Genomic DNA, 72,089 nt, shown 5'->3' with positions numbered 1-72,089 from the left:
GGATTCTCCTCTCATGCGAGTAAAAGAGCAATGTCATGCCTTACCTGTTTGAGAAAGAATATTGGAAAGGCAATGCCTACAGAACCATCCCATATCCCACCTGCCGGCGGCCCTTTCCAGGTAATACAAATTGACTTTATACAATTACCCCCTTGTCGGAATTTGAAATATGTACTTGTTTGTATAGATGTTTTCTCAAATTGGGTCGAAGCATTTCCTGCGGCTACAAATACCGCTATGTTTACTGCTAAGAAAATTGTGCAGGAATTTGTATGTAGATATGGTATCCCTAGAATAATCGAAAGTGATAGGGGTACCCATTTTACAGGTGATGTCTTTCAAGGAATGTGTAAGTTGATGGGAATTGATAGCAAGCTGCACACTCCGTACCGTCCACAGGCGAGTGCGAAGGTCGAAAGAGTGAACAGCACTATTAAAAATAAATTGAGTAAAGTGATGGCAGAGACAGGATTGACATGGCCAGAAGCTTTACCCATTGTATTGTACAGTATCAGAACCACTCCCAGGTCCCCTCTTAATCTGTCTCCCTTTGAAATCTTGTTTGGTCGACAACCGCATGCCATGATTAACCCTCAGGATGATTTGAAATGTAACAATGAAGTAACTGTAAAGTACTTGATTAACATGAGTAAACAGTTAAGGAATCAAAATGATAATCTGAAGTTGGTGATTCCTGATCTACCTGATAGTAATTGTCATGACATTGAACCTGGGGATTATGTAATGATACGGAATTTTCTACGCTCAGGTTGCCTTATTGACAGATGGGAAGGACCATACCAGGTCTTATTGACTAGCACTACAGCATTGAAGGTTGCTGAGAGAGAGACTTGGGTCCATTCATCCCACTGCAAGAAGGTTGCTGATCCAGAGAAGTCCCGTGATAAGGAACAGACGGTAGAGGTTGTATCACTGGAGTGTCTGTTCCAGGAGGACTGAGGCGGAACCTGAGCCTTGAAGACCGAGAGCTGTTGTCGACTCCCCACTCCCTTTTATTGTTTTCCTCCACTTCCCATCCCCTCTCCCTCAAATTTCTTTTTCCTCCTTCTCATTCTTCTCCGTTTCCTCCTATAAGATGGACTTGCCCCAAGAGACTGTGATCCGGATTTTCCTGTTGACCATGATGTTGACCAGAGCAGTCTGTTCCGGCGAGAGTACCATGGAGGTCGATAGAGGTTCTGGAATGGGTTCTGATGATAAAGATGGAGGCGTAGTTTTCCAAGATCAACCTAACCAACAAGCAAAGGCGAGTATCAGAAAACGATCCGATAGCATTGACCATAGAAGGAATTGTGACGGATTGTTAGCTGAGGAAAACTGTATCTGTAGGCTCTGTAACAATGTCATTGAAGATGGGTGCATTAAGAAATGCCAATCCAGTTTTAATATCCATATGGACCGGCATCCATTGAGTGACTATCACTCCTTAGTGGGTAATGTGTTAAACAAAACAGATTGTTGGGTATGCTCTCAAGTACCTCAAGGTCATAGCAAATCAGGGCTAGTACCATTTCCTTTAACGATAGGGGAGGTACTTGAGTTAAATGGTGGGAGACCGGTGGACAGGAGGTTTAATATCTCCAGCCCTCCTAGTTTGAAGCTCCACCAATACCATGTGGATAGGTCCCTATTATGTTTCAACATCTCCAATCCCAGAAAGCCGGGAAATTGGGAAGTGTCATGGAGTAACCACACCATGACCTTTTCGCATAGAGCAGATAGAATGCCTACAGATACAGAGCTTGTACGCCACATAGCCAGTAGAGGAAAATCTTTCCGGTATAGGTACACCTTAGGAAATAGGATTACGAGAGTTGGAGAAGTATCACCAGGATACTGTGCACATATCGTACAACCTGATACGTGTATTAAGCAGATGGAAGAATTAGGGTTAGGAGATTTCACCTGGAAGGTGTGTAATATGGTTATGTCCTTCTCCGTCCCATATGTTCTCCCCGATGATGCATATTTCATATGCGGGAGAAAGGCGTACAAGTGGCTTGCCCCAAACTCTGAAGGATTGTGTTATATTGGAAAAGTATTGCCTGAAGTGATGACTGTAACACATGACAAAATGAAAGACATACATCGTGGTGCCCAAGCTCCTTATACTCACACCCACTACGAGCACGTTGTTAAAAGGCACCTGATAGAGAAGACAGAGCATCCGGCCTCTGATCTGATAAGTGAATCCACCGGGATTCAATTCTTAATCGCGTTAGATTTCACCCGCACCGCTAGAGGAGTGCTAAATTATAAATACATATCGGCGCTCGCAAATTTGTTAGATAATATCACTGAAATGTATGATGACACGTTTAGATATACTGGAAGGGAACTTCAAGCTTATAAAACAGAACTGGTGCAGCATAGAATGGTTCTTAATTACCTCACAGCAGTGACAGGCGGGTATTGTGTTACATTGGCAACACAGTACGGCGTGAAGTGTTGCACGTATATCACGAATAGCACCGAGGATCCGGTCGAGGTCATAGACCAAAAGATGGACGATATTCTCCAATTGAAGTGGGAATTTCGCCGAAAACACAATCTCACTCTTGCTGCTGTAGGTAATGAGCTGACTGGTTGGGTGTCATGGTTGAACCCGCGAAATTGGTTCTCCGGTTTGGGAGACTGGGCTCAAGGAGTCATAATGGATGTTGGGAAGTTTCTCCTATGTATCTTAGGTGTTGTCATATCAATTGGCTTGATATTTAGATGCGGGCAGGCTTTAATGAAGTGCAAACATCGTACCAGGGTAATGAGTTTGAGGAGTGAGGAAACTGTAATTAACCTGGATTTGATTTATGACCCAATGATAGAAATAATGATGTAATGAAAATGCGATTATACGGTCCGTTTCTTTCACCTGTTTTTCTGGTTTTTCTCCAAGATAAAAAGACCCACTTGGACGAGGAAGTTGACGAGACGCTATACAGACAACGGATAGACCAAAGAAGAAGTTTTGACCACTTGAGATACGGACATTTGATGAACTTTGCCATGGATCCCCAGTTTCCCTAGAATTCTTAAACTTACGCTAGCCCAACATTTTTTTGTAAATCTAATGGCATTGACAAAGCTTTTTGCTCACACCTAATGGGCAACACAGCGCAAAGAAGACGACTTTCAACTGATACCGAACAAAACTTCAACCGACAGATGTACATTAACCTGACATAGAATACCACCGCATTTACCGTAATTATGTCTTTTCTTCATTTCTACAACCCTCAGGTAATGACACACATAGTATAGGGAATACAGGCACAGATATCAGCAATCACATATTCCCCCATTCATGTATCATCAACTAAAATGTGCTCCCCATTTTGTTCAAAATCCGAAAAGAGCTCGGTAAAGTTTGACAGCCCATCCACAGACCCGTACCACGGGATAAGAAGGAATTCAAATGTATACTTCGCAATACCTCGAAGCTTGATTTACAACACGTACGGCACGATGATACTTGACCCCACAAACATGGACTCATACACACATGCTTCTGCTATCTCACTAGGTCATACCCTCTTCCCACCTACTCCTCTCTCCTCCCTTACCCAACCATGGAAATGAATTAACCCCTGACATATATTTTTCTCCTTTTGAAATGTTTTAGAAGGTGGCAGTTATTATTGACTGCCAAAGGGTGGACTGTCAAAGTCAGAAAAATATCTCTATGCACACTGCCATATTTGCACCTCTCCCGTGAGTGCGCATACCCGCTGTTGCGTGCACCCGCTGGTGCTCAGTATGCGTATTTACGGTAAAGTTTGTGTAGTCGTAGCGTGCGACTCAATCGTTACATATTTTCACTAATAAGGTATTTTATAGATCATGGTCCCTTTGATAGATTCTGAAAGTTTGGTTAACATAGCATGTTCCTGAACAGAGAGATCCCTCTTTGTATTGTACGAAGGGTCTAACAGGGGTCATACAGTAGTGTTTGGTGCCCATCGGAAGAGTATTTAAATAGCAATATTCCGGTGTTGGTTTGGAGCGGATTAATCGCTCGTGCGAATGGTTATGGACATAAGAAGTTTATGTCCATTTACTATTATTTGTTCTTACTTAGTCATGCGGCGGGAAACCCAGTATCCCACCCACCTGAACAGTTGGAAACAGTCACAGCCCACCTGTATGAATCAACCTATGACCTTTTGTTATAATGCGAAGCCGAATTCCTGTGTCCAATGGACAATGAGATTGTAGGGACCATTGAATTGTATTGTGTGTGGGGCATAAATAGGCAGGCCGACCATATCCAGATTCACTCTCATCAACGGTTCTCATTGCTGATAATCGGGAGCTGGATATCGAGGCGCATGCGATCGTTCCCCTTGTGCGTAAGTTTTCTCCGTAATCATATTGTCTTACTGTGAGCCATCTCTCTCTCTCTCTCTACTCTTTCTCTCGTATTTTCCTTTAATTGTATTGTATTGTATTTCCAGTGTAGTTATCTGGTTAGTTGGTTTATGTTATATTGTAGTGTATCATTTGTACTGTGATTCCTTTTGCAAGTATAATAGTTAAAATACATACAATAGGTTTTGGACCCTAAGCCCAGGTATCTGTGTATTCTTTATAGTGTTAAGTATTCTCTGAGCGTCGGTGACGCTCAAGCAGCTTTGTAGTTAATCAGGTTACACCAGGTTGCACTTACACTCTGTCTTTACACTAAGGTATACTGTGTATCTCATTGTTAAAGGTATAGATATAAAGGTTTTAACGTTGTAAGCGTCTGCACCGCTGGTGATCTCCTCGTGGTCCCGAGCGTACGCTACGCTATAGCGAATCATTACGTTAGTCGGCAGCCAATAGCGTGCCTGCCTGTGATCACTGGGCCGTAAGCGAACGTGACGCTTGAGCGTCTCGACTACGGTTGAGCGATCGCTACACAACTTGCGTACCCTTACGGTACTTCTTACGTAGATAGCGTACAGTGTTCTTAGACCTCTTAAAGTGTTTTATATACGATAAATATTTAGCTTTATCACTACCCATGTAAAATTTCTACTTGGTATGACCCAGCATTGACATCTAGTGCTCCTGTTATACTCACAGTACCACTTACTTCATCCACATGAAACAAGACTAAAGCCTTTGGTTTTAAAATATAAGCAATCCTGACATTTACACCTTCATTGAGGTCAACAGTCTTTCCACCACATTTACGCTTTCTACTGCATGTGGCAAGCGGGGAAATTGTCATTTAAGTCTATTACTTTCATATTAATAATTGCTTCTCCAGTTACTGCCCTACCACAAGCTACAACTTTCAACTGGTAAAATTCATTTCTATCACACCTGCTGTCATGATTAGACCTATGGCTTTATCGATAACAATTACCCCTTTTTGGTCCCCTCTGGTGATAAAGTTAGTGATATTAGTATTCAGATCCATAGTGGTTGCTGTCACTGCCCCAATATTATATCCTACATAATAACATAGTATCTAAGGTTGAAAAAAGACAATTGTCCATTGAGTTCAACCTAATTGTGGTCTCCTATGCACGATTATTTTGTAGAAAATTTTGACTGAAGTTGATGACTGCCGTTACGTTTTACCCCTCTTTTTTATAATAACTATAGTGCGTGACTATGCACCATAACCCTGGATATCCTTATCCATTAGGAATTTATCTAACCCATTCTTAAAGGTGTTGACTGAGTCTGCCATTACAACTCCCTCAGGCAGGGAATTCCAAACACGTATCGTCCTTACCGTGAAATAGCCTTTACGCCGTATTGTGCGGAATCTCCTCTCCTCTAACCTGAGCGAGTGTCCACGAGTTCTCTGTGTTGATCTAACCAAAAACAGGTCCTGCGCAAGATCTGTATAATGTCCCCTTATATATTTGTAAATGTTGATCATGTCCCCTCTTAATCTCCTCTTTTCCAGTGTAAACATGCCTAGTCTTGCAAGCCTTTCCTCGTATTCCAGCGTCTCCATACCCTTAATTAGTTTGGTCGCCTGCCTTTGAACCTTTTCTAGCTCCAGGATATCCTTTTTGTAATAAGGTGCCCAGAATTGTACACAGTATTCAAGGTGTGGCCTCACAAGGGATTTATATAACGGGAGTATAATACTCTCGTCCCTAGCATCAATTCCCCGTTTTATGCATGCTAATATCTTATTAGCCTTCTTTGCTGCAGTCCTACTTTGGGTAGTACTGCTTAGTTTGCTATCTATGAGGACACCTAAGTCCTTTTCCAGTACAGAATCCCCTAATTTTACCCCATTTAGTAGGTAGGTGTTATTTTTGTTCTTGTTACCACAGTGCATTACCTTACACTTGTCTGTATTGAAGCGCATTCTCCATTTCGCTGCCCAAGCTTCTAATTTAACTAAGTCGTTCTGAAGCGACTCAGCATCCCCCTCCGCATTTATAACTTTACACAATTTGGTATCATCTGCAAAAATTTACACCATGCTCTCTAGACCTTCTGTTAGGTCGTTAATGAAAATATTGAACAATAGCGGTCCTAATACGGAGCCTTGCGGCACACCACTTAGCACTTCAGTCCAAGTTGAAAAAGAACCATTAACCACAACGCGCTGCTCCCTATTATCTAACCAGTTTTTGACCCAAGTGCAAATTGTGCTTCCTAGCCCCGATTCTTGTAGCTTGTAGATAAGTCTCATGTGTGGTACAGTGTCGAATGCTTTGGCAAAATCTAAAAAGATTACATCCACCTCTTTACCCTGATCTAGGTTTGCGCTTACTGTTTCATAAAAGCCAAGTAAATTGGTTTGACAGGATCTGTCCTTCATAAACCCATGTTGATTCCTGTTAATGACCTTATTGACTTCAAGGAACTTCTGAATACTATCTCTTAGAATACCTTCCAATACTTTTCCCACTATAGATGTAAGACTAACTGGTCTATAATTACCTGGTTCAGCTTTACTTCCCTTTTTGAATATAGGCACTACTTCCGCTATACGCCAGTCTTTGGGAACCATACCTGATATTACTGAATCCTTAAAGATCAAAAATAGTGGTTTTGCAAGTTCAGAGTGAAGCTCCATTAGAACCCTTGGGTGAATACCATCGGGACCTGGTGACTTATTAATCTTTAAATGTTTTAATCGGTCACAGACTACTTCCTCGCATAAATAAGTACCTATCGGTGGGATATTCTCATTATTGAGATTATGTGTTAGTCCCTGAATTGGGTCCTCTCTAGTAAATACTGTTGAAAAAAACTCATTTAATGTGTCCACTATGTCATTATCATGTTGGCTTAAGATTCCCAATGGCACATTCTCAAACATAACAAAACTGTATGTGTCCTGGGCAAATGATGGTGGATTATCTTGAGTATCCAACACAGTGATGTTCACAATAGCATGGTTGTGAGATTGTAAGACTCCGCCATAAGTAGCCATAACTTTCAATTGGTAAACTGTTTTTTTTTTCTTCCCTGTCGAATGCTGGGTACACACTGGCAGATATATTGGTCAATCAGTTGGTTGTCCAATATATCTTTTGCTGATCTGCAGGTGTGTACAAGCAATATGTCTGGGAAAGACGTCTTTCACAGATATATTGCATCTGCTGTGCAACACAGCAGATGACCAATATATCTGCAGATATATTAGTGCATCTTTCAGTGTGTATGAACAATTCCCATCTGCATATATAGCTGCAGATAGATTTAACAGCAGATATATCTTTAAGATAAAAAGGCGCATCTTTCTGTGTATATGAACAACCACCATCTGCAGATATATCTGCAGATCGATTGAACTGCAGATATATCTGCCAGTGTGTACCTAGTTTAAGGCAGATTTTGTAGAAATTAGCTCCTGTATCGGGATTAATCTGAAATTTGGAAGTGTCCCCAACCCTGATAGAATATTTAATGGTAACATTTACGCCTAATTCAGGGTCCACAGCAGTCACAGACACACCAAAACTCGCAGGTGGTTCATTTTCCTGAATGTTGGCAAAGGATAAAATACAGGACTGTTATCATTTACATCCAATAGAGTTATAGTGATTTTAGCTGAGGAAGAGAGTGGTGGAGATCAAAGGTCAGTTGTCAGAACCTCTAAGTTGCACATTTCTTGCTGCTCTTTGGGCCTAATTCAGATCTGATCGCAGCAGTAAATTTGTTAGCAGTAGGGCAAAACCATGTGCACTGCAGGGGGCAGATATAACATGTGCAGAGAGAGTTAGATTTGGGTTGGGTGTGTTAAAACTGAAATCTAAATTGCAGTGTAGAAATAAAGCAGCCAGTATTAACCCTGCACAGAAACAATATAACCCACCCAAATCTATCTCTCTCTGCAAATGTTATATCTGCCTCCCCTGCAGTGCACATGGTTTTGCCCATCTGCTAACAAATGTGCTGCCACGATCAGGTTTGAATTAGGCCCTTTGTTCATCTCAATCCTAGTGCTAAATTGGCAGATAAAAAGGGCCCAATTCAGACCTGATCGCTGCTGTGCGATTATCGTATGACTGCGCATGCCTATACACCGCAATACGCAGGCACGATGCCAAACAGCGACAGAATGGTGCAAAAATTTTGATCGCTAGGCGTACTCAAGGTGATTGACAGGAAGCGGATGTTTGTGGGTGGTAACTGGCAGTTTTCTGGGAATGCCAGGAAAAATGCAGGCGCTCCCAAGCGTTTTCTGTGAGGGTGTGTGACGTCAGCTCCGGCCCCGATCAGCCTGTTTATATCGCACTCTAGGAGTAAGTCCTGGTCTATGGCGGTAATTCCAAGTTGATCGCAGCAGGAAATTTTTTAGCAGTTGGGCAAAACCATGTGCAGTGCAGGGGGGGGGGGGGGGGGCAGATATAACATTTGCAGAGAGTTAGATTTGGGTGGGTTATTTTGTTTCTGTGCAGGGTAAATACTCGCTGCTTTATTTTTACACTGCAATTTAGATTGCAGATTGAACTCACCACACCCAAATCTATCTCTCTCTGCACATGTTATATCTGCCTCCCCTGCAGTGCACATGGTTTTGCCCAACTGCTAACAAAATTTCTGCTGCGATCAACTTGGAATTACCCCCTATGCACAGACTGCACAGTATGGGAAAATCATTCGATGGTGAGTGAGTTGCGAACGGATTTGCAGATGTCCGCTGCCTGGCAAAGTTTTCGCACAGTGTACAGGTTTGAAGCACAGTGATCAGGTCTGAATTAGGTCCAATTGGTCTAGGCAGAAAGAACTTTGACATGGGCTTTGGTTATCAGAATCATAACAGAAATGGATGGTGTCATTGTTCCCAAGGTCAATATCTGTAGCCTTCAATGTGATAAGTGCCATTTCAATAAATTAATTTTCTGGTAAGGACCAGGCCACAACTAGATGTGTCTTCCAGCGGTGCCTGGTACACAACGCATATGCACTCTGGGCACAAAATCCCAACCATGTGTGTCTGCGCTAGTTAGCTGAAGTACTCAACTACTTATTACAGTGCTATACATAGAATGGTGGCCGCATAGCGCTGCAGCTTGTGTCCACATGATGTGCCCGTCCTGGTTTCCCACTCTGAGGTTGCATTGACATATGGTAAAGTTGTGTGCTCCAGGGAGGGCAGATCACAGACCCCCCCCCCCCCCCCCCACCACCTCTATCTGCAGGGGCTCTACCTGGTGAAATGTGGGCTCTACCTGGCATAATGTGCATAAGGGACTATAAATGGCATAATGTTTGCTCTAGCCGGTATAATGTATATCAGGGGCTTTACATGGCATAACATTGGCTGTACCAGGCATGTGTATCAGGGGCTCTACCTGGCATAATGTGTATCAGGGGCTCTACCTAGCATAATGTGGGCTCTACCTGGCATCATGTGTATCAGGGGCTCTACCTGTCATAATGTGGGCTTTACGGGGCATCATGTGTATCAGTGGCTCTACCTGGCATAATGTGTATCAGGGGCTCTACATGGCATAATGTGTATCATGGCCTCTACTGTGGTGTAATGTGTATAAGGGCCTCTACTGTGGTGTACACTGCATGTAACGGGTACTATTCTGTGGCCACGCACCTTTCCTGTAAACCCATGTCCCTATATTTTTGATGCGTGCTTGAGGCATGCACTTCCCCGTTTTAAATATGGTGGGAAAGGGGGCTCCAATTATTTTTCTGGCACAGAGCAACATATTGTCTAGTTACAGCACTGGTAATGAAATCCAATGCTGGTCACCGGCTGGAGAGCCAGTAAAAGTAGGCCTTTGATCACTTACATCCAAATTACTAACAAGAGAAGCATAGCTAGTTTTGGAACGAGAGCCCCTATCCCTTGCATTGATATTAAGAAGCAATTGGGAGGCAGTTTCACTGTCTGATGTGGAAGTACTAATGTGGAAGTCACCAAACCACTGTTCACTAATGGAGAACCATCCCAGCTTATTTCCAGACACAATAGTGTATCATAGATTGGCATTCAATCCTGCGTCACCACCTGTAGCTAAAACACCACAGATGTATGAGCCAGGTAACAAATCCTCAGTGACCTCCACTTTACTCTGTGGTTCCTGGAAGACTGGAGGGTGATCATTAATATCATTGACATAAATCACAAGGCTAGCCACTGATGATCTTGGCCTAGGGTAACCTTGATCTAACACAGTAACAGTCAAATTGTAGGAAGTTATACATTCTTGGTCCAGTGCACTTGCTATTTTGATTAGGCTTAGATTAAGGACTTTGGATGTTTGTAAATCAAAATGGCGCTGCTCATTGCCTCCCAAAATAGCACATTTGCAGCAGGAGAGTCAGTGACAGTGAGTAATGCCACCATGGTCCCAACCTGTGCATTCTCATGCATAAAGAGAGGTGGCAGGAAAGTAACGGAATTTTACAGCAGGGTCATTGTCAATAACATCAATCAGATGGACAACTGCTTCTGCACGGCCAGTAAGTGGTGTCCAGTTTTTTGGACTCAATACTAAGTGTATACTGTCTGCAACTTTCGTAATCCAATTGCTCCCCGATAGTGACAAAGCCACTTTCTGGATCAATTTGAAAAGGGGTGCCTTCTGCCAGTTGGTACATGATTGCAGCATTATCCCCATCATCTCTATCATTAACCTCTACTTAAGGAACATATGAACCTACAGGAGCATCCTCTTCAACTCTGGCCTGGTACTGAGAGCTGCTAAATACAGGTGGGTTGTCATTAATATCCTGCACGGTAACGTTCACTTGCAAGTGCTCTACTTTTTTTGGGCATTCCTTTGAATCTACTTCCACCAGCAGATAATAACATGGAGCGGTTTCCCTATCTAAAGGACCTTGTGATACCAAATGCAGGAGAGCACCATCCCCACTTGTGTTGCCCTTAATGCCAAATTCAAAGCGACCATCAAAGTTTTCTAAAACAATGTTGTTGGAATGGTGCCAGTATACAAATCTGTAGCAGTGTCTAGTAGGACCCAGTCTGATGGCACTGGGGCCTTCTGCCCTTTCTGATGGTTCTGGGGGCCCACTGGCCAGTCAGATGGCCTGAAGGTGCTGGGGGCCTTCTGGCCTGTCAGATGGCGCTGGGGGCCCTGTGTCCTGTCTGATGGTGCTGGGGACTATCTGGCCTGTCTGATGGCACTGGGGCCAAACTGGCCTGTCTGATGCCTATCAGATGGTGATGTGGACCCGCTGGCCTGTGTGATGGCACTGGGGGCCTTCTGGCATGTCTGATGGCATAGTAGCATAGTAACATAGTCAATGAGGTTGAAAAAAAGACAAATTGTCCATCGAGTTCAACCTGTATTATAATTCTTATACTACTCTGTATGTAACTATAGTTTAACTATAATGACCCAGATTAAGTTATGTTAAATGAACTAACAACGATAATTTGTGCTGTTTCTAAAATACATTAATTTTAAATGCTGTACCCTTGGATATTTGTTCAGTTAGAAATGTATCTAATCCATTTTGAAACATATTGACGGAGTCCACCATTACTACCTTCTCTGGCAGAAATTTCCAAATCATTACTGCCATTACTGTAAAGAACCCTTTCCTTCGTTAGGTATGACATTTTCTCTCGTCTAATCTCAGAGCAGGGGTGTAGCAGTACTTTGTGGGCCCCATAGCAACATTTTGAAGGGGCCCTGTCCCAACGCTTCTAGAGCGACACCTCTTCGTCAGCAGTTGTTAATTTCATGCCCCATAGTAGTGTCCTAGTTTACATTATGTCACATTTTATGGTTGCCAGAACATATTATGTCACACAGCACCCCTAATGCATAATATGACAGAGAGTGCCCCTAGTTCATATTATGCCACATTACAGTGCACCCAGATTATATTAAGTAACAGTATAGTGCCCTCCTGTTCATTTTTTTACCACATCACAATGAGCAAATCCATGGGCAGAACTAGATATATTTTAGGCACCCAAGGCAAAAGTTTGTAAGTGCCTCTATGTATCACCCAATGGGGAAAAATGTATGCAACACATGTATCTTTGACAAGGAAAACAGGCCCCTCAGCTCCGGGCCCCATAGCAGCAGCACTCCCTGCACCTATGGTAGCTACGCACTTACCTCAGAGGATGTCCGTGTGTCCTGTGTAGACTGTACAGATTTTTTAATAAACAAATTGCCTGATAGCTCTGTGTATTATCCCTTTATATATTTGTAAATATTAATAATGCCTCCTCTTAGACGTCTCTTTTCTAGTGTAAATATATCTAACCTAGTAAGCCTTTTCTCATAATCCAATTCCTCTAACCGCTTAATCAATATTGTGGCTCGCCTCTGAACCCTTTTAAGTTCCATATCTTTTTTGTAGTGTGGCACCCAGAACTGTACACAATATTCAAGGTGTGGCCGTACCAATGATTTATACAGTGACAACATTACACTCTCATCCCTTGTCTCAATTCCTCATTTTATGTATGCTAACACCTTATTTGCCTTCGTTGCTGCACTTTGACATGGGCCCTCATTCCGAGTTGTTCGCTCGCAAGCTGCTTTTAGCAGCCGTGCAAACACTAAGCCGCAGCCCTCTGGGAGTGTATCTTAGCTTAGCAGAAGTGCGAACGAAAGATTTGCAGCGCTGCTACAAAAAAAGATTGTGCAGTTTCAGAGTAGCTCGAGACCTACTCCTAGCTTGCGATCACTTCAGACTATTTAGTTCCTGTTTTGACGTCACAAACACGCCCTGCCTTCGACCAGCCACGCCTACGTTTTTCCAGCCACTCCTGCGTTATCATCTGGCACTTCTGCGTTTTTTACACACACTCCCCGAAAACGGTCAGTTACCACCCAGAAACACCCACTTCCTGTCAATCACTCTGCGGCAAGCAGTGCAACTGAAAAGCGTTGCTAGAGCTTGTGTAAAACTGCATCGGCTTTTGTGAAAGTATGTCGCGCGTGCGCACCATACGCATGCGCAGAAGTGCCAATTTTTAGCCTGATCGCTGCGCTGCGAACAACGGCAGCTAGCGATCAACTCAGAATGAGGGCCATTGGGTACTGCAGCTAAAAGTCTATTGTTAATGAGAACCCCCAAATCTTTTTCGACTACCGTTTCACCTTCATTTTCCCCATTTAATTTGTAGTGTGCATGTTTATTTTTAGTCCCAAAGTGCATAACTTTACATTTTCTATATTGAACTTCATTCTCCATTTATCTGCCCAAACTTCCAGTTTAAATAAGTAATTCTGTACAGACTCCACATCCATGTCTGAATTAATTACTGTACACAGTTTAGTATTATCTGCAAAAATTGACACTGTGCTTTCCAGATCCACTCCTAGGTCATTAATAAATATGTTAAATAATAGTGGCCTGAGTACTGACCCTTGTAGTATTCCACTGTATACTGAGGCCCAGTTGGAAAACATCCCATTAACCACCACTCGCTGTTCTACGTTATCCAGCCAATTGCTTACCCAAGTGCAGATAGTGTCTCCTAAACCAAGCTCTCTTAATTTGAAAATTAGTCGCATGTGTGGCACTGTGTCGAAGGCTTTAGCAAAATCTAAGTAGACCACATCCAATGCTTTTTTGCTGATCAAGATTATCGCTCACTTTCTCATAGAAGCTAATTAAGTTAGTTTGATATGACCTATCCCTCAGAAAACCATGATGGTACCTATTAATAACCTTTGAGGTTTCCAAGTAACTCCTGTATGCAATCCCTTATTATACCTTCCAATATTTATCCCACTCTAGATGTCAAACTTTCCGGTCTATAGTTACCGGGATGAGTTTTCATTCCCTTTTTAAATATTGGCACTACCTCTGCTACACGCCTGTCCTTCGGTACCATGCCTGATGTCATTGAATCATAGAAAATAAAATATAAAGGCCTTGCTAGTACTGAGTTAAGCTCCATAAGAACCCTTGGGTGAAGTTCATCTGGACCAGGAGATTTATATATCTTAATTTCGCTTAGTCTCACTCGTAGGACTTCCTCATTTAACCAAGTACTGGTTATGCAAAGGGACGCTATCATTACTTTTGTTGTGCACTACTTCCCCCATCTGGTCCTCTCCAGTAAACACTGATGAAAAAAATTAATTCAATATTTCTGCTTTATCATCATTAATCATGACATCCAACTCGCCTTTTTGGTGGTCCTATATTCTCTTTTTTCAACCTTTTACTATTTATATACTTAAAACTTTTTAGGGTTTGTTTTACTCAGCTTAGCAATTTGCTTTTCGTTTTCTATTTTAGCTGCTCTGATTTTATTTTTTGTTACATTTCTTGAAGTACTGGAATGACCCCGCCTTCCCTTCGAATTTAAATGTTTTGAAAGCACGCCTCTTTTTATCCATTTCTTCGTTAACCTTCTTATTAAGCCACATCGGTTTGAATTTAATACTCTTGCGTTAACTGCCCATGGGAATGAATTTATGAGTGTATTTATCAAGCAAAATTTTAAAAGCACCACACATTTCAGCAGTGTTTTCACCATGAAACTAAATTTCCCAATCAATGTTCTTTATTGCTCGTTTCTGCATGTTGAAATTTGCTTTCTACAGTCAAAAGTCTTAGTTGGACCCTTATAGTTTTGTTTTTGAAAACTAATATCGAATGTGACCATATTATGATCGCTATATCCCAAGGTCTCATCTACTTTAGTGTCTGATACAATCTCCACATTATCAGTTAGTACTAAGGTGGTCATTCCGAGTTGATCGCTCGCTAACAGTTTTTAGCTGTCGTGTAAACGCTAAGCCGCCACCCTCTGGGAGTGTATTTTAGCTTAGCAGAAGTGCGAACGAAAGGATCGCAGAGCTGCTACAAAAAAAAAAAAAAAAAAAGTGCAGTTTTAGAGTAGGTCCAGACCTACTCAGCGCTTGCGATCACTTCAGACCATTCAGTTCCGGATTTGACGTCACAAACACGCCCTGCGTTTGCCCAGCCACGCCTGCATTTTTCCTGGCACGCCTGCGTTTTTAGAGCACTCCATGAAAACGGTCAGTTGACACCCAGAAACGCCCACTTCATGTCAATCACTATGCGGCGGCCATTGCGATTGAAAAGCTTCACTAGACCTTGTGTAAAAATACATCAGCCGTTGTGAAAGTACGTCACGCGTGCGGACTGCACCGCATACACATGCGCAGAAGTGCCGGATTTGTACTTAATCGCAGCGCAGCGAACAGTTTCAGCTAGCGATCAACTCGGAATGACCCCCTAAGTCCAGTATAGTCCTAAATCTAGTTCGTTCCTCAATTACTTGAGACAAGTATTGATCATCTTTGAGCATATTTACTCCTAGCAGTATTACCTGATTCGTTGTTCCAATTTATGTCCGGATAATTGAAGTCCCCAATGATTAGAACCTCCCCCAGTCCTGCAGCTTTTTCGATTTGCTGCAAGAGTTGTAATTCTTCAATCACACTAATAACCGGCGGTTTGTAACATGTCCCTATTAATAGCTTATTTGTATCTTTTCCCCACTAAAAATCTAACCCATAATAACTACACGTTATCTACAGTCCCCTTATAAATAACCTCCTTTAAATACGGTTTTAAAAGGAGATTTATGGTAGACTTACCATAGTTAAATCTCTTTCTGCAAGGTACACTGGGTTCCACAGGGAATACATCGGGGGTGTAGAGTTGGATCTTGATCTTGAGGCACCAACAGGCTAAAGCTTTCACTGTTCCCAGGATGCATTGCATGGCCTCCTCTATAACCCCACTTCCGGACACTGGAGCTCAGTTTCGTTAACCAGTCTAATGCAGTAGCAGGTAAAAGAGAAGGCAGATGTTAATCACATAGAATCACATTCTCACGACAGGAGAAGGGACCAGCGGCTAATGCCATACAAACCCAAAGAAGCTAAGTGCATCAGGGTGGGCGCCCTGTGGAACCCAGTGTACCTCTCAGAAAGAGATTTAACTATGGTAAGTCTACCATTAATCTCCTTTTCTACAGCGGGGTACACGGTGTTCCACGGGGAATACATCAGGGATGTCCTAAAGCAGTTCCTCATGGGAGGGGACGCACCGTAGTGGGCACAAGAACCCGGCGTCCAAAGGAAGCATCCTGGGAGGCGGAAGTATCAAAAGCATAAAACCTAATAAACGTGTTCACTGAAGACCACATAGCCGCCTTGTACAGTGGTTCAGCGGATGCGCCTTGGCGGGCCGCCCAAGAAGGTCCAACAGGCCGAGTAGAATGGGCTTTGATAGCAGCAGGAGCTGGAAGATCAGCCCGTACATAAGCTTGTGCAATCACCATTCTAATCCATCTGGCCAAGGTTTCCTTATTCACAGGCAGCCACGTTTGTGAAAACCAAAAAGTACAAAAAGGGTATCGGACCTCCTGAGAGAGGCAGTCCTCTCCATGTAAATACGGAGAGCTCGTACCACATCCAAAGACCACTCTTTGGAGGACAAACCATAAGAGATAAAAGCCAATACCATGATCTCTTGGTTAAGGTGGTCAAGGTGAAAAATCAGAAAGTGCGGACAACAGGACAAAGCTCTTAAGGTCGTGTTTCTGCTGGCTATTGCCTCTGCTAGGAGGGTGTCAGACTTAAGTGTAAGATATTTAAGATCCACAGACTCAAGAGGTTCAAATGGAGACTCTTGTAGGGCATTCAAGACAACAGACAGATCCCATGGAGCCACAGGAGGGACATAGGGAGGCTGAATCCGTAAAACACCCTGAGTGAAAGTATGAACGTCAGGAATAGACTCATTTTTTCTCTGAAACCACACAGACAAGGCAGATATATGAACCTTGAGACCCTGTAATAAATCTGTGCCAGTTTGCGGGCCTTCAGCATAGTTTGGATAACCGCCTCAGAGAATCCTTTGGCCCTCAGGAGTGAAGCTTCAAGAGCCACGCTGTCAAAGCCAGTCTGGCCAGGTCCGTATAGACACAAGGGCCCTGAATGAGGAGGTCTGGGCGTTGAGGAAGTAGAAGAGGACGCTTGATCAATAGACCCTGCAGGTCTGAGAACCAATGCCGTCTGGGCAACACTGGAGCGACTAGAAGTAGAATTCCTCCTTCTTGCTTGAACTTCCGTAGTACCCTGGGCAGGAGTGACACTGGAGGGAACACGTAGGGCAGCCAAAAGTTCCATGGAATTGCCAGTGCATCCACGAACGCTGCTTGAGGCTCCCTTGTCCTTGATCTGAAGACCGGAACATTGTGATTGTGTCGAGACGCCATCAGGTCTACATCTGGTAGGCCCCACTTCTCCACTAGTGTTTAAAGACTTCCGGATGAAGACTCCACTCTCTGACATGCAGGTCCTCATGACTGAGGAAATCCGCTTCCCAGTTGAGGACTCCAGGAATTAACACTGCCGATATTGCTGGCAGATGGCATTCCGCCCAACAAAAGATTTTTGAAACTTCCATCATTGCCATGCGGCTTCGAGTGCCGCCTTGATGATTTATGTATGCCACCGTGGTGGTGTTGTCCGATTGTACTTGAATAGGCCTGTTCTGTAGCAGAGGCAGGGCAAGATTCAAAGCATTGAACACTGCCTGCAATTCCAGAATGTTTATCGGGAGGAGAGATTCCTCCTTGGTCCACCGACCCTGGAGAGAGTGTTGCACCAGCACCGCACCCAACCCCGCAGACTGGTGTCCGTAGTTAGTAGGACCCAGTTGGGGATCCAGAAGGGTCGGCCCCTGCTCAACCATTGGTCCTGTAGCCACCAGCTCAGTGACAGATGAAACTCCGGAGTCAAGGAGATCATTTGAGACCTGATCTGATGAGGAAGGCCGTCACATTTGGAAAGAATTAACCTCTGTAGAGGGCGGGAATGAAATTGAGCGTACTCCACCATGTCGAAAGCCAACACCATGAGGCCCAGTACTTGCATCACTGCGTGTATCTACACTCTTCGGTGTGAAAGGAAGCATCTGATTTTGTCCTGAAGTTTCAGGACTTTTTCCAGAGACAGAAACAGTCTTTGGCTGTGTGTGTCGAGCAGTGCCCCCAGGTGCACCATGCTCCGAGCAGGGACCAGCGAGGACTTTTTCCAGTTAATGAGCCACCCGTGGGCTTGTAGGACTTGGACCGTCAGGTCCAGACGACTGAGGAGAAAATCTTCGGAGTTCGCCAGGATCAACAAGTCGTCCAGATATGGCAGGATTCTGATTCCCTGATGGCGGAGAAGTGCCCTCATCACAGCCATGACCTTGGTGAAGATCTGAGGGGCCATGGCCAGCCCAAATGGCAGAGACTGAAATTGATAATTTAGGTTGCCAATAGCAAACCGCAGATATTTCTGATGCGATATGGCAATAGGTATATGCAGGTAAGCATCCTGTATGTCCAGGGATACCATATAGTCTTCGGGTTCCATGGCCAGTACAATAGAGCGCAGAGTTTCCATACGGAATTTGGACACTCTCACAAATTTGTTCAATGATTTGAGGTTGAGTACAGGCCGGAAGGACCCATTGGGTTTCGGAACTAGAAACAGGGTCGAATAGTATCCCCTGCCTCTCTGGGACAGAGATACCGGCACCACCACTCCTGTGTCCAGGAAGGATTGCACAACCAAGTGTAGAGCTTGGGCTTTCAACGGATCCGAAGGGATAACAGTCGAGCAGAACTGGCGAGGGGGACGTCACTTGAAAGAGATTGCGTACCCGTGAGAGACAACTTCCTGCACCTAAGCGTCCAAAGTGGTCTTTAATCAGGCCTGGGCGAACTGCAGAAGTCGGCCTCCCACCTTGGGATCCCCCAGGGAGAAGTCCGCCCCATCATGCAGCAGGCTTGTCTTGTTTGGAAGCAGTCTGACAGGCGGCCCAGGATTGTTTAGGTTTGGGCTTGGTGGTTTTGGAAGTACGAGTGTCTCGGGTACGCCTGACCCTTTGCTTTTCCTGGAGGTCGAAAGGAACGCAAAGTGGTACTCTTTGCCTTCAGTGCAGAAGGATTAGAATTTGGGAGATACGCAGTCTTAGCAGTCGCCAAGTCAGTCACAATCTTATTCAGATCCTCCCCAAATAGGATATCTCCCTTAAAAGGGAGCACCTACAAGGTCTTTTTGGAGTCTAGGTCCACCTTTCAGGACCTCAACCACAGAATTCGGCGGGCCTGTATAGACGTAGTAGACGCCTTGGCCGCCATTACACCTGCCTCAGAGGACACCTCCTGAATATAGCGGGAGGCGGTGGTAATATGAGACAGATATTGTCTGGCAGTGTCAGAAATATCCTGAGGTAGCTTATCCTCTAAAGCCTGAACCAATGCTTCAATTCGTTTTGTGGGCGAGGAGGCTGCTATAGTGGGTCTATGTACAGCACTGGTAAGGGAGTAAATAGACTTCAGGCATCCCTCCACACGCTTTTACGTCGGTTCCTTCAGTGAGGTGACAGTAGTGACAGGCAGAGTAGATGACACCACAAGACGGGCGATATGAGAGTCCACCGGCGGTGGAGTTTCCCACTTGTTACTCAACTCTGCAGGGATAGGATAATGAGCTACCATCTATTTAGACAGGGAGAATTTCTTTCCTGGAAACGACCAGGTTTCCTTTATTAACCTTCTGGCTTTTGAACTTATCAGGTTTCTTAGACGCAGTAGTGGGATCTACCTCATTATCGATTTGTAGAATCAGCTTATTAGCCTTCACTAGGTCAGGAACATTACCCCGAGTTGTAGGTTCCTCGTCAGAAGCGACTGTATCAGTGTCTGGCGGATCAGTATATTCCCCATCCTCATCAGAAGAATTATCTGAAATATTAGTGGATTATGAGGAGGAAGCGGCCCGCTTAGATGACCCCTTGACCCCAGAGGGGCGTGGGGTAGATTTTTGTCTAACCAAAAATTGATTTAATTGTTGTATCTGGATAGACAGAGTGTCCGCCCAGGGCAGATTAACCACTGGGACAGCATGTGGCTGCAATGGCACAGGAGGCCCCACAGGGGGCGTAAGACGTGTCACAAGCGTATTTAGCGTACTTGAGAATGCTGCCCAAGGTGGTTCCTGATTGGCCACAGGTGCTGCGGGCTGACTGGGAGATGTATGGCACCCAGTACCTGAACCATCAGCTAAAAGTTTCCCCTCAGGTAAATCCTTGGTGCAAGCACTGGATGATGCAGAAGCGTCCGCTGATTTCCCGCCCTGTGTAGCAGACATTATTTGGAATGTAGCCTTAGGGCGCAACAGTACCATATAGCCAGACAAACATAATACCTGCAAAAAAAACACAAAAAAAACAACAACAACAACCTGTGTTATGTGATAGCAAATGCAAAGCACATAACAGAGGATTTAAGCAGTGTGGTGACAAACACACAGTAAAAAACACAAAACAGTATATCCTGTTGAAAACTATATTTTAAATGAGACCCTGACGCACTTAGGCCCCCAGGGCACAGAATATAGTGATCTCAATATATGTGATACACAGAATAGAATCCACACAGCAGCTATAGACACACACAGTCACAGGTACAATGCAAAAATGATTACATATAAACAGTAAGACTGCACTGGACTAGTAAATCAACATATCTCCTATATAATAGCCCAGATCTGTCACTCTGTGACTGTATGGATAATGCTGGGAGTGGCTAGGAGCTCTCATTGGGTTAGCAGCAGGTCTATCACACTCAGTCCACAGCTGATTGGGCAAGAAATGCCCTCCCACACAGGTTACATCCAATGGGAAGCTCTGCCCTTTGGCTGCTATGTGTTCCCAGAGCAGGATTAACAATGCGGCTGAAGGAGCTGGAGCTGCAGCTCCACACCCCAAAATAGGCCCACTGCATCTGCAGCAACATACCCTCCAACAATTTACACATAAAAATCGGGACAATTCTAAAAGGGGCGTGACCACGGGTACAGTGGTGTGGCCACGCCCCTTTTCCTATACTTTCAATGGAAGTTTGGAGAGCCAAAAATCAGTACAGACCATATAAAAAAAAGTTACTGTACCTGCCAAAAAGGTACAGCTGGAGGGTATGCCACTGCATCTGCAGCAAGTCTGTGCTGTAGATAGGGGGGGGGGGGATTAGATTTATGGTAAAAACTTACTGTTGTTAAATCTTTCTGCGAGGTACACTGGGCTCCACAAGGATTAACATCGGGGTGTAGAGTAGGATCTTGATCCGAGGCACCAACAGACTCAAAGCTTTTGACTGTTCCCAAGATGCACAGCGCCACCACCTCTATAACCCCGCCTCCATGCCAGTGAGCTCAGTTTCGTTAACCAGCCCAATGCAGTAGCAGGTACCAGAGACGACAACCGCTCGTAGCCCATAACACCACACACTCACCGCAGTAGAGGGTGCCAGCGGCTATGCCAATACCAACCCAAAGAAGCTAAGTGCGTCAGGGTGGGCGCCTTGTGGAGCCCAGTGTACCTTGCAGAAAGAGATTTAACAACGGTAAGTTCTTACCGTAAATCTCGTTTTCTGCTGCGGGGTACACTGGGCACAACAAGGATTAACATCGGGGATGTCCTAAAGCAGTTCCTTATGGGAGGGGACGCACTGTAATGGGCACAAGAACCCGGCGTCCAAAGGAAGTATCCAGGGAAGCGGCGGTATCAAAGGCATAGAACCTAATGAACGTGTTCCTTGAGGACCACGTAGCCGCCTTGCACAATTATTCAAGGGTCGCACCACGGTGGGCCACCCAACAAGGTCCAACCGACCGAGCAGAATGGGCTTTGATGGTAGCAGGAACCGGACGACCAGCCTGTAAATAAGAATGTGCAATCACCATTCTAATCCATCTGGCCAAAGTCTGCTTGGAAGCAGGTCAGCTACGTTTGTGAAAACCAAACACAAAAAGAGAATCGGATTTCCTAACGGAGGAAGCTCTCTTCACATAGATACGGAGAGCCCGTACCACATCCAAAGACCGCTCTGTGGAAGACAACTCAGGAGAATTAAAGGCCGGAACCACAATCTCCTGGTTAAGGTGGAAGGAAGACACCACCTTGGGTAAATAAGCAGGCCGTGTTCTAAGAACCACCCGGTCACGGTGAAAAATCAAATAGGGAGACTTACAGGATAAGGCACCCAAGTCCGAGACCCTTCTAGCTGAAGCAATAGCCAGCAAGAATAACACCTTAAGGGAAAGCCACTTAAGGTCAGCAGAGGTAAGAGGCTCAAACGGAGACTCTTGCAAGGCCTCCAAAACCACAGACAGATCCCAGGGAGCCACAGGTGGCACATAAGGAGGTTGAATCTGCAACACACCCTGAGTGAATGTATGAACATCAGGCAGGGTAGCAATCTTTCTCTGAAACCAAACTGACAAGGCAGAGATATGAACCTTGAGGGAAGCCAGACGCAGGCCCAAGTCCAGGCCTTGTTGTAGAAAAGCCAATAGTTTGGCCGTACTAAACCTGAAAACGTCATGATTGTGAGACGCACACAAAGTAAAGTAAGCATTCCAGACCCTATGGTATATCCGAGCAGAAGCCGGCTTACGGGCCTTCAATATAGTTTGAACGACAGCCTCAGAAAAACCCTAGGCCCTCAGGACGGAAGCTTCAAGAGCCATGCCGTCAAAGCTAGACGGGTCAAATACTGGTAAACACAAGGGCCCTGAACGAGAAGGTCTGGTCGTTGTGGAAGTAGAAGGGGACGATCCAACGAGAGGCCCTGCAGATCGGAGAACCAGTGCCGCCTGGGTCATGCTGGAGCGACTAGAAGTAGGTTTCCTCCTTCTTGTTTGAACTTCCGTATTACTCTGGGCAGAAGTGACACCGGAGGGAACACATACGGTAGCCGAAAGTTCCACGGGATTGACAGAGCATCCACGAACGCTGCTTGAGGATTCCTTGGTCCTTGTGATTGTGTCGAGACGCCATCAGGTCCACATCTGGGAGAAAAGGTGATGAATTTGTATTAATTGCTTAATACAGGTTCTGGCGCTATGACTTGTGCTGGTTCTCTAAGCTGCTATCATGGTGAGAGACAGTCAATCTCTCATATGACTAATAATAACACAAAAAAAAGGGGAAAAGATAGCGCTAACAAGTTTTCTAAACACAGGTGTTTTCATAAAATAAATCACATTTATTTAGTGATACTCAGCATGTATCCATAAAATAATTTTGCACATATAAAACCATAAGTTTAAGAGCCTCTTATAGCCAGTCTCTGACCATCGACAATTGATGTAAAATAAGCACACCTATTTATAATAGTAAAGTCCCTGTGACCGGTCACAATATCAACAGGATCCTTAATACTGATTTGCAGACGTATCCAATCTTGTGGTATAGTTACCAAAAATTCAGTGGATTAGCCGGGTATCCCACCTAGCGAAGGTCCAGAGGCTGTCTCCGATCCGACACAGATGTTTGGTGGTTCTCCCTGTATTAATTTTCCACGTCCATGGATAGGAAATGTCCAGAAAGACAACGACTGTCAAGGTATCCTGAAGGTGGCTTTAAGGTGTCAAGGTCAAGACTGGTCCCCTAACGCGTTTCGCTGGCGTTTTGGCAGCTTTATCAAAGGTGCTTATGCTGGGCTCATATGGCTCTTATATAAGGATATCAATTATCCATGTCAAAAACACCTGTTAACATTTTATTACATTCATGATCACAAAATAACTATATACATACATCTATGCTGCTACTATAGATGTATGTATATAGTTATTTTGTGATCATGAATGTAATAAAATGTTAACAGGTGTTTTTGACATGGATAATTGATATCCTTATATAAGAGCCATATGAGCCCAGCATAAGCACCTTTGATAAAGCTGCCAAAACGCCAGCGAAACGCGTTAGGGGACCAGTCTTGACCTTGACACCTTAAAGCCACCTTCAGGATACCTTGACAGTCGTTGTCTTTCTGGACATTTCCTATCCATGGACGTGGAAAATTAATACAGGGAGAACCACCAAACATCTGTGTCGGATCGGAGACAGCCTCTGGACCTTCGCTAGGTGGGATACCCGGCTAATCCACTGAATTTTTGGTAACTATACCACAAGATTGGATACGTCTGCAAATCAGTATTAAGGATCCTGTTGATATTGTGACCGGTCACAGGGACTTTACTATTATAAATAGGTGTGCTTATTTTACATCAATTGTCGATGGTCAGAGACTGGCTATAAGAGGCTCTTAAACTTATGGTTTTATATGTGCAAAATTATTTTATGGATACATGCTGAGTATCACTAAATAAATGTGATTTATTTTATGAAAACACCTGTGTTTAGAAAACTTGTTACCACATCTGGGAGACCCTACTTGTCCACGAGAAGTTGAAACACCTATGGATGTAGGCTCCATTCTCCGGCGTGCACGTCCTGACGACTGAGATAGTCCGCCTCCCAGTTCAGAACGCCCGCAATGAACACTGCTGATATGGTCGGCAGATGGCATTCTGCCTACTGAAGAATCCTTGATACTTCCCTCATTGCCATGCGGCTTCGAGTGCCGCCCTGACGATTGATATACGCCACCGTGGTGGCGTTGTCCGATTGTACTTGAACAGGTCTGTTCTGTATTAGATGCTGGGCCATTGTCAACGCATTGAACACTGCCCGCAGTTCCAGAATGTTTATCGGGAGTAGCGACTCCTCCTTGGTCCACCGACCCTGAAGAGAGAGTGTTGTCCCAACACCGTGCCCCAACCTCTCAGACTGGCATCCGTTGTCAGCAGGACCCAGTTGGATATCCAGAAGGGACGACCCCTGCTCAATTGTTGGTCCTGCAGCCACCAGCTCAGTGGCAGGCGAACCTCCGGAGATAGGGAGATCATGTGAGATCTGATCCGGTGAGGCAAGCCATCCCACTTGGACAGAATCAACTTCTGCAGAGGACGAGAATGGAATTGAGCATATTCCACCATGTCGAAAGCCGACACCATGAGACTTAGCACTTGCATCGCCGAATGAATCGACACTTGCGGACAGAATAGGAAGCAATGGATCTTGTCCTGAAGTTTCAGGACTTTCTCCCGTGACCAGAACAACCGCTGGTTGTGGGTGTCCAATAACGCTCCCAGGTGTACCATGCTCCAAGCAGGAACCAGGGAGGATTTCTTCCAGTTGATCAGCCACCCATGGGCTTTCATGCACTGGACGGTCAAATTGAGATGACACAGGAGAAGTTCTGGGGAACTTGCCAGGATCAACAAATCGTCTAGGTATGGTAGTATCCTGACCCCTTAACGGCGGAGTGTAGCCGTCATGACCGCCATAACTTTGGTGAAAACTCGCGGAGCCGTTGTCAAACCAAAGGGTAACGCCCGAAATTGGTAATGAAGTTTGCCCACCGCAAACCGCAGGTACTGCTGATGAGATACCGAAATAGGAATATGTAGGTAGGCATCCTGTATGTCCAGGGAGACCATATAGTCCCCAGGCTCCAGAGCCAGAACAATAGAGCGCAGCGTTTCCATGCAGAACTTGGAGACCCGCACCTGCTTGTTCAAGGACTTCAGATTGAGAATGGGCCTCGAGGACCCATTCGGTTTCGGGACTAGAAACAGCGGTGAATAGAACCCCTTGCCCCTCTGGGTCAGTGGCACCTGTACCACCACTCCTGTGGACAGTTCGGAATGTACCACCGAGTGCAACGTGTTTGCTTTTGCCGGATCCAGAGGCACATCTGTCAGGCAAAATCGATGAGGGGGGCGATTTCTGAAAGGTATGGCGTAACCTCGAGCGACGACTTCCCTCACCCAAGTATCTGAAGTGGTGTTCAACCATTCCTGAGCAAAATCTAGAAGTCGGCCCCGCACCCTGGGATCCCCCAGAGGGAGGCCCGTCCCGTCATGCGGCAGGCTTGTCAGTTTTGGAAGCTGGCTGACGGGCGGCCCAGGCACGCTTCGGTCTGGGCATGGCAGGTCTGAAAGCACGAGCTTGCTTTGGGTACGCCTGACCTTTTGCTGTACCTGGAGTATGAAACTGCAGAGGGAAAGTACTTTTAGCCTTCTGTGCGGAAGGAGCCGTACTAGGTAGGCAAGCTGTTTTAGCAGTAGCCAGATCAGCCACAATCTTATTGAGGTCTTCTCCAAAGAGAATGTCTCCCTTGAAAGGAAGCACCTCCAGGGTTTTCTTGGAATCCAAATCCACCGACCAGGATCTCAACCAAAGGATACGTCTGACCAAAACGGATGCAGTAGCAGCCTTGGCTGCGAGCACCCTGGCATCGGAGGCCGCCTCCTTAAGGTACAGAGAAGCCGTGGCAATATATGAGAGACATTGTCGAGAGTGCTCAGATGCATCAGAAGGCAGTTCCACCTCAAGTTCCTGAGCCCACGCCTCAACAGCCCAAGTCGCTGCAATAGTTGGCCCTCCACACGACGATCCTTCGGTTCCTTCAGAGAAGAGACGGTAGTTACTGGCAGAGCGGGGGAAACAACCATACGCGCCACATGAGAATCTACAGGCGGAGGAGTTTCCCATTTTTTACACACCTCAGCAGAGAGAGGATAGCGAGCCAACAGTCTCTTATTCGGTGTAAATTTTGTCCCAGGATTTTCCCAGGATTCCTGACGTATGTCAACCAGGTGTTTAAAATAGGGTAAAACTTGTTTAACCACCTTCTTACGCTTAAACCTATCCGGTTTCTTGGAGACAGTTTCAGGCTCAGAATCATCAGACACTTGAAGAATGAGCCGTATCGCCTCAATCAAGTCAGAGACATCCACAGATGATTTCCCCTCCCCATCTGAAACATCGTCAGTGTCTGGGGGGGTCAGTATATGCACTGTCCTCAGAGGACGTGTCGGTTAAAGCCGTGGATTGGGAGGAGGTAATGGCCCTTTTAGAAGACAACTTAGTCTTATGCGGCGAGTGACCCTTAGATTTAGACATGGATCGGTTCAAATGCTGTAACTGAGTGGAAAGCTGACCGCCCGTGGCGGGTTCACAGCAGGGACCATAAACGGTGGAAGTGGCAGAGGTGGTCCCACAGGTGGCGTCAATTTAGTCACAAGCGTGTTTAACAATGGTGAGAATGTAGTCCAAGGTGAATTCTGTGATGCCCCAAATGCAACCGAGCCACGGGGAAGTAAGGAACCACCTGAACCTGGACTCTCAGCTGCTAAATTATCCTCCATTACTTCTGCAGCCTGACAACCACGCAGTGTGGGAGGCCCCAACGTCGTTGCCATGTGTAGCAGACATAACTATGTGCACAATAATGGGCAACCCGGTACAAAGTGTAGCAGCGCTATACCTAGCAAGAACTCTCAGAAAAGAAGCCTAAGATGGCACAGACCGGGAGTTCAATAGATATAGCATATATGGTGACTATAAATCACAAGTAAAAATACCCCATCAGTATATCTTGTGATACAATCCTGTATTATTTATGGAAAAAAACCTGAAACACTTGGCCCCCACAGGCATAGTAATATAGGAATAGCACGCTGAGTGAAATACCCTGCAATAAGGCAACCACGCAGCAGCTACATGCACACTCAGAAATATAGTCACAAGTGTACCATGCAGAAATGATGTACCATAAACTGCACTGGACTAGCAATACAAAGTAATACTCAGTATGGCTATATATGATAACTATAGATATAACAAACACAGTAAGCACTGGATGTATATCACAGGGTGTTTGTACCACACAACCCTGAATGTATGCACTCTTTCTTAACTAACAGAGTCCCACTGACAGGTAGAATACTCAAGTGTCCTGTAGGAAGCACAGCACTGGCAGTCAGGCGGTTCCACAGAGGAGGATTTGCCCCAGCAATCCCAGGAACAGCAAGGCTCTATCTGTAATGGCCGCTGACCAGGAGTGAAGGAGAAGGAAGCAGCTCCAGGGAGGGAACATTGTATAAATGGTGCCCTGGGGCTGGGGGGAGGGGCCTCAGGTCCAGCCTGCTCCCCCTGCTGGCATCCCCACTGGGTGTGCAGGCAGAACAACAAAACGGGGGAACTGGTACTAAATCCCCCTGACCTGTGCCCAAAATAATACCCTGGTGGCTAGTGGAGCAGCTGCCCAGTACTCAGTGTCCACACCAGCACGTGCCCCGCCTCCTACGGCCGCGCTGGATAGCGATACAGTGCGGCACAGGAGCCCCTTACCTCCCCCTGGTCTGTGGCCCCGCGATCCGGGAGATGGCGGCGTGTGTGTGACTCACATTTAGGAAGAAGCCTGCATCTCCGCTGCAGTGACCCGGCAACCCCGGCGCGGGAGTATACAGCGCCGCTGGGGGTGATGAAGCTGCACGCTGGAAAGTCTCTGAGACTTTGCCAGCAGCAGCCCTTGAAGTCTTCATACAGATTCCTCTGTTGAGTCTGAAAAGGTTGCTTAAGGCAGCCACCTGTAAAGTGCCTGCATACTGCAAGGCACCAACTTACAAACTGAGCTCACTGGCATGGAGGTGGCGCTGTGCATCTTGGGAAAAGTAAAAAGCTTTGAGCCTGTTGGTGCCTCGGATCAAGATCCTACTCTACGCCCCGATGTTAAACCTTATGGAGCCCAGCTTACCCCGCAGCAGAAAAAAACTTTTACTGCAGCTTCCTATGGGGGTCATTCTGACCTGATTGCTCGCTGCAGTTCATCGCAGCGATCAGGTCAGAACTGCGCATGCACCAGCACCGCAGAGCGCCAGCGCATGGCTGATAGCAGACCGCTGTCATTGACCGGCAGAGGCGGTCGCTGGGCAGAAGGGGGCCGCACGGCGGCGTTTGGCAGATGTTTTGTGGGCACAGTCTGGCCAACGCAGGCATTGCCGGACCGTGAGGGGGGGCGGCCCGCAGTGGCTACGTGATGCCACGCGCAGCCGCTGCAACCAGGGCAGCGACGAGTAACTCCCAGCCAGCCACAGGAGCTGCGCTGGCTGGGAGTTACTCTTCAAGTACAAAAGCATCACCGCTGTGTGATGCTTTTGTACTTGTGCGGGGGAAGGGCGGCCTGACATGCGGGGCGGACTAGCCCTGTGCTGGACGTCCCCCCGCATGTCAGTGAAAGTGATCGTAGCTGTGCTAAATTTAGCAAAGCTACGATCAGGTCGGAATGACCCCCTATGTCCTGCTGCCAGTCCGCCTGCCCCCTCCGGCATCAACAATCCCCACTCCCTAGCCGCGGCGCAGGTGGAACAAAAGCTGCTGCGGCCACCAGCATAGATGTGTATGAAAGCGACAAAGCGGAAGGCTTTCATAGCCCTCCATGCGCCGCATACTGAGCCCCGGAGCTTCCGCTGCGCGTGATGTCACAGAAGTGCCTCCCCGCCACAGCTGCGCACAGATCCCTAGAGGCCCTGACTCTGGACCACAGCACTTGGGCTGCCGGCCTGGAAGCCCCGAGATGGATAATGTAATGGATAGAGTGGGTGAAACCGCGGAGGGTAACGTCTGGACGCTGAATGTAAAAGGTGACAGTGGTGTGCAGTGTCACTGACGCTGCACAGCACTCTCACCTTTTACATTGATTCAGCGAGTCAGTCAGTTCTGCCAGCAAAGTCACTATTGTTAGCGCCGGTGTCCCAAAGCGCCGCATTACAGGGAAGTAGACGCACTAAATAAACTACAGCTCCCAGCAGCCCTTAGTGCCAAAGCATACCGGCGCGAAGGCCTGCTGTTAGCTGTAGTTTGAGTGCATCTTCTTCCCTGTAATGCGGCGCGTTGGGACACCGGCGCTAACAATAGCGATTGGCTGCTGTGCGAGTCTCCGGGGAGCCACTGGCAAAGGAAGGACAACAGCTTAGCTGCTTCCAGGAGAAGCAATACTCACCCCTCCCCCACTCGTAGTACCTCCGGGCCCCATCCATGGCACCCGCACTCCCCCCCCCCCCCCCCCCTCGGTGGCTCCGGACCCCCTCCACCACCTGCAGCACCACCGCACCTGCCACTCCACCAGTGGCTCCGGACCCCCACCCGCAGCACCCCTGCAACCACCCCTCCCCCACACGCTGCACCCCCAGACCCCCTCCTTTGTCCGTGCAATATTTAACCACTCACACTTATGATTGGAGGTAATACTCTATATAATTCAAATATTGCACGTCACAAGGGTATGCAAGAGTTTAGGGGGCATAGCCCCTTACGTTGGTGTGAAGAGCACCCTTAGGGCACGATGAATCACTGAGTAGATATGTATGTATACAGATATAACAATGCACAGTAAACACTGGATGTATATCACAGAATACTTGTACAAAATATTCATATAGCAGTACACTTGTTCTTAACACTGCCTAAAATGAAATGTAGAATACTTAAGTGTCTGTAAATACACAGCGCTGACAGGACAGGCGGTTTTACAGAGGAGACAGTACCCAGCAGTCCCGGAGATCAGCCCAGCTATGTAATGGCGCCAAAATCTCTTCAGGGAGTGAGAGAGATGCAGCTCCTAGGTGGGAACACCAGCAGTTGGCGCATGGAGCTGGGGGAGGGGCTACAGGTCAGCGCCTTATCCCCTCTGCAGGACTTTATTACCGGGTACTATGGAGCATATAGTAAACGGATTTTTGTAAATCCGACCTGTGCTCCCTGCCCTGGTGGATATAGTGGGGACCATGTACGGCCACAGTATCACCGTCAGCAGCACAGTCAGTCTCCTGGGACCGCAATTTAGTGGCGGGTCCCACCTGGGGGACCCTCTTACCTCCCTGTCATGCAGCCATGCGATCCAGGAGAGCAGCAGCGGTGATGTGCCTAGAAACTGGTGTACCCCCGCTGCAAGTACCAGGGAACCAGGCCGTGGGAGTATGCGGCGCCGCTGAGTGAGGTGATGGAGCAGCAACACAGCATGTCAGAATGACATAAAAAAGTGCTGGGGCCCTTGAATCTTAAAAAGCTCTTTTCAGGGCTGCCTAGCGCATCCCATTAGTACAGGTACCAACTTACAAACTAAGCTCCAGCACCTGGAAGCAGGGCTATAGAGGAGGCGGTGCAGTGCATCCTGGGAACAGTCAAAGCTTTAGCCCAGGCCTGGCCAACCTGTGGCTCTCCAGATGTTGAAAGCTTGCGAGCAGGGCCTTCCTACCTCTATATGTTTGTTTTTACCCAGTTTTGTTCTATTACTGTTGTTCTAATTGTAAAGCGCAACGGAATATGCTGCGCTATATAAGATAAATAAATAATGTTGTGAAACTACACATCGCAGCATGCCCTGCCAGTTTTCGCATTCCCTAATGGCAAAACTGTGGCCAGGCATGATGGGACTTGTAGTTTTACAGCAGCTGGAGAGGCACAGGTTAGCCAAGCCTGCTTTAGCCTGTTCGTGCCTCGGATCAAGATCCAACTCTACACTCTGATGTTATTCCCTGTAGAATACCAGTGTACCCAACTGCAGAAAAATAGGATTTTAATACCTACCAGTAAATCCTTTTCGCTTAGTCCGTAGAGGATGCTGGGGACACCAAAAGAACCATGGGGTATAGACGGGATCCACAGGAGACATGGGCACTTTAAGACTTTGGAAAAAGGGGTGTGCACTGGCTCCTCCCTCTATGCCCCTCCTCCAGACTCCAGTTATAGGAACTGTGACCAGGGAGACGGACAAATTTCGAGGAAAGGATTTATGGTTAATTAAGGTGATATACATACCAGCACACACCGCACAACATGGCATTCAACAGAACCCAAGCCAACGGCATGAACCAATGTCAGCAACAGGCTGACTATAAAACATAACATAACATGTGTGTAACCAGAAACAATTGCAGATACAGTACGCACTGGGACGGGCGCCCAGCATCCTCTACGGACTTAAAGAAAAGGATTTACCTGTAGGTATTGAAAACCTATTTTTTTTCATACGTCCAGAGGATGCTGGGGACACCAAAAGAACCATGGGGTTATACCAAAGCTCTAGAACGGGCGGGAGAGTGCGGATGACTCTGCAGCACCGATCGACCAAACTTTAAGTCGTCATCGGCCAGGGTATCAAACTTGTAGAACTTCGCAAAAGTGTTCGAACCCGACCAAGTAGCCGCTCGGCAAAGTTGCAATGCAGAGACCCCTCGGGCAGCCGCCCAAAAAGAGCACACCATCCCAGTAGAATGGTCCTTCACCGATTCCGGTAATGGTAATCCGGCCGTAGAATGAGCATGCTGAATCGTGTTACAGATCCAGCGTGCAATTGTCTGTATGGATGCAGGACACCCAATCTTGTTGGGAGCATAAAGGACAAACAGAGCTTCGGTTTTCCTAACCCGAGCCGTTCTGGCGACATAGATTTTTAGAGCCCTGACCACATCCAAAGAAAGATTTAGACTCAAGTAAAGCGTCAGTAGCCACCGGCACCACAATCGGTTGGTTCATGTGGAAAGATGAAACCACCTTCGGCAGAAATTGTTGCCGAGTCCTCAACTCTGCTCTATCTTCAAGAAAGATTAAAATAAGATTTTACTTACCGGTAAATCTATTTCTCGTAGTCCGTAGTGGATGCTGGGGACTCCGTAAGGACCATGGGGAATAGACGGGCTCCGCAGGAGACAGAACACTTTAAGAAAGAATTAGGAATACTAGTGTGCACTGGCTCCTCCCTCTATGTCCCTCCTCCAGACCTCAGTTAAGGAAACTGTGCCCGGAAGAGCTGACAGTACAAGGAAAGGATTTTGGAATCCAGGGTAAGACTCATACCAGCCACACCAATCACACCGTATAACTCGTGATAAACTTACCCAGACCAACCTGATGCAACCATAACATAACCCTTATGTAAGCAATAACTATATACAAGCATTGCAGAAGAAGTCCGCACTTGGGACGGGCGCCCAGCATCCACTACGGACTACGAGAAATAGATTTACCGGTAAGTAAAATCTTATTTTCTCTAACGTCCTAGTGGATGCTGGGGACTCCGTAAGGACCATGGGGATTATACCAAAGCTCCCAAACGGGCAGGAGAGTGCGGATGACTCTGCAGCACCGAATGAGCAAACATAAAATCCTCCTCAGCCAGGGTATCAAACTTGTAGAATTTTGCAAAAGTGTTTGAACCTGACCAAGTAGCTGCTCGGCAAAGCTGTAATGCAGAGACCCCTCGGGCAGCCGCCCAAGAAGAGTCCACCTTCCTTGTGGAATGGGCTTTTACTGATTTTGGAGGCGGCAATCCAGCCGCAGAATGAGCCTGCTGAATCGTGTTACAGATCCAGCGAGCAATAGTTTGTTTTGAAGCAGGAGCACCCAGCTTGTTGGATGCATACAGGATAAACAGCGACTCAGTTTTCCTGACTCCAGCCGTTCTGGCTACATAAACCTTCAAAGCCCTGACTACCTCTAGTAACTTGGCATCCTCCAAGTCACGAGTAGCCGCAGGCACCACAATAGGTTGGTTCAAATGAAAAGATGACACCACTTTTGGCAGAAATTGCGATCGAGTCCGTTATTCTGCCCTGTCCATCTGGAAAACCAGATAGGGGCTTTTATGTGACAAAGCCGCCAATTCTGACACACACCTAGCCAAAGCGAAGGCCAACAGCATGACCACCTTCCACGTGAGATATTTTAACTCCACGGTTTTAAGTGGCTCAAACCAGTGTGATTTCAGGAAACTCAACACCACGTTAAGATCCCGAGGTGCCACTGGTGGCACAAAAGGGGCTGAATATGCAGCACTCACTTTACAAACGTCTGAACTTCAGGAAGAGAAGCCAGTTCCTTTTGAAAGAAAATGGATAGGGCTGAAATCTGGACCTTAATGGACCCCAATTTTAAGCCCAAAGTCACTCCCGACTGTAGGAAGTGAAGGAAACGGCCCAGCTGGAATTCCTCTGTAGGGGCATTCCTGGCCTCACACCAAGCAACATATTTTCGCCATATACGGTGATAATGCTTAGCCGTCACGACCTTCCTAGCCTTTATTAGCGTAGGAATAACCTCATCCGGAATGCCTTTTTCTGCTAGGATCCGGCGTTCAACCGCCATGCCGTCAAACGCAGCCGCGGTAAGTCTTGGAACAGACAGGGCCCCTGTTGCAACAGATCCTGTCTGAGAGGCAGAGGCCATGGGTCCTCTGTGAGCATTTCTTGCAGTTCCGGATACCAAGTCCTTCTTTGCCAATCCGGAACAATGAGTATTGTTCTCACTCCTCTTTTTCTTACGATTCTCAGCATCTTGGGTATGAGAGGAAGAGGAGGAAACACATAAACCGACTGGAACACCCACGGTGTCACTACTGCGTCCACAGCTATCGCCTGAGGGTCTCTTGACCTGGCGCAATACATTTGTAGCTTTTTGTTGAGGCGGGGTGCCATCATGTCCACCTGTGGCAGTTCCCAACGACTTGTAATCTGTGTGAAGACTTCTTGATGAAGTCCCCACTCTCCCGGGTGGAGGTTGTGCCTGCTGAGGAAGTCTGCTTCCCAGTTGTCCACTCCCGGAATGAACACTGCTGACAGTGCTTTTACGTGATTCTCCGCCCAGCGAAGAATTCTGGTGGCTTCCGCCATCGCCACCCTGCTCCTTGTGCCGCCTTGGCGGTTTACATGAGCCACTGCGGTGATGTTGTCTGCCTGAATCAGCACCGATTGGTTGCGAAGCAGAGGCTCCGCTTGACTTAGGGCGTTGTATATGGCCCTTAGTTCCAGGATATTGATGTGCAGACAAGTCTCCTGACTTGACCACAGACCCTGGAAATTTCTTCCCTGTGTGACTGCCCCCCACCCTCGGAGGCTTGCATCCGTGGTCACCAGGACCCAGTCCTGAATGCCGAACCTGCGACCCTCGATAAGGTGAGCACTCTGCAGCCACCACAGAAGAGACACCCTGGCCCTGGGGGATAGGGTGATTAGCCGCTGCATCTGAAGATGCGATCCGGACCACCTGTCCAACAGATCCCACTGAAAGGTCCTCGCATGGAACCTGCCGAAGGGAATGGCTTCGTATGACGCCACCATCTTTCCCAGGACTCGCGTGCATTGATGCACCGTGCATTTGGTTAAGAGGCCTCTGACCAGAGTCACGAGCTCCCGAGCCTTCTCCGCCGGGAGAAAAACCTTCTTTTGGTCTGTGTCCAGAATTATGCCCAGGAAGGGCAGACGCGTCGTAGGAATCAGCTGCGACTTTGGAATATTCAGAATCCAGCCGTGCTGTTGCAACACTTCCCGAGAGTGTGCTACGCTGATCAGCAACTGCTCTCTGGACCTCGCCTTTATCAGGAGATCGTCCAAGTATGGGATAATTGTGACTCCTTGCTTTCGCAGAAGCACCATCATTTCTGCCATTACCTTGGTAAATATTCTCGGTGCCGTGGACAGACCAAACGGCAACGTCTGGAATGGGTAATGACAATCCTGTACCACAAATCTGAGGTACGCCTGATGAGGTGGATAAATGGGGACATGAAGGTATGCATCCTTTATGTCCAGAGACACCATAAAATCCCCCCCTTCCAGGCTTGCGATGACCGCTCTGAGCGATTCCATCTTGAACTTGAACCTTTTCAGGTATATGTTCAGGGATTTTAAATTCAATATGGGTCTGACCGAACCGTCTGGTTTCGGTACTACAAACATGGTCGAATAATAACCCTTTCCTTGTTGAAGGAGGGGAACCTTGACCACCACCTGCTGAAGATACAATTTGTGAATTGCAGTTAACACTGTTTCCCTCTCGTGGGGGGAAGCCGGCAGGGCCGTCGGTGAGGGGGCATCTTCTCAAAGTCTAGCTTGCATCCCTGAGACACAATATCTATTGCCCAGGGATCTAACAGGGAGTGAACCCACTTGTGGCTGAACTTACGCAGGCGTGCCCCCACCGGGCCTAGCTCCGCCTGTGGAGCCCCAGCGACATGCGGTGGATTTTTGTAGAGGCCGGGTAGGACTTCTGTTCCTGGGACCTAGCTGTGTTGTGCAGCTTCTTTCCTCTGCCCCCGCCTCTGGCAAGAAAGGACGCACCTCGGACTTTCTTGTTTCTTTGTTCTAAAGGCTGCATTTGATAATGTCGTGCTTTCCTAGGCTGTGCAGGAATATAAGGCAAAATATCAGAATTACCAGCTATAGCTGTGGAGACCAGGTCCGAGAACCCTTCTCCACACAATCCTCAGCCTTCCATATGCCTCTTAAGTCGGCATCATCTGTCCATTGCATATTCTACAGGACACGTCAAGCAGAAATCGACATAGCTTTGTCTCTAGGACCCAGTATACTCATGTCTATTTGGGCATGTTTTTTTATATATATATATATATATATATATATATATATATATAAATAAATCTCTTAAGACAGCATCTTTAACATATATGTGTATATATTATATATATATATATATATGCCGAGAATTTTTTAAAGAAGCAGGGAGCGCCAATAGTGCATTAAAAGTGTAACAATTTATTTATAACACATCCAAATACGATGATCAAATAAAACCCGTACCATAAAAGGCGGTTAAACCACCGCTTGTATAACCAGCATGAAATTATCCCACAATACAACTCAGCATACGTGATTCAGTATCCATACGTCAGACCACGCCCATACGCATTTCGTCATCAGACTTAGTCAGTGGGCGAAGTCTGATGACGAAACGCGTATGGGCGTGGTCTGACGTATGGATACTGAATCACGTATGCTGAGTTGTATTGTGGGATAATTTCATGCTGGTTATACAAGCGGTGGTTTAACCGCCTTTTATGGTACGGGTTTTATTTGATCATCGTATTTGGATGTGTTATAAATAAATTGTTACACTTTTAATGCACTATTGGCGCTCCCTGCTTCTTTCAAAATTTCTCGGCAGGATCATTACCCGTTCGGAATCGGGTCTCTGGTGGGGAAGCGACAGCTGGAAATCCCAGAGGTGCACACTGATAAAGACTAATCGACCAGTGAGACTGGGTGTCAGTGACTGTGAGAAACTGTTGATTCTTGTTCAGCCTGGGACTTGTAGTTCCACGGGACTTTTAACTTTTCCTTGTCCTTTGCGCTCATACATTTTTATATATATATATATATATATATATATATATATATATATATATATATATCTACATACTAGGGTCTCAATCTCTGCTGATAAGGTACCTGTCCACGCTGCCCCAGCGCTATAAAACCATGCCGACACAATCGCCGGTCTCTGCAGGATCCCTGAGAATAGCGGTTACGACAGGTTACCTTTTGGGCAAACGTGACACCCTAGGGGAAGATTCCCATCGTATCCTGGCCCTAGTGGGGAAAGGATACTCCCTGAAAATTCTTTGTGGGAAACTGCAGTCTCTTGTCTGGAGATTCCCACTCTTTTTCCTCATGAGAGGAGGGAAATTTACCTCAGCTTTCTTCCCCTTAAACATGTGTACCCTTGTGTCAGGGACAGATGAGTCATCAGTGATATGCAAATCATCTTTTATTACAATATTGAATACTTTTCTGCCATTTTGGCTGTAACTTTGCATTATCGTAGTCGACACTGGAGGCAATCTCCGTGTCGACATCAGTGTTTATTATTTTGGATAGTGAGCATTGAGAGACACTGAAGGTCTCTGCGACAGAGGGACAGACATGGGTAGATTTCCTGTCTGTTCTCTAATCTTTTGTGCAATAAATTCACCTTAGCACTTAATTACACATATCCAACAGGTGTCGGCGTTGTCGACGGAGACACCCTCACACACATATTTGCTCTATCTCCTCCTTAGGGGAGCCTTTTACCTCAGACATGTCGACACACACGTACCAACACACCACACACACAGGGGATGCTCTATTTGAAGACCGTTCCCCCACAAGGCCCCTTGGAGAGACAGAGAGAGAGTATGCCAGCACACACCCCAGCGCTATATGACCCAGGAATCACAGTAATGTAGTGTTAACCCAGTAGCTGCTGTATATATTGTTTTTACGCCAAATTTATGTGCCCCCCCCTCTCTTTTCACCCTCTTCTATCGTGCTTCTGCAGGGGAGAGCCTGGGGAGCTTCCTCTCAGCGGAGCTGTGGAGAGAAAATGGCGCTGGTGAGTGCTGAGGAAGAAGCCCCGCCCCCTCAGCTGCAGGCTTCTGTCCCGCGATTTTGTGTAAAATAATGGCGGGGGCTCATGCATATATACAGTGCCCAACTGTATATATGCTGCTTTTGCCAAGAGGTACCTAATTGCTGCCCAGGGCGCCCCCCCCCCTGCGCCCTGCACCCTAAGTTGACCGGAGTGTGTGGGTTTAATGTGGGAGCAATGGCGCACAGCTGCAGTGCTGTGCGCTACCTCATATGAAGACTGGAGTCTTCTTGCTTCTCACGCCGGCTTCTGGCTCTGCGAGGGGTAAGGCGGCGCGGCTCTGGGATCGGACGACCAAGGGTGCGTTCCTGTGTTCGATCCCTCTGGAGCCAATGGTGTCCAGTAGCCTAAGAAGCATGACCTATCCGCAGTTAGTAGGGCTGCTTCTCTCCCCTCAGTCCCACGTAGCAGAGAGCCTGTTGCCAGCAGATCTCTCGGAAAATAAAAAATCCTAATAAAATACTTTCTTATTAGCAAGCTCAGGAGAGCTCACTAAAGTGCACCCAGCTCTGTCCGGGCACAGATTCTAACTGAGGTCTGGAGGAGGGACATAGAGGGAGGAGCCAGTGCACACCAGTATTCCTAATTCTTTCTTAAAGTGCCCTGTCTCCTGCGGAGCCCGTCTATTCCCCATGGTCCTTACGGAGTCCCCAGCATCCACTAGGACGTTAGAGAAATAAGGGCTCTTGTGAGACAAGGCCGCTAACTCAGACACGCGCCTTGCGGACACCAAAGCCAACAGGATGACCACTTTCCAAGTGAGAAACTTCAACTCCACCGTCTGCAAAGGCTCAAACCAATGCGATTGAAGGGACTGCAACACCACGTTAAGATCCCATGGTGCCACAGGGGGCACAAATGGAGGTTGGATGTGCAACACCCCCTTCACGAAAGTTTGAACTTCTGGAAGGGAGGCCGATTGCCTTTGAAAGAAAACCGATAAGGCTGAAATTTGAACCTTAATTGAGCCCAACTTTAGGCCCGCCTCTACACCTGCTTGTAGAAAATGGAGAAAACGTCCTAGCTGAAACTCTTCCGCAGGAGCCTTCTTGGATTCACACCAAGATACATACTTCTCCTAATGCGGTGGTAATGTTTAGACATTACTCCCTTCCTGGCCTGAAGAAGTGTGGGAATGACTTCACTAGGGATACCCTTTCGTGCTAAGATCTGGCGTTCAACTGCCATGCCGTCAAACATAGCCGCTGTAAATCTTGGTAACTGCACGGCCCCTGCTGTAACAGGTCCTCCCTCACGCAGAGGAAGAGGCCAGGGATCTCCTATGAGTAATTCCTGAAGATCTGGATACCAAGCCCTCCTTGGCCAGTCCGGGACAATGAGGATCGCTTGAACCTTTGTTCTTCTTATGATCTTCAGAACTTTTGGAATGAGAGGAAGTGGAGGGAACACATACACCGACAGAAACACCCATAGTGTCACCAGTGCATCCACTGCTATTGCTTGGGGGTCCATGGAACAATATCTCTGAAGCTATTTTTGTTGAGGCGCGACGCCATCATGTCCACGTGAGGAATTCCCCAATGACTTGTGACTTCTGTGAAAATCCCCTTGATGGAGGCTCCATTCTCCGGGGTGGAAATCGTGTCGGCTGAGAAAGTCTGCTTCCCAGTTGTCTACTCCTGGAATGAAGATCGCTGACAGCGCTCTTGTATGCTTCTCTGCCCAGCGGAGAACCTTCGTGACTTCTGGCATTGCCGCTCTGCTTTTTGTTCCGCCTTGGCTGTTTATGTACGCTACTGCTGTCACATTGTCCGATTAGATCAGCACGGGCAGATTGCGAAGATGTTCCGCCTGCACCAGGCCGTTGTAAGTGGCCCTTAACACCAGAACGTTTATGTGGAGGCAAGTTTCCTGGCTTGACCATCTTCCTTGAAAGTTTTCCCCTCGCGTGACTGCACCTCATCCTCGGAGACTTGCATCCGTGGTCATTAGGATCTAGTCCTGGATCCCAAACCTGCGTCCCTCAAGGAGGTGAGAGGTGTGTAGCCACCACAGGAGCGATATTCTGGTCTTTGAAGACAGGACTATCTTCCGGTGCATGTGCAGGTGGGATCCGGACCACTTGTCCAACAGGTCCCATTGAAATACTCTGGCATGGAATGACAAACTGAACAGCCTCGTAGGTTGCCACCATCTTCCCCAGCAACCGAGTGCACTTATGGGATTGACACTCTTGGTGGTTTCAGGATTTGTTTGACCAGGCTCTGAAGTTCCTGAGCCTTTTCCACCGGAAGAAAAATTCTCTGTAGTTCTGTGTCCAGTATCACCTCCAAAAATGACAACCTCGTTGTCGGAATCAACTGTGATTTTGGCAAGTTCAGAAGCCAACCGTGTTGTTGAAGAACTGTCAGAGACAGGGCCACGCTTCTTTCCAACTGGTCCCTGGATCTCGCCTTTATCAGGAGATCGTCCAATTACGGGATAATTGTGGCTCCTTGCTTGCGAAGGAGAACCATCATTTCCGCCATTACTTTGGTGAAAATCCTCGGAGCCGTGGACAGACCAAACGGCAACGTCTGAAATTGGTAATGACAATCTTGAATTGCAAACCTTAGGCAAGCCTGATGCGGAGGATAAATGGGGATATGTAAGTAGGCATCCTTTATGTACACCGACACCATAAAATCCCCTTCCTCCAGACTGGAGATCACTGCTCGGAGAGACTCCATTTTGAATTTGAATTTTTTTTAGGTAGAAATTGGAGGGATTTCAGGTTCAGGATTGGCCGGACCGAGCTAACCGGCTTCGGAACCACAAAAAGACTTGAATAAAAGCCTTCTCCTTGATGTGACTGGGGAACCCTGATGACAACCTGATTTTGACATAACCTTTGTATAGCGTTGCAAATTTCCTCTCTGTCCGGGAGAGAAACTGGCAAGGCCGATTTGAAAAATCGGTGAGGGAAGGACGTCTTGAAACTCCAGTTTGTACTCATGGGATATTATTTGCAAAACCCATGGGTCCAGGTCCGAACGAACCCAGCACTGACTGGAGTTTGAGACGTGCCCCCACCGGTGCGTACTCCTGCATAGGATCCCCGTCATGCGGTGGAATTGGCAGAGACCTGGGAGGACTTCTGCTCCTGGGAGCCTGACAAGGCTGGTGACCGCTTACCTCTTCCCCTTCCTCTAGTAGCAAGGAAGGAAGAACCTCGGCCCTTCCTGTATTTATTGGGCCGAAAGGACTGCATCTGGTAGTGGTGCGTTTTCTTTTGTTGTGGAGGAACATAAGGCAAAAAGGATGACTTACCCGCGGTAGCTGTAGATACCAAATCATCAAGGCCGTCACCAAATAAGGCCTTACCTTTATATGGAAGAGACTCCATACTTTTCTTGGAATCGGCATCAGCATTCCATTGGTGAATCCACAACGCTCGTCTAGCTGAGACAGTCATGGCATTGGCCTTTGATCCCAAAAGGCCAATATCCCATGCAGCTTCCTTTAAGTAAACTGCGGCGTCCTTGATATAACCCGGCGTCAAGAGGATGTTATCCCTATCTAGGGTATCTATGTCAGATGACAAGTTATCTGCCCACTTTTCAATAGCACTACTCACCCACGCCGAGGCAATGACCGGTCTGAGTAATGTGCCTGTGGTCGTAATAATGGATTGTAACGTAGCTTCTTGCTTACGATCTGCAGGGTCTTTAAGGGCTGCCGTGTCCGGTGACGGGAGAGCCACCTTTTTAGACAGCCGCGATAGGGCCTTGTCCACAATGGGGGGTGACTCCCACTTTTCCCTATCCCCCGTGGGGAACGGATAAGCTACCGGAATCCTTTTGGGAATCTGAAACCTTCTGTCAGGACTTTCCCAGACTTTATCAAATAAAGTATTCAGTTCATGAGAGGGAGGAAACGTTATTTCAGGTTTCTTTTCCTTATACAGGTTGAGTCTCCCTTATCCAAAATGCTTGGGACCAGAGGTATTTTGGATATCGGATTTTTCCGTATTTTGGAATAATTGCATACCATAATGAGATATCATGGCGATGGGACCCAAGTCTAAGCACAGAATGCATTTATGTTTCATATACACCTTATACACACAGCCTGAAGGTCATTTTAGCCAATATTTTTTATAACTTTGTACATTAAACAAAGTGTGTGTACATTCACACAATTCATTTATGTTTCATATACACCTTATAAACACAGCTTGAAGGTCATTTAATACAATATTTTTAATAACTTTGTGTATTAAACAAAGTTTGTGTACATTGAGTCATCAAAAAATTAAGAATTTACTCACCGGTAATTCTATTTCTCGTAGTCCGTAGTGGATGCTGGGGACTCCGTAAGGACCATGGGGAATAGACGGGCTCCGCAGGAGACTGGGCACTCTAAAAGAAAGATTAGGTACTATCTGGTGTGCACTGGCTCCTCCCTCTATGCCCCTCCTCCAGACCTCAGTTAGGGAAACTGTGCCCGGAAGAGCTGACACTACAAGGAAAGGATTTGGAATCCAGGGTAAGACTCATACCAGCCACACCAATCACACCGTATAACCTGTGATAACCATACCCAGTTAACAGTATGAACAACAACTGAGCCTCAATCAACGGATGGCTCATAACAATAACCCTTTAGTAAGCAATAACTATATACATGTATTGCAGAAGAAGTCCGCACTTGGGACGGGCGCCCAGCATCCACTACGGATTACGAGAAATAGAATTACCGGTGAGTAAATTCTTATTTTCTCTGACGTCCTAGTGGATGCTGGGGACTCCGTAAGGACCATGGGGATTATAGCAAAGCTCCCAAACGGGCGGGAGAGTGCGGACGACTCTGCAGCACCGAATGAGCAAACTCAAGGTCCTCCTCAGCCAGGGTATCAAACTTGTAGAACTTAGCAAATGTGTTTGAACCCGACCAAGTAGCAGCTCGACAAAGCTGTAAAGCCGAGACCCCTCAGGCAGCCGCCCAAGAAGAGCCCACCTTCCTTGTGGAATGGGCTTTTACTGATTTTGGATGCGGCAATCCAGCCGCAGAGTGAGCCAGCTGAAACATGCCACAGATCCAGCGAGCAATAGTCTGCTTCGAAGTAGGAGCGCCAACCTTGTTGGCTGCATACAGAATAAACAGCGAGTCAGACTTTCTGATTCCCGCCGTTCTGGAAACATAAATTTTTAAAGCCCGGACTACGTCCAGCAACTTGGAATCCTCCAAGTCCCTAGTAGCCGCAGGCACCACAATAGGTTGGTTCAAATGAAACGATGATACCACCTTAGGGAGATATTGGAGACGAGTCCTCAATTCTGCCCTGTCCATATGGAAGATCAGATAGGGGCTTTTACATGACAAAGCTGCCAATTCTGACACACGCCTAGCCGAAGCTAAGACCAATAGCATGACTACTTTCCACGTGAGATATTTTAGCTCTACGGTCTTAAGTGGCTCAAACCAGTGGGATTTCAGGAAATCCAACACAACGTTAAGATCCCAAGGTGCCACTGGTGGCACAAAAGGAGGCTGAATATGCAGCACTCCCTTTACAAACGTCTGAACCTCAGGCAGTGAAGCCAGTTCTTTTTGAAAGAAAATGGATAGGGCCGAGATCTGAACCTTTATGGACCCTAATTTGAGGCCCATAGTCACACCTGACTGTAGGAAATTCAGAAAACGACCCAACTGGAAGTCCTCTGTAGGGGCCTTCCTGGCCTCACACCAAGCAACATATTTCCGCCATATGCGGTGATAATGCTTTGCTGTCACATCCTTCCTAGCTCTTATCAGCGTAGGAATTACTTCATCCGGTATACCCTTTTCCGCTAGGATCCGGCGTTCAACCGCCATGCCGTCAAACGCAGCCGCGGTAAGTCTTGGAACAGACAGGGCCCCTGCTGCAACAGGTCCTGTCTGAACAGGGCCCCTGCTGCAACAGGTCCTGTCTGAGAGGCAGAGGCCATGGGTCCTCTGTGACCATCTCTTGAAGTTCTGGGTACCAAGTCCTTCTTGGCCAATCCGGAACAATGAGTATTGTTCTCACTCCTCTTTTTCTTACTATTCTCAGTACCTTATGTATGAGAGGAAGAGGAGTAAACCCATATACCGACTGGAACACCACGGAGTTACCAGTGCGTCCACAGCTATCGCCTGAGGGTCCCTTGACCTGGCGCAATATTTTTTAGCTTTTTGTTTAGGCGGGACGCCATCAATGTCCACCTGTGGCCGTTCCCACCGATTTGCAATCTGCTCGAAGACTTCTTGATGAAGTCCCCACTCTCCCGGGTGGAGGTCGTGCCTGCTGAGGAAGTGTGCTTCCCAGTTGTCCACTCCCGGAATGAACACTGCTGACAGTGCTTGTACGTGATTCTCCGCCCAACGAAGGATCCTTGTGGCTTCCGCCATCGCCACCCTGCTTCTTGTGCCGCCCTGTCGGTTTACATGGGCGACTGCCGTGATGTTGTCTGACTGAATCAGCACTGGTTGGTCTCGAAGCAGGGGCTCCGCTTGACTCAGGGCGTTGTATATAGCCCTTAATTCCAGTATGTTTATGTGCAGACGAGTCTCCTGACTTGACCACAGCCCCTGGAAGTTTCTTCCCTGAGTGACTGCCCCCTATCCGCGGAGGCTTGCATCCGTGGTCACCAGGACCCAGTCCTGTATGCCGAACCTGCGGCCCTCGAGAAGATGAGCACTCTGCAGCCACGACAGAAGAGACACCCTGGCCATCGGGGACAGGGCGATCAGCCGATGCATCTGAAGATGCGATCCGGACCACTTGTCCAACAGATCCCACTGAAAGATCCTGGCATGGAACCTGCCGAAAGGAATGGCTTCGTATGACGCTACCATCTTTCCCAGGACTAGCGTGCAGTGATGCACCGACACCTGCTTTGGTTTCAGGAGATCCCTGACCATGGTCACTAACTCCTGAGCCTTCTCCTCCGGGAGAAATACCTTCTTCTGTTCTGTGTCCAGAATCATGCCCAGGAAGGGCAGACGCGTCGTAGGAATCAGCTGCGACTTTGGAATATTCAGAATCCAGCCGTGCCGTAGCAACACTTCCTGAGAGTGCGCTACGCTGACCAACAACTGCTCTCTGGACCTCGCCTTTATGAGGAGATCATCCAAGTACGGGATAACTAACTCCTTGCTTCCGGAAAAGTACCATCATCTCCGCCATTACCTTGGTAAAGACTCTCGGTGCCGTGGATAGACCAAACGGCAACGTCTGGAATTGGTAATGACAGTCCTGTACCACAAACCTGAGGTACTCCTGGTGAGGCGGATAAATGGGGACATGCAAGTACGCATCCTTGATGTCCAGAGATACCATAAAATCCCCCTCTTCCAGGCTGGCAATGACCGCTCTGAGCGATTCCATTTTGAACCTGAACTTTTTCATGTAAATGTTCAAGGATTTTAAATTTAGAATGGGTCTTACCGAACCGTCCGGTTTCGGTACCACAAACAGTGTGGAATAGTAACCCCTTCCCTGCTGAAGGGGAGGGTACCATTATTATCACTTGCTGGAGGTACAGCTTGTGAATAGCCGTCAGGACTATCTCCCTCCCCGTGGGAGAAGCTGGCAAGGCGGATTTTAGGTAACGGTGAGGGGGCGTCACTTCGAATTCCAGCTCGTATCCATGAGATATAATTTGTATAGCCCAAGGATCCACTTGTGAGCGAACCCACTGGTTGCAGAAATTTCGGAGACGCGTTCCCACCGCTCCTGGCTCCGCCTGTGGAGCCCCAGCGTCATGCGGTGGACTTAGGGGAGGACTTTTGTTCCTGAGAACTGGCTGCATGGTGCAGCTTCTTTCCTCTACCCCTGCCTCTGGCAAGAAAAGATGCACCTCTGACTCTCTTGCTTTTTTGAGAACGAAAGGACTGCATTTGGTAATACGGTGCTTTCTTAGGCTGTGAGGAAACCTGTGGCAAGAAAGTCGACTTTCCAGCTGTCGCTGTGGATACGAGGTCCGAGAGACCGTCCCCAAACAATTCCTCACCCTTATAAGGCAAAACCTCCATGTGTTTTTTAGAGTCGGCATCCCCTGTCCATTGCCGAGTCCATAAGACCCTCCTGGCAGAAATGGACATTGCATTTATTCGAGCGCCCAGCAGGCAAATGTCCCTCTGGGCATCCCGCATATATAAGACGACGTCTTTAATATGGCTATGTGTTAGCAATACGGTATCCCTGTCCAGGGTATCCAACCCCTCTGACAGAGTATCTGTCCATGCTGCAACAGCACTGCACATCCAAGCTGAAGCAATAGCCGGTCTCAGTAGAGTACCAGAGTGCGTATACACAGACTTCAAGATACCTTCCTGCTTCCTATCCGCAGGTTCCTTTAGGGCGGCCGTATCCTGAGACGGCAGGGCCACTCTTTTAGATAAGCGCGTCAGGGCCTTGTCAACCCTAGGGGAGGATTCCCAGCGTAACCTATCCGTTGGCGGAAAAGGGTACGCCATTAGTATTCTCTTGGGAATCACAACTTTCTTATCAGGGGAAGACCACGCTTCTTCACATAACTCATTTAATTCATGTGACGGGGGAAAAGTCACTGGCTGCTTTTTCTCCCCAAACATATTTACCCTCTTGTCAGGGACAGGGTCAGCCTCTGAAATGTGTAATACATTTTTCATTGCAATAATCATGTATCGGATGGCCTTAGTCATTTTGGGCTGTAATAGTGCCTCATCCTCGTCGACGCTTGAGTCGGACTCCGTGTCGACATCTGTGTCAACCAACTGAGATAGTGGGCGTTTTTGAGACGCTGACCGCCTCTGAGGCCCCTGGGCAGGCCCGGGTTGAGAGCCCGGCTGTCCCCCGGCAGCAACATAATCAAATCTCTTATGTAATGAGTTTACATTGTCATTTAAGACCTTCCACATATCCATCCAATCAGGTGTCGGCACCGACGGGGGCGACACCACATTTATCTGCACTTGCTCCGCCTCCACGTAACCCTCATCAAACATGTCGACACAGCCGTACCGACACACAGCACACACAGGGAATGCTCTGACTGAGGACAGGACCCCACAAGGTCTTTGGGGAGACAGAGAAAGAGTATGCCAGCACACACCACAGCGCTATATACACAGGGATACACACTACCAGAAGTGAATTTTTCCCAATAGCTGCTGTATCAATACATCTTTTGCCTAAATTTATGTGCCCCCCCTCTCTTTTTACCCTCTTAGTGCCAGGAGACTGCAGGGGAGAGCCTGGGGAGCATCCTTCCAGCGGAGCTGTGAAGAGAAATGGCGCTGGTGTGCTGAGGAAGAAGGCCCCGCCCCCTCAGCGGCGGGCTTCTGTCCCAGTTTCTGACTAAAAAATGGCGGGGGTTTTACACATACACAGTCACAGCACCCTACAGTGACCGGAGTGTGTGGTGTGCAGTGGGAGCACTGGCGCACAGCTGCGGTGCTGTGCGCTACCTTAATGAAGACAGGAGTCTTCAGCCGCCGATTTCATCACCAACTTCTGACCTTTTGGCTCTGCGAGGGGGACGGCGGCGCGGCTCCGGACGACCTTTGCCCGTGTTCGAACCCTCTGGAGCTAATGGTGTCCAGTAGCCTAAGAAGCGCAACCTAGCTGTGAACAGGTACGTTTGCTTCTCTCCCCTCGGTCCCACGTAGCAGTGAGTCTGTTGCCAGCAGATCTCACTGAAAATAAAAAACCTAACATTACTTTCTTTACTAGCAGGATCAGGAGAGCCCACTAGGTGCATCCAGCTCTGGCCGGGCACAGATTCTAACCGAGGTCTGGAGGAGAGGCATAGAGGGAGGAGCCAGTGCACACCAGATAGTACCTAATCTTTCTTTTAGTGCCCAGTCTCCTGCAGAGCCCATCTATTCCCCATGGTCCTTACGGAGTCCCCAGCATTCACTAGGACGTCAGAGAAACAAAGGTTTCACTATCTCACTCAAAAAAGTCTGTATTTCGGAATATTTGGATATGGGATACTCAACCTGTACATACAGACCCTTTTATCCGCAACAGCAGGGTCCTCAGTAATATGCAATACCTCTTTAATAGCCACAATCATGTACTGAATACTCTTTGCCAATTTTGGATCTAATCTGGAATCACTATAGTCAACACTGGAATCAGTGTCTGTGTCGGTATCAGTGTCCACCAACTGGGTAAACGTACATTTGTGACCCCGAGGTGACCTGAACCTGTAGTAACATATCCTCCAGATTTCTTCCAAGCTTGGGTCTGAGACTCCGACTTGTTTTACTAATACGAGCAACATTAGCATTTAAAGCACTCAATACATTTACTCAATCAGGAGTCGGCGGTGCCAACATGGTCACCCCCACCACCTTCTGCGTCTCCAATAGTCTCCTCTTGTGAAGAGCACTCAGCCTCAGACATGCCGACACATGTAATACACACACTCAGACATACTGGGCTTATAGGGGACAGACCAACAGAGAAGCCTGATAGAGACAGAGGGTATTTGCCAGCTCACACCCCAGCGCCAAATCAGTGGGTCAGCAGCGGTAACTAAAACACCCCAAAACTCTGTAGCGCTTTTTATATAATATAGCACCAAATGACCTGGTGTTTGGGTTTTTTACTTCCATTTTCTTCTTTTACATTGCTATATTGTTTAATTTGCTCCTGAAGTCTGCCTTATCCCCTCACCACACACACACACATCACAGACTCGGGTGAATGTTCTCAGACACAACACAAACATGCCATCACTACAAGCTACAGCATTTTATTGGAATCTATATGTACCTTTTTTTTTCTAAACAGATGGAGCCTCGCTCATCTGAGGCGTGCACTCCCGGCATGACTAAGCGATCCGTCCGCTTAGTCACGCTGGGAGTGCAGAGACGCGCTCCCGTTCTAGTGAATAGGGCACGTCTCAGTCACCTGCGTGCCCGATGGAAACACCTGGGTAGGCACAACCAGAGCCAAGACTAGTGTGGATTCATCTGTACCACCTACCTTACTGCGTCAATTATACCCATTTCAGACAGCCTTTTGACCCAGGATAACACCAGGGCTTGCAGGTTGGCTATGTCTCTGACCCTGCACTGTATCAGGGTTAGTCCCGGGACCAACCCAGGAGTTGATTGGAGATGTTCTCTCACGTGCTACTGTGATAGCCAATCTGTTAAACTTTAGTAAATCTACCCCAAAGTGTTTGCGCAGCTAATTGGGTTTTTGTTTATCATACTTTAAAGAAAAGGATATCTAAAAAAGACAAGGACTAATAATTAGGCACCAGTACACATCTGTGATGTCACTAGAAATCTCATGAGCAATTAGCTCCACCTGTGGAATGATCCAGGGAGTAAACCTGCTGGGTGACTTGGAAAACACGAACTGTTTGGAGTCCTGAGGACAGTTTGAGAAACTGTTCTACGCCATACTCCCTTTCACGGCACCAAATCCCTCAGGTTTCTGCCACCTTAATACTTATTTCAGTGTCATCTGCTGATGCAGCTATGATTAAATAGTGTGTATTTGTCCTTTATTGGTTTGAACTGTCACTTTGTTTTACATATTTGTTTACATAGTTTATAACTGGGCAATGTGGATCCCTTGTGGCACCATATAAAAAGGTGGCATTAGGGATGTAGACAGATTCACTAAATATAAATCTGTTTTGGGATTGAGTGAATATCCCATGAATGAGCAGAGCAGGTTTATTGTGCTAGGTTGTGCATGGATATCCTTAAAACCTGGAATGTGATGGCAGAGAAACATTACAAAATTGGTAGACCCCCTGAGCAGATATTCATAAAAAAATAAGCGCCACTACCACAATTACATTTAAAATGTAAGATTAGACAAAGTGGCCAGCACAGTAGCTAGCATTGATTCCTCACAGGATCAGGATCAAGAGTTTGATCTGTGCATTCACCCCATGTTTTCATGGGTTTCTTCTGGGAACTCTAGTTGCCTCCCACAAACCAATGATACATTTGGAGTTTAACCAGCTTTTTTCTAAATGAAAAAAGTGGTGTGCCCATGGGAAAGGGACCAGAGCCCCTTTCTGTAAAGTGCAACATAATTGATACAATTATATATACACACACACACAAATAAAATAGACAAACTTTTTCTCAACAGTTTATTGGACAAGATACATCTTTGCAGGTGGTCTTACATTGGTTTAGGGGGAGCTCTTGGGGGTGCACCCTAGAAGAAAAAAAAAAATTCATGGAGTTTAGAACAAAGTTAAAATGTTTAGTTATATTGCTACGCTTAAAGTAATGGTTTGAAGAGACATCTCACAATTTTTTTCATGGTAGCATTGGGATTAAAATGTAGAACTTGAACAGGGTCAATCTTTACTGTTAGCAACCAAAATGTATAGAAATGCATGAAGACCTAAACAATGTTCACAGCAAGCACAAGCTTAAATGCACCAGACTATACAGAGCTTCTGTATAGCTTTAAAAAACATAACCAACAAGGAAATAACGGCACAGTGCTATGTAAACATGCTTAATTCTGGTGAAGTCAAATACAGATTAATAGCTACGAGTCAAAGCAAGAGTTTCACATGTCATCAAACTGCCTTTCACCGTGCTGGATCAGCTTCACACACTGAACAGAACAGAAACTGACCAAGCTGCTCCACGGACACAAAAGGGCTTATTCAATTGTCTCAGGTGTCTAAAAATCCCATCTAAACAGGACTTTAGATGCCCAAACAATCGTCACAATTCAATTTGTTTGGGTACCCAAGCACATTGCGCCCAAACAGACCAGGTTTAGCTGTCTAAAAACTCCATGCTTTGGGCACTTACAACTACCATTTGGATGCCCAAATTGACGAGTACACACAAACATTTCTTCTCACACTTCAGAAGGCTGCCAGAAAAACAAAAATGTCAGCCCCACAGCTACTGGGCATCTCAGAGCAACAATTGAATTGCTGTTTTGCACCCCCTGGGGGTAAATTTACTAGAGCTTCTAAAGCAGAAATGAGCAACATCCCCAAAGCAATTAATCAGATGCTGTAATTTTCTAAGAGAAAACAGAAATGATAGGCAGCATCAGATTGGTTTCTATGGGTAACAGCACCAATTCTGTTTTAGAAGCTTTAGTAAACTTACTAAACACAGGGTACAATTGAATCAGCCCAATGTATAGCTCTCCACAACCACAGGTGTACTAGCAGCAGTATAACAAACTTTTTGCAACTGGGAATCTAATCTCAAACTATTTTTTGCAAGCTGCTTGCACAGGATAAGAGTGAGGATAGGAATTTAATACCTATCGGTAATTCCTTTTCTCCTAGTCCGTAGGGGATACTGGGATGGTAAGAGTTACCATGGGGTATAGATGGGGTCCATTGGAACCTGGCACTTTATAAATTTTCAGTGTGCTGGCTCCTCCCCTCTATGCCCCTCCTGCATACTCAGTCTAGGAAAACTGGGCCCGAGGAGAGGACGGGAGAGAGATTAAAAAAAAAAAAAAAAAAAATAAGGGTTCAAACCAGATCAAGTAGCAAATCAGCATAACTGCAAAGCAAAGACTGCATGGGCAGCCGCCCAGGAAGAACCACTCGACCTTGTTGAGTGGGCCTGAACAGAACTCGGTAGTGGCAATGCTCTTGAGGACCCTGGGAATGAGAGGAATCTGAGGGAACAGATAGATGAACTGGTAAATCCATGGCGCCGTCAGAGAGTCCACCGCTGCAGCCTGTGGATCCCTTATCCTGGAGTAGTATCAACGCAGCTTCTTGAAGCCATCATGTTGATCAGTGGGCAGCCCCACCGTTGTACCAACAGCTGAAACACCTGCGGGTGAAGGCCCCACACCCTCGGGTGCAGGTTGTGCCTGCTGGAATGAAGATGGCCGACATGGGAGTATCCTGGACACCTCCATTGCGGTCCTGCTTTTTGTTCCTCATTGTTTATGTATGCCACCGCCGTTGGCGTTATCGGACTGGACCTGTATGGCCTCATGTTGGAGAAGCGGCTTGTAGAAGGGCATTGTAAATCACCATGAGTTCCACAATGTTTATCAGAAGAGAGGCCTCTTGAGATGACCACCTTCCTTGAAACAGAACCCTTTGGGTGACAGCACCCCAACCGCGAAGACTCGCATCCGTTGTCAATAAAACCCAAGCCTCAGTTCCGACCCTCTACCAGGTGGGGGAACTGTAGCCACCATAATAGGGAAATCCTTGTTTTTGGTGACAGGGATATCTGCTGGTGCATGTGTAGGTGTGAGCCTGACCATTTGTTCAACATATCCAGCTGGTAAGGACGGGCATGGAATCTTCTGTACTGTTTTCAGTACGGCGCGCACCATCATTTGAATTGTCAAGGCCTTGTCCATAGGAAGGGACACCTTCTGAGACATCATGTCCAGGATCATCCACAAGAACTGCAGTCTCTGATGGTACCATGTGTGACTTCTGCAGATTGAGAGTCCACCCATGATCTGTCACAAGTGAGCAGTCAGGGCGATGCTGTCTAACAACCGAGCTTCGGACACAGCCTTTAGGAGGAGATCGTTCAAGTATGGAACAATGTTCACAGCCCTTACACGGCGTTGTAGCATCATCTCCACCATCACCTTGTGAACACCCATGGAGCCGTGGATAGGCCAAATGGAAGGGCCTGGAACTGGAAATTATTTTCCTTCAGTGCCAACCTGAGGTAAGCCTGATGAGGCGGCAATATTGGGATGTGATGGAACACATCCTTGATACCATGGATACCAGGAATTTCCTCTCTTCCAGGCCTGAAATAACCGCTTTGAGGATTCCATCTTGAATTTGAATACCCATAGATATGGGTTCAGAGATTTGACGTTGGCTGGGCTGAAACATCCGATTTCAGTACCATGAACAGGCTGGAATAAAAAGCCCTTTTTCCTGAGCAGAGGGGTAACTGGAACAATGACCTGCATTTGTTGAAGTCGTTAGATGGCCTCTAGCAAGGTAACCTTGGACACAGGTGAAACTGGTAAGCCAGACCTGAAGAATCTGCAAGGAGGGAGCTGTTGAAACTGCAACCAGTATCCTTGGGAGACAAGGTCTCTCACCCAAGGATCCCACCTAAACATGGCTGAAAGAGGCAAGCACCGACCTGAACTTCCCCATGAGGCTGGGACCACCGTCACGCGGAGGGCTTGGTAGAGGCAGAGCCTGAACTCTGTTCCAGGGAACCTGTGGCCGCTGGTCTGCTTGCATTACCTCTGTTTCCCCCAACAGCGTTGGAAGCACCTCTGGCTCTGCCCCTAATTTGGCCACACAAAAGGACTGGAGAGGGGCCGAGATAGGCACGTCTGGCCAGAAGAGCAGCAGACGGCAGATAGGTGGACCGATAGTAGCTTTTGAAAATAGGATTTTGGTACTTACCAGGTAAATCCTTTTCTTTGAATCCATAGGGGGCACTGGAGTACTCTTGGGATATGGACGGGCGCAGCCGAACAAAGGCACTGAATATTTAAATTTAGGACTCTCCCCCCTCCATATCCCCGAGTACCTCAGTGTACGACCTCAGTGTTTTTTACTGAGCGAACAGGAACTATAGAGAGGTTGACAATGGAGAATTCCTATAACATAACGGACAACAACAAAGTTGACCCATAACTTTACTGTCAACTAAACAGTTGACACCATAACCGATAGAACTTTATAATTTGAACCAATCGGTGAAAATGTGTTACCATAAGCTCCTCTGAGCTTAATACCAACTAGGTAAAACGTGTTACCCTAAGCTCCTTTGAGCTTAAAACAACCCAGGTAAAACTGCTCTGGGTGGGCGTCCAGTGCCCCCTATGGATTCAAAGAAAAGGATTTACCTGGTAAGTACCAAAATCCTATTTTCTTTTTCATCCACTAGGGGTCACTGGAGTACTCTTGGGACGTACCAAAGCTTCCCTCGTGGGCGGGAGAGCTGTTTGATACTTGTAACAGTAGGCAGCCAAAGCTAGATGCTGATGACGCCACCATTTATAACGTGTAAGCGTGCACAAACGTGGTGCACTGAAGGCTATGTAGCCGCGACCCGCTGGGTCTGACATTCCCACAGAACCTGTGGGATGAGCTATTACTGACGTAGGCGATTGTAACTTAGCCTTAAAGTAAGCCTGACTTGTAGTCATTATTATCCAACTGGATAATGTCTGCTGAGAAACTGGCTAACTCCAGTTGGCAGCATCATCGAGAACAAACGTATCCGTATCACGTACTGTAGACGTTCGGGACATATATAAACGCGTAATGCGTGTACCACATTCAGAATTCTAGAATGTGCTGTCCACCCAGGAACCACTATTGGTTTATTGATGTGAAGAATACGAAAGCGGAATTCGTCCGAAGATCTGCTTTGTCATGAGAAAACTCAAATACGGTGGCTTGGAATACAAGGCACCCAAATATGAAAACAAAACCCTTGCCGAAGCCAAGGCTAGAAGAAAAATGTTTTCCAAAGTGAGAAACTTAATCCCCATTTGTTGTAAGGGTTCAAAATATGAAAACTGTAAGAAATCTGAACCCAACCTCAAGTCACCTGGCGCTGTAGGTGGGATAAATGGAGTCTGAACTTTGATGACACCTTGTAGAAAGGTGTGTACAGACGCAATAGAATCAAACGTCTTTGAAAATAAGTTTACCACACAGATACCTGCACCCTCAGTGCAGATAAACGCCGTTTTCCATCCCACCCCGTTTAACAGAATACGGGTAACTTGAAGGATGATGTCGGAAACTTCCGAGCTTTACCACCTATGTAAGCACACGAAATTTTGTAATAATGAGCTGCCTTAAGCGGCTTACTAGTTTGTAACATGGTTGGTATAACCGATACTGTAATGCCCTATTTATTAAGAGGGCGGTGTGAACCCTCACCCTGTCAACCGCAGCTGCGGTACCTAGGTAATAGGTACATAGGTAACTATGGGTAAAAGAACGTTCCCTGTTATAACAGGTTGGACGTATTATGAGCGGGCCAATATCGTGTGCCAGTAATCCCTGGAAATTCGAGAAGCAAGCTCTCCGAAACCCATGAGATATCACTAGTATGACTGTGACGAACTGTCTTATGATCCGTTTTGGCAACGGAGAGAGAACAGCGGAAAATGGTAGAGCCAGATACACGATGCTGAATGACCACATGAATGTGAAACACTCCACCGCCACTGTCCTTGTGATCTGTTGTTTTGTACACATACTGAGCTTTTGTAATTTGGCGAGATGCCATCATGTATACCTGAGGGTAATGTTTTGTGGACTCATATATGAACCACCTCTGGATTTAATGTCCAGTTTTCAGGATATAAATCCTGACGGGTGAGATCATCTGTCTATCAGATGTCCACTCACGGAATGACCCCGTTGACATCATCACATAATAGTGTTCTAGGTAATTGAGGATTCGAGTTACCTGCCGCATTGCCATGCGGCTTCTTGGTTCTCCCTGGTTGTTGTGTATGCAACTCCCGTTGCATTGTCTGACTGCCCTTGGTCAGACTGAAAACGAAGCATGTAGTGCATTGAAAATTGCACGGAGTTCCAGGACTTTTATCGACAGCAATCTGTCGTGATTTTAGAACCTCTTTTTTAACTACAACTCCTGAACCTCTGAGACTGTCGTCCAGAGTATATACACCCTCGGCCCTTGGTGGGAAACACGAGTGACGGCCGGCGAACTAAAGTGCTTTGAAACACATCATTATTTTTAACAGGCGAATACACCAATGTACCGCTAGTGTGCGTGTTTTGCACTAATTACTAGATGTGTAGTAGGTAAATGTCTGATTTACCGTATTTATAATCTTACCTAGGAATCGTTCAGACGGCATTAGATGCGATTGATTTTGAACTTGATCTGCCACCGCAGTATATATTAGTAGCGCAAATTAGAGGAACTCTGTTGAGACAGAGTTCTTATGAGCAGATCATCTAAGTTAGAGGCACTCTGTTGAGACAGAGTTCTTATGAGCAGATAGTCTAAGTATGGAAAGATTGTCACTGTCAGGACTCTGAGATGAGCTACCACCAACATCACTTTGGTAAATACCCGAGGCGTTGATCAGAAGCCAAACGGTAGACCTGAAATGGTTAATGGTTGTGGCGTTTTGCAAACGCTAGAACCTATGACCAACCGGAATGGGTAAATACGCTTGTGAAGATAAAGTGCAATGATGCAATTTTGTGGCTCCAATATGCAAATGCTAACCGCAGAAAATTCAATTTCAAACTGCAGTAAGTGACTTGCTGATTGAGACTGCGACGGAGCTGTCTGGTTTTGTTCCCCCAAACAGAGGGGAATAAGTAACCCTGACTCTGCTGGTGTACTACTGACTGGATATAAAACAGCTGAAACCCAGCCGAGACTAAATGGCAACCTGCCAAACCGTTCGATAGAGGCATCTTGTACTTTAATCTGTAAATAGCTGAGACATCATGAGTTGATGTCTTCCGCCAATGTAACGTGTAAAGACGCGCTTCCACAATAGGAACATGGAGATGGCCTAAGAGGTCATCAAGCCACTGGCTTGCTGACTATAGCGTCCTTACAAGGCGTGACTGTTTTGTACCTTTGAAAAAACTGAAGTCTAAAGGGATTAAACGCCGGCACAAGTATTTCCGTTTTGATACTGGCTGCAGTAATGTCAAATTTAGGACCAACAAGCTCTGGCCTTGTCGCGCTTAAACTAGCGACGATGAAAGTGACCGGCGTTAGCAGAAACTTTACAGATATACTCTGCAACTTCTTTAAACAGTGATCGTCCTTGTTTCCATACATAGAGTCTAGTGACTCAAATGTTTTTTATAATGTGTGACACAGACGCATTTACCAATGGCGGATCGCGTCATTTTGGAAACGATTAAATAGTGGTTAGAGTCTACTCAGTCTCTGTAAAAAATGGAGACAGTGACTCACTGGGATCTAGCAATGTATGGTTGTCAAAACCCCCGCACTACCTGAGTGCTGGACTAATGTACCCTTCTCACTTGTAATTATCGGTGTGAGATTTGACAGAATCGTGCATTAAATTATAAGACCAGTCAAATAAACACTCTGGTACCCAAAGGGAAATTGGCCCTTTGGAAAGACTGTCTTTTGTTAGATGTGGCAGAGTAACTTCCGAGACTCCGATGTTACCGCTCTTTTAATTTGAATTTGTAAAATTATTTTTAGTCTGCGCTAGAGCCTTACTCGCTATGCAGACAGACACCACAATAGGCAACGGACAGACACTTGGCCGACTTATTGTTATGTGTCATATATATATTTTATTGCTGAACAGCATATTTATATGAAACTCATGGTTGTTTCTGTCTACGGAAATCTTTAGTAAAAAACGAAAGATCTATGAAGAGAAACCAGAGTATTCTTTATGTGAAAAACAGGTCACGTGGGCATGTGAAATCCGAACCAAATTCCCACTAACACCCCTGCGCCTCTGGTGGCTTAGAGATGTAGGGCAGGAATGTTCCAGAATTACACACTGGAAAACAACAGGAAGCCTGGTTAAAATGGCCCCTTTGCCATGCTGACTCTGATAATCACAGAACAAATTACAAATGTTTCCGTGTTAATATAGCCTATTATACAGTATAATCACAGGCCGAGTACAACACATGCTCTATGAATAAATATATATATAGGCTCAATAGCCTATGATAATTACAGACATTAATATATTTATACAGCATTAATATGGGCTCAATAGCCTAATATACAGTAATAACCACAGACTTTAATATAGGCTCCATAGCCTATTATACAGTGATAATCACCGATTAATAAATAGGCTGAATAACCTTGTTAATAACAGCCTTTAATATAGGCTCAATAGCCTATTATACTGTGAAAATTACAGACAGTAATATCCTATTACTGCCAGGACAGGTATTATAACTCTGTGACACATATACATATATATATATATATATATATATATATATATATATATATATATATATATATATATATATATATATATATATATATATATATATATATATATACCCTGCTGCTGTTTTATATTTGATCCGCCAGCTCCAGCGTGCCTTTCCCCCTGTAACGCTGTGTGCGGGAAGCCTGCACTTGTCACCTTGTACTGAGACTGAGGGAACGTCGTATGGCGCTGGGCGGCCGGACGGAGCTGGGCGGCCGAACTCTCTGCAGGAAGACTGCCTGGGCGGCCGGCGGAGCGGCGTTTAAACTGAGAGTGAGGGAGCGTCTGCGGCGTATGGCTTCCCCCCTGCTGGGCAGCCGGACGGAGCTGCCGAACAGAGCGCTGGGACGGGCGGCTTAGCGGCTGGGCTTGGCGGGTATGAGGGCAAAGCAGCATATTAACCCCAACATAGCGGGGCGGCAGCCTGCGCTGACCGCCCCGTTCCCCAGCCTACCTTACTTGCTCCTGATCATGGCTGTGACGGGGCTTCTTATGTGTAAGCTCCGTCCAGCTTCAGTGATAGAACTCCTGGCTGTGACGGGGCTTCTTCTGTGTAAGCTCCGTCCAGCTTCTTGTGAGTCCTGGCTGTGACGGGGCTTCTTCTGTGTAAGCTCCGTCCAGCTTCAGTGATAGAACTCCTGGCTGTGACGGGGCTTCTTCTGTGTAAGCTCCGTCCAGCTTCAGTGATGTGAGTCATAGCTGTGACGGGGCTTCTATGTGTAAGCTCCGTCCAGCTTTCAGTCAGCTTTCCAGTGATCTATGGCTGCGACGGGCTTCTTCTGTGCAAGCTCCGTCCAGCTTTTTAGTCCTGGCTGCTCTTTGTAGGAGCAGTGGGCTGTCTGTGGCTGTGAGGGTGCTCTTTGTGAGGACCGACACGCCATTCGCAGCCCGTGCAGCGGCACTATCCCGGACCCATGTTTTTCTTGAAACTGGGAAGGGATGTGCTTTTAAAAAAAAATTAAAAATAAAAATGAAAAATTATTAAAATCTTCCAACAAGTGTGGGAATCCCACAAGCCGATGTTAGTGCTGTGAGCACCGAAAAAACACTGAGGTCGTACACTGAGGTACTCGGGGATATGGAGGGGGGAAGAGTCCTAAATTTAAATATTCAGTGCCTTTGTTCGGCTGCGCCCGTCCATATCCCAAGAGTACTCCAGTGACCCCTAGTGGATGAAAAAGAAATCCACTTGTTCAGTTCCTCACCATACAAAGCCTCCCCCGTGAAAGGAAGGTTTTCAAATGCCTATTTTGGAGTCCGCGTCCGCCATCCACTGTTGCAGCCACAGAGCCCTGCACACCGACAGTCAGCAGTGGAGCGCGAGTTGATAATGCCAATCTCCTTAATAGCCTCACTCATGTAGTTAAACGAATCCCGAATACATCGAGTGTTAGTAGCTCATCTTGAGGCAAGGTATCAAAACCCTCTATGATGTTACCAGACCATTTAACAATGGCTCTTTGTGATCCAACCACAACAATGGTGGGTCTGTGCAATTCCCATTGCAGTGTAAAAGGATTTGTGTGTAGTCTCAATTTTACGATCAGTACGGTCTTTTAAGGAGATAGCACCAGGTACAGGAAGCACAATCTTACTTGACAGCCTGGACATTGAGGTATCCACAATTGGGAGGATTCTCCCACATCTTCCTATTCTCAGGAGGAAAAAGGGAAGGAGTTTAGCAACCGCTTAGGGGTTTGAAATTTGTCAGGATTAACCCACGCCTCTTTAAGTGTTTAATTCCTTAGAGGCAGGAATGGTGGCAGTAGACTTGTTTTACATTTTTAAAAAAACAACAACTTTTCCTCAGGTTCTGCCTCTTTATCAGGGATATTCAGGACCTCCCTAACAGAACAGATAAGGGCTTCCACACCCCGAGACAGGTACTGTCTTCTTTATCCCCCTCAACTTCCCCTTCCTCCAAATCTGGCATATCATTATCAGTCAGATTGGAGCACATAGGGCAATGTGCGTTTGAGAAACCAGCAGAGGGGCCTGAGAGGCGGGGTCTGAGATCAGAAGTATGAGCCAGAAAATAATCCATAGATTTCTTAAACACTAATCATCTGAACTGGCTACTGCCAGGCAAGAAAGACGTGTTAGACATCATCTCTTTTATTGAATCCAACCATTCTGGTTCCTATATGCTGCTTCCCTGTGAAGGTAGACTGCATTGAGCACACAGCAGAGATCCCCCTGTGACGGAAAACTTTGTGCTACAAGACTGACAAATAACCTTCTTGACAGACATGTTCGTTCATATAGCAGAACACACAGGAGCAGAACACACAGGACCAGAGACCCAGTGTAAGCCTGGATTGAGAGAGAGGGAGGGAACCAACACTGCTGCCTCTATTAGCTAAAGCAAAGCTTTGCTGGGACGAAAACTGGAGCCTTAATCAAGGAGAGATAGATTGTATAGAGAGACACATACATTTAAATATATTGCTCCACCCTTCTACAAAACACCCTGGTACCAGTATAAGGTGTGTTTAGAGGGTCCTTGGAGGAGCAGTACTTCCCTGCATGCAGCCTGTAGTATGATGCAACAGGAAATGGCGCCTCTGAGCTGCTGGTTCCGCTCTATGGAAGCCCCGTCCCCTTAATGGCACACAGCCCCTACATAGATTATACTGGCAATTACTCCAATTTTACAGAAAACGGGTTTAAAACCCCTTTTCCATGACAGCACCAGTGTGGGTACGTGCAGTGGGCACCGCCGAGTACCCACCGCGCCCTTATAACCAGGGACCCCGGTATCTGTACTCCCCACTCCAGCTCTGTTAGGGGTGGCGGCATGCTGTTGGAGTACGTGCACACCCTAGGGGTTATGCGAAACACCTCAGGAGCTATGTCCTGTCAGCGGGGATACGGATCAGTAACCCTTCAAGAGGTTGGTCCGGTCCCCCCTTCTCCACCAAAGTCCATCAACACAGGTAGACTGGTGCCAACCAGTGCTGCCTGAAAATAAACTAAAATAAAGTTTTGAAGAAAACCTCTCTGGAGCTCCAGAGAATGCACCCGGCTCCTTGGGCACATTTTTCTAAACTGAACCTGCAGGAGCGGCATAGAGAGGAGAAGCCAGTACACTAAAGAATTTTTAAAGTGCCAGACTCCAATGGACCCCATCTATACCCCATGGTAACTTACCACCCCTGTATCCCCTAGGATGCGAGAGAAATTAGACTGCCAGGCAAGTTTAGAAGTGTGCCTACATTAACCATCACAACTTTTTTTATGCAGCACAGCGGCTAGAATTGTTGCTTCACTGGCCATGGGTTACATTCTATCCAAAGCCCTGTGTAGTTTGCCATCCTGTGTTTAAGCAACTTTCCGCCACATACTCCGGTTTCCTCAATCAGTGCAAAATCCTCACTGGTAGGTAAGTTTGACTAGCATGGACCCTAGTCCGTATGATGGGGAGGTTTAAAAGAAATAGCAATTTAATTCTATGATAGCTGTGAGGTGCTGTTTTCAACTACTCTGCCAGCACGCCTCACAGCCACTGGCGAACCTTCCAGTCTCTTTAAGACAACAGCAAAAGGACTGATGGGAATGATTACATAGTACAGCAACACAGTGCCAAGATAGCAGCTTCATCCGTTTATAACTTAAAGTAAAGCAACTTACATTATTGGAGATAACATTTTGCTACATTACCACTCCGCATCATAGTAAATTGTAACAGCAAATTTAGCCTACTCTATTTTTGATCCATTTTGCTTCTGAAAAAAGTAGACTATATATTATTCAATTACTATTTTCATGTCCGATAAATGCAGATCTCAAAATAACAAGCGTCATCCTAAACCGCCTTGAGTCCTATTGGAGAAAGAGCGCTATATAAATAAAAATTATTTTTATTATACGGTGGGCTGGATTTAGTTATACCTCACTTACTGAACAGAACAGGTCTAGAGGTAACTTTCATACAGGTGTCAGTAAATATTGTATAGAGAATACACTAAATTTCAATTGTCAGGTTGGCCACTTATTGGGGGGGGGGGGGGGGGGGGGGGGGAACCACGCTCCTTCGCTGTACAGGGATACTTTGGGGATTCTTGCAGCAATTACATGTAAACTTACTGTCCTGTATGTAATTGCTGTGTTTAATGGCCAACTTCAATTTAACCACTTAACCGACGATTTTTTTCGCCAAAAACCACTCAGAAATGGTCAGGTTTTTTTTTTTTTTTTTATGAATGAATGAGGTGAACATGAATTTAACCCTATCCAAAATGATTTTGGTTAAGAAAAATATTTCCCCCACAAACATCAATCGTGAACTTCAGGACTTTGGTTCTCTCCCCCCCCCCCCCCCACCCCCTGGACAGCGGCAAGGTACACAGGGTGCAGCTGGTTTACACTTACTGGCGGGTGCCATTGACTGCAGCCGCTGGAAGTGGGGGATCCTGCCGTGCTGACCGATCAGCAGTGATCGTCAGCACAGCAATCAGTGGGGGAGAATGCAGGGAAGCAAAGGGACCTTATGGTCCCTCTGACAGCAGCAGCAGAGGGAAGTTTCTCTTCCCTGCGCTGCAAACACTGTCCGACTGGCCGCATCCTGTGCGACCAGGTCAGATACAGCACTTTCAGGTTAACTAATGTTTTTATAAGGCACACCTGTACTTATTAATTGAAATGGCTCACTGTAAGGAGTGCAATGTCTATGGTCAGCTTCCACTACATCATCAAACCAAACATCAGGTTTGGTTGGAGTACCCAGAAACAATAACAGGACTTACTCAGGCCTGAGTCCTGTTATTGCTGTAGGACAATTAAGCACTGCAGACAGTACTAGTTTGTATGGAAAATTAGTTGTGTACCCAGGTTTTCATGCAATATTCGATCGAGTTGTGTACCCAGCCGATCGGTGTGTATCCAGCCGTAAGGGCAGGGGCAACTCTATGGGGATAGGGAGGTCTGCTCTGCAGCCCACAAGATGCATCCTCCCAAACATTGCAGGAGCGTTATAAGCCTCTAGTGGCCAATGGTCCTGCATCAGCACTGCATACACCCCTATACAATCACTGCCCGTTCACTAGATATCAGCCCGACGATCGTATAGGTGTGAACCCAGCTTTAGAAACCAGTTTGCTCGCTCTACTGTAGGAACATTTAAGAACCAATAGTATGCTTTAGTTACGTTTCATATGCAGGAGGAACAAACCAGGTCCAGACACCAGATTATTGGGAAACGTACAATATCATTAATATTAAAAAATACTGAGTACATTTCTCAGATGTGATAAAGTATGGACATTTCCATAGCCCGGCATAAGAAAGCTTAACACACAAGACCATTAATGCCAGCCGCTATCCATTCCGTGCATTTTAATTATACAGCTATGCTCTTTCAAAAACTTCAGTAAAAAAAATAAAAAAAGATTCTAAATTTCACCTATGGTATAAGTGTTCCTACTACAATTACCAATAAGTTAGTAAATACCTGTAGTTTTTTTATGCTGTGTGGTTCCTACCTCTAGGATTTTGTTATTACCCAGTTTTGTTTTAATCATTGTGTCGAATTGTAAAGCGCAACAGAATTTGCTGCACTATATAAGAAAATGTTAATAAAGCAAAATAGCTAAGATAATGGAGTTGCTTCTTGTGAAACTTTGATATGGGCTCCACATGTCTGCTAGAATACAAAAGTCACATTTCCTAGGAAAGTTAATACATACCGCAGGCCTGAACCTTGGTGGGGGTGTGCGATCCTTACGAGCTTCTCGGGAGCGGTTTCTGACCACCTTGCTGTGAATGGCACAACTGACACAGTAGTGCAGTTTCACGTACAGCTTGGGCAGAGCATAGGCTACAGAAAAGAGATCTCAATTAGTGCTAGCACTTTTTTAGGCAGACTTAGACATCAACGCTACAGCTTAAATGCTTGCAGTTAAATTGTTGAAGTCTCCTATAAACTTACAGTCAAAGACACTAGCTTCAGAGATGTCTCTGACAGCCGCAGCCTCCACAATGTTCCTGATCACAAACTTCTTGATAGCCTTGTCCTTTGGGACACAGCGGGCACAGTTAGTGCACCTGATAGGCTGGACATGCCCACGGCCCTTCTTCGCACGCCCGTTGTTCCTCCTTTTCTTGGTCTGTTGTGGAGATATCAAGAGTCACTGTAATAGTAAGGCCCAGGCATGCTTACACCCATTACCATACAGAATAAGCAAAAGTGGTGCTTTGCAACATTACTTTAACTATATGGAACACCTATTGGTTATATACACACAGTATAGCGCATTTATTTGGCACGCATGCCCCTACTGACAATGTACAGATGAGCCCCCACGGGTGTTACTGACTGTAGCGTAGTACAGTGCAAGAGAGGCTGGCACTGAACTTATACTGGTTGCAGAGTACGGGGATCCATCACTCGTACTATACCGCCGCACGCCGCGTCTGCTCCCGCACAGCCGGCCTACTATACCAGTGCGGGTACAGGGTTTCGACTGTGAGCGGGTACCCGACCTATACGGTGCGCCACGCCGGATCCCCCACGCGAAGCATCGGCTAATACCCAGTGCGGCGGAGGGACACACTGCGTTATACGCCTCTACACGCGGGACCACACACTACCACTCCACGCCGCGCTCTCTCACCATCTTGGATTCGAAGGCTGAAAGAGGACCGGAAACCCATGCACATCCATTATAAAGCCGATCCCTCCGCGGCGGACATGATGTAGTGCGGTATGACGTCATGTCCACAGCTTCATTTGCCCCAGAAGATCTGGCGCCCCACCCGCTGAAGTTAGAGTATCAAGGTCCGGTAATTGGAACTATATTCTATACGCTCGCGGAGGAATCAAAGCGTTTTCACACTGAAGGTGTACTGCGCATGTGTACGCGGTGTACAGTACTCTAGTTACGGAAACTATAGAGTTGCTGCTACTAGCTATAACAGAGCGCAGCGCACGCGCAGTACTCTGCTACACTACAATTACATTCGGCGTTTGTGTTTCGCAAAGCCGGTCATCAGGTGCCCTTCGGTTTATGTTGTCCAGGGTAGCTATGGCTATTTGTTATGGGGCAGTAATGAGGTCTGGGCACCACTCTGAGGACCGGGGGTCCGAGGTGGTAATGGTGAGTGTCAAATGCACTATAACAAGCGCTATTTGACACAATGAGCCTCGGCATGTATGAAAGCCAATAACGTAGAGAAAAATTCACATTTCTTTACGGTATGGGTTCCCAAACACTGGGGGTCATTCAGACCTGATCGCACACTAGGTTTTTTTCGCTGCGATCAGATCAGAACTGCATATGCACCGCAATGCGCAGGCGTGTCGTACAAGTACAAAGCGGATCGTTGCCCAGCGATGGATTGTACGAAGAATCCGTTCACACAGCCGATCGCAAGGAGATTGACAGAAAGAGGGCGTTTGTGGGTGGCAACTGACCATTTTCTGGGAGAGTTTGGAAAAACGCAGGCGTATTCAAGCATTTGCAGGGCGGGTGTCTGGCGTCAATTCTGGCTCCGGACAGGCTGAAGTGATCGCAGCGGCTGAGTAAGTTCTGGGCTACTCAGAAACTGTACAAAACTTTTTTGTACCGGCCGGCTGCACATGCGATCGCACACTTGCAAAGCGAATATTCACTCCCCTATGGGCGGCGACTATCTGCTCGCAGCAGTGCAAAAAAACCCTAGCGAGCGATCAGGTTTGAATAATGACCCCCTCTGTCCTCTGAAGGCACACTTAACAGTCAGGGTTTTAAGGCTAGCCATACTTGCAGCAGGGCCCCTGAGGACTATGTGGCCCAGACAAATAATGAGTTATACCCCTACCTGCTGCAGACAATTTTGAGCAATGTAGAATGAGCAGGGTGGGCCCCCATGCCTGAGGGGCCTGCCACTTACCTTAGGTAGGTAGGGTTGATCTTGTGTGTGCTGGACTGATGGAGGAGTCCTGCCACCTAACAGCGCTGATGATCACAGACACTTACTGCCTCTAATTAACAGACAGTTGTACCTTTTTCTGATTCACTGCTGTCTGTGAATTAAAGGCCCATAATCAGTGTTACGGTCAATGTCTGCATGACCAAGGGATGGTGGAGCAGAGGCCTCCGTGTTCCTGTCCCCACCAAGGTACCTGGCCCCTGTTCTTTACACCACATAAGATATTGTGCTTGTACCCCCGTCACCTACTGTCACTCCGTGTTGGCCAATGCCCCCCTCTGCCTTTACTTTGTCATGCTCTGCCTCCCACTGCTATGTGACATATTGTGATCTTGGGTTGAGGTGGCGGAGGGGGGGACAAATTATATTTTTACACCTGGGCCCACCACGCACAAGTTCCGCCACTGTTCAGATGTATTGAAACAACGATAAGCGCACATTTGCTGCTTATTGTTTTTTCACAAAAAAATATGCTAATTTATGGCTGCTGCTGGAGATCCGTGCTGCACATGGGTGATCTTACGATGTTTGCAAGATCTTGTGCATGCATGGTGGAGCTGGCCAGGAGATAAGATGCAGCGCATCAGCACTCGGCTGATGAGCTGTGGGTTTGGCAGGGATTGCTGGAGAAGGGAGGTTTCACTCCCTCACAACGGTGGAAGAGATGTTAACGCCTCTCATTGGTGTCGCTCCCTGCTGCGCAACAATAAGAGGTGCAGCAGAAAGAGTTATAGTTGCATGATAATAAGTGCTGATGTAGTACATTTACCCCTGAGTTTGATAAACACAATACTAGAGCAGTGGACAGGAACTTAAAATACCAGACATGCAATGGCTAAGTGTGGTAGTTGTGGCATAAATCAATAAGGAGACCAGTTAAGGAATCCAAGGTTTCAGAATTATAATGGTTTTTCATCTGGGATGCAAACATAGCCATTGCGACTGATAAATGGTGAGTGTAACTAGAGCAGCTTTACCAAACTCCGTCTTCAATGACCCCCCCTCCCCTCAACAGTTCATGTTTTCCAGGTCATCTAGCAGGTGCACAGGTGTATTTATTACTCACTGACACATTTGAAAAGATTCACAGGTGGAGCTAATTATTTTACTTGCGATTCATTGAGGAGACCTGGAAAACAAGAACTGTGGGGGGTCCTTGAGGACTGAGAGGCAGATGTATTAAGCCTGAAGAAGGCATAAAGAAGTGGTGATAAGTGCAAGGTGATAACGCACCAGCCAATCAGCTCATAACTGTCAATTTACATATTGGAGCTGATTGGCTGGTGCATTATCACCTTGCACTTATCACCGCTTTATCACTTCTTTATGCCTTCTCCAGGCTTAATATATCTGCCACTGAGTTTGGGAACCACTGAGCTAGAGTATGCAAGCCATGCTTGAAATACATATATATCGGTGATTCAACCTTGGTCCGCAAGGCACACTAACAGTCCAGGTTTTAGTGATATCCATTCTTGAGCACTGATGGTTAAATCAAAATAACAGATTCTAATTAATGTGGGTGGATACACACTAATAGATATATATGCAGATCAGTAGATCTGCAGGTGTATCTATAGGCGGATTGGGCAGTGTGTTGTTCATACACACTGCCTGATCTGTTGTGACTGACGTCACAAACTGGGCGGGCATTTACATTGGCCTCATAGGCGTGCGCAGAACATTTTATTAGGGGGTGCACGATTGGACGGGCGTGTCTAGACCCGCCTATTGGGTGTCGCTAACACCACCTACTGGGCGTGTCTAGCACCACATATTGGCACTCAATGTAAACTAATATAGGGAATTCCCAATATTGGCTACCGCTAACTGAAAATGGCTGTAGTCCAGTGTAGCCTATTGGCTACTCACCGCAATCTCAGCCATCTGAGGGTTCCCCCTGGTACCCTCCCCAGAAGTGATGACTGTGCATGTACGGTAATGCTGGGTGCGCATGCTAGACATCCCCCCGGCAGTTGGCTGAGCACATCACAGGGATGGGCTCCTTTACAGAGCCCCTGTCCCTGCCTGTGCTTATTAATACACCCAAGAGATACGATTGCATATTGCAATGTGTAGCAACAGCCACATATAGGCGGTTTGGGTAAATATATGGACCTGGATAATACATAATACAAAAAATCTATATCATGGCCCCCGAAGTGGTGTAGTAAATGTGTTTTTATATATATATATATATATATATATATATATATATATATACAAATAGAAAACCACAGCACTCGCCACCCCAGAAGTGGGGTGCAGTGTCCGCACTCGCCACTAGTGGGGTGGGGTGCATGTAGCCCATGGCCACCTACTCAAAAATATAGAAACAGAAAGTTCAGCACTCACCAAAATAAACTCAATTATCCTCACAACATCTAGGAATAAATGAATAAATGATGGGGGTTTAGTTAGTGAATTGGCCAATGCACGGAAGCCTGCAAACCGCTCACCAAGGTACCCCATCTTCATGCAGGTCCTACACTATCCTGGCAACTGTAACACACATAATATAACTGCAGATATGCCTACTTGGTTTAAGGTGTATCTGCCATGAACTCCATGGCTTTTAAAGATACACTAGTCACCTGACACTGGCTGATAAATTACTGAAAGGCAGCTGACACAGGTTTAAGATAATAGGGGTGCATGAACAGAGCTTGTGGCCACAGTTAATGAGTTAACCAAGGATTAACCCTAAAATATACAAACAAATAGAAAACCACAGCACTCGCCACCCCAGAAGTGCACCCCACCCCACCCCACTAGTGGCGAGTGCGGACACTGCACCCCACTTTTGGGGTGCGAGTGCTGTGGTTTTCTATTTGTTTGTATACTTTAGGGTCAAGGATAGTGTAGGACCTGCATGAAGGTGGGGTACCTTGGCGAGCGGTGTGCAGGCTTCCGTGCATTGGCCAATTCACTAACTAAGCCCCCATCATTTATTCATTTATTCCTAGATGTTGTGAGGATAAGTGAGTTTATTTTGGTGAGTGCTGAACTTTCTGTTTCTATATATATATATATATATATATATATAGAGAGATATATATATATATATATATATATATAGAGATATATATATATATATTTCTCTGACGTCCTAAGTGGATGCTGGGGACTCCGTCAGGACCATGGGGAATAGCGGCTCCGCAGGAGACAGGGCACAAAAGTAAAAGCTTTAGGATCAGGTGGTGTGCACTGGCTCCTCCCCCTATGACCCTCCTCCAAGCCTCAGTTAGATTTTTGTGCCCGGCCGAGAAGGGTGCAATCTAGGTGGCTCTCCTAAAGAGCTGCTTAGAGTAAAAGTTTTGTTAGGTTTTTTTTTTATTTTCAGTGAGTCCTGCTGGCAACAGGCTCACTGCATCGAGGGACTTAGGGGAGAGAAGTGAACTCACCTGCGTGCAGGATGGATTGGCTTCTTAGGCTACTGGACACCATTAGCTCCAGAGGGAGTCGGAACACAGGTCTCACCCTGGGGTTCGTCCCGGAGCCGCGCCGCCGACCCCCTTGCAGATGCCGAAAAGTGAAGAGGTCCAGAAACCGGCGGCAGAAGACTTTTCAGTCTTCATAAGGTAGCGCACAGCACTGCAGCTGTGCGCCATTGTTGTCAGCACACTTCATAGCAGCGGTCACTGAGGGTGCAGGGCGCTGGGGGGGGGGGCGCCCTGGGCAGCAATGATAGTACCTTATTCTGGCTAAAAATACATCACATATAGCCCCTGGGGGCTATATGGATGTATTTAACCCCTGCCAGGTCTCAGAAAAACGGGAGAAGAAGCCCGCCGAAAAGGGGGCGGGGCCTATTCTCCTCAGCACACAGCGCCATTTTCCCTCACAGAAATGCTGGTGGGAAGGCTCCCAGGCTCTCCCCTGCACTGCACTACAGAAACGGGGTTAAAACAGAGAGGGGGGGCACTTATTTGGCGATATGACTATATATATTAAAATGCTATAAGGGAAAAACACTTATATAAAGGTTGTCCCTGTATAATTATAGCGTTTTTGGTGTGTGCTGGCAAACTCTCCCTCTGTCTCCCCAAAGGGCTAGTGGGGTCCTGTCCTCTATCAGAGCATTCCCTGTGTGTGTGCTGTGTGTCGGTACGTGTGTGTCGACATGTATGAGGACGATGTTGGTGAGGAGGCGGAGCAATTGCCTGTAATGGTGATGTCACTCTCTAGGGAGTCGACACCGGAATGGATGGCTTATTTAAGGAATTACGTGATAATGTCAACACGCTGCAAGGTCGGTTGACGACATGAGACGGCCGGCAAACCAATTAGTACCTGTCCAGGCGTCTCAAACACCGTCAGGGGCGTTAAAACGTCCTTTTACCTCAGTCGGTCGACACAGACACAGACACGGACACTGACTCCGTGACTTATTTGGGGTCGGTCCATCGGACCTGGTGGCCACGGCAACAGCTGGAAAATCCACCTTTTTTACCCCAAGTCACATCTCAGCAGAAAAAGACATCGTCTTTTCAGCCTCAGTCCTTTCGTCCCCATAAGGGCAAGCGGGCAAAAGGCCAGTCATATCTGCCCAGGGATAGAGGTAAGGGAAGAAGACTGCAGCAGGCAGCCCATTCCCAGGAACAGAAGCCTTCCACCGCTTCTGCCAAGTCCTCAGCATGACGCTGGGGCCGTACAAACAGGTGCGGTGGGGGGTCGTCTCAAGAGTTTCAGCACGCAGTGGGCTCACTCGCAAGTGGACCCCTGGATCCTACAAGTAGTATCCCAGGGGTACAGATTGGAAATTCGAGACGTCTCCCCCTCGCAGGTTCCTGAAGTTTGCTTTACCAACGTCTCCCTCCGACAGGGAGGCAGTATTGGAAACAATTCACAAGCTGTATTCCCAGCAGGTGATAATCAAAGTACCCCTCCTACAACAAGGAAAGGGGTATTTTTCCACACTATATTGTGGTACTGAAGCCAGACGGCTCGGTGAGACCTATTCTAAATCTGAAATATTTGAACACTTACATACAAAGGTTCAAATCAAGATGGAGTCACTCAGAGCAGTGATAGCGAACCAGGAAGAAGGGGACTATATGGTGTCCCTGGACATCAAGGATGCTTACCTCCATGTCCCAATTTGCCCTCCTCACCAAGGGTACCTCAGGTTCGTGGTACAAAACTGTCACTATCAGTTTCAGACGCTGCCGTTTGGATTGTCCACGGCACCCCGGGTCTTTACCAAGGTAATGGCCGAAATGATGATTCTTCTTCAAAGAAAAGGCGTCTTAATTATCCCTTACTTGGACGATCTCCTGATAAAGGCAAGGTCCAGAGAACAGTTGGAGGTCGGAGTAGCACTATCTCAAGTAGTTCTACGACAGCACGGGTGGATTCTAAATATTCCAAAATCGCAGCTGTCTCCGACGACACGTCTGCTGTTCCTAGGGATGATTCTGGACACAGTCCAGAAAAAGGTGTTTCTCCCGGAGGAGAAAGCCAGGGAGTTATCCGAGCTAGTCAGGAACCTCCTAAAACCAGGAAAAGTGTCAGTGCATCATTGCACAAGGGTCCTGGGAAAAATGGTGGCTTCTTACGAAGCGATTCCATTCGGCAGATTTCACGCAAGAACTTTTCAGTGGGATCTGCTGGAAAAATGGTCCGGATCGCATCTTCAGATGCATCAGCGGATAACCCTGTCTCCAAGGACAAGGGTGTCTCTTCTGTGGTGGCTGCAGAGTGCTCATCTACTAAAGGGCCACAGATTCGGCATTCAGGACTGGGTCCTGGTGACCACGGATGCCAGCCTGAAAGGCTGGGGAGCAGTCACACAAGGAAAAAATTTCCAGGGAGTGTGATCAAGTCTGGAGACTTCTCTCCACATAAATATACTGGAGCTAAGAGAAATTTACAATGCTCTAAGCTTAGCAAGACCTCTGCTTCAAGGTCAGCCGGTATTGATCCAGTGGGACAACATCACGGCAGTCGCCCACGTAAACAGACAGGGCGGCACAAGAAGCAG

The 72,089-nt window shown here is 46.8% G+C and overlaps 1 protein-coding gene and 1 non-coding gene across 2 annotated transcripts; both read right to left on the bottom strand.

Moving 5' to 3' along the window:
* Window positions 1-50,382: 50,382 nt before the first annotated feature.
* Window positions 50,383-64,926, bottom strand: RPS26 (ribosomal protein S26). The gene is made up of 4 exons (XM_063952625.1): window positions 64,810-64,926; window positions 64,125-64,302; window positions 63,883-64,013; window positions 50,383-50,464 (listed from the first exon to the last, which is right to left on the bottom strand). Exons 1-4 carry the CDS (start codon window positions 64,909-64,911, stop codon window positions 50,429-50,431), a joined length of 447 nt encoding a protein of 148 aa, XP_063808695.1. The 5' UTR covers window positions 64,912-64,926; the 3' UTR covers window positions 50,383-50,428.
* On the bottom strand, window positions 57,516-57,629 carry LOC135054200 (U5 spliceosomal RNA). The gene has a single exon (XR_010243417.1). It is a non-coding gene; the product is annotated as a U5 spliceosomal RNA (small nuclear RNA).
* Window positions 64,927-72,089: the final 7,163 nt, after the last annotated feature.

Source organism: Pseudophryne corroboree, chromosome 2 (genome assembly GCF_028390025.1).
Source record: "Pseudophryne corroboree isolate aPseCor3 chromosome 2, aPseCor3.hap2, whole genome shotgun sequence".
Taxonomy (NCBI): Eukaryota; Metazoa; Chordata; class Amphibia; order Anura; family Myobatrachidae; genus Pseudophryne; species Pseudophryne corroboree.
This window is presented reverse-complemented; position numbering and strand designations above follow the sequence as displayed.

Coding starts and splice junctions, on each gene's coding strand:
- RPS26 (XM_063952625.1), bottom strand. CDS start 64,911: ATGACGTCATACCGCACTACATCATGTCCGCCGCGGAGGGATCGGCTT. Junction 64,014..64,124: donor TGAAGCTAGTGTCTTTGACT/GTAAGTTTATAG, acceptor TCTTTTCTGTAG/CCTATGCTCTGCCCAAGCTG. Junction 50,465..63,882: donor CACCAAGGTTCAGGCCTGCG/GTATGTATTAAC, acceptor TTTTTCTTCTAG/GGTGCACCCCCAAGAGCTCC.